This window comes from Pistacia vera, unplaced genomic scaffold, assembly GCF_008641045.1.
Source record: "Pistacia vera cultivar Batoury unplaced genomic scaffold, PisVer_v2 Contig257, whole genome shotgun sequence".
NCBI lineage: Eukaryota > Viridiplantae > Streptophyta > Magnoliopsida > Sapindales > Anacardiaceae > Pistacia > Pistacia vera.
The window spans coordinates 67,772-139,860 of NW_022196065.1; the positions used below are offsets into that span (position 1 = coordinate 67,772).

At 36.3% G+C, this 72,089-nt stretch overlaps 2 protein-coding genes, 1 long non-coding RNA gene and 1 pseudogene across 3 annotated transcripts; 1 reads left to right on the plus strand and 3 right to left on the minus strand.

Annotated features, from left to right (window-relative positions):
- The first annotated feature begins 7,333 nt into the window (after window positions 1-7,333).
- LOC116132641 lies at window positions 7,334-9,857 on the plus strand. The gene is made up of 4 exons (XR_004128438.1): window positions 7,334-7,398; window positions 7,498-7,641; window positions 9,180-9,262; window positions 9,436-9,857. It is a non-coding gene; the product is annotated as an uncharacterized LOC116132641 (long non-coding RNA).
- A 1,604-nt stretch (window positions 9,858-11,461) lies between these two features.
- On the minus strand, window positions 11,462-12,252 carry LOC116132628 (annotated as a pseudogene).
- A 40,842-nt stretch (window positions 12,253-53,094) lies between these two features.
- Window positions 53,095-56,564, minus strand: LOC116132636 (serine/threonine-protein phosphatase PP1 isozyme 3-like). The gene is made up of 4 exons (XM_031418305.1): window positions 55,866-56,564; window positions 54,002-54,561; window positions 53,693-53,914; window positions 53,095-53,608 (listed from the first exon to the last, which is right to left on the minus strand). The coding sequence occupies exons 1-4, from the start codon at window positions 56,038-56,040 to the stop codon at window positions 53,585-53,587; spliced, it is 981 nt and encodes a 326-aa protein (XP_031274165.1). The 5' UTR covers window positions 56,041-56,564; the 3' UTR covers window positions 53,095-53,584.
- Window positions 56,472-57,287, minus strand: LOC116132629 (F-box/LRR-repeat protein 25-like). Its single transcript, XM_031418300.1, has one exon. It carries the CDS (start codon window positions 57,285-57,287, stop codon window positions 56,472-56,474), a length of 816 nt encoding a protein of 271 aa, XP_031274160.1.
- Between the last annotated feature and the right edge of the window lie 14,802 nt (window positions 57,288-72,089).

Below are 72,089 nucleotides of genomic sequence, written 5' to 3' on the forward strand. Positions count from 1 at the left end.
TCATTACTCACCCCATGCTGACTCAATATAAAACAACCACCGCTACTCGGTTAGTTGATCACATTCAAGACAATCATACAGCCTTGGTTAGCATAGAAAGTTGTTCTACTATACCTGAACCTACCACAGTCTTAGAAGCCCTTAGCAGTCTTGAATGGTTCGGGGCAATGAAGAGTGAATTTGATGCTTTACTAGAAAATGAAACTTCGGTATTAGTTCATCCTCCTCCTGATAAGAACATTGTTGGAAACAAATGGGTTTTTAGGACAAAGTTCAATGCTGATAGGTCTCTCCAAAAGTATAAAGCTAGACTTGTAGCCAAGGGTTTCCAACAAACTCTAGGATTAGACTATTTTGGGACATTTAGTCTAGTGGTTAAACCCTTCACAATCAGAATTATTCTCACTATAACAATTACAAATCAATTGGGTATACAATAAATTGATGTAAAGAATGCCTTTTTAAATGGCACTTTAAATGAGGAAGTATTCATGCGATAGCCTATTGGGTTTGAGGATAGCACTAATCCTTCATATGTTTGGAAGTTGAATAAAGCATTATATGGCCTCACACAAGCCCCTAGGGGATGGTTTGATAAGCTCAAGGCAGCTCTATCTACCAAAGGTTTTAGAAATTCCAGTTTTGATTCCAGTTTGTTTGTTCTACAACAAAACTCCTGTTTGACATATGTTCTTGTATATGTATATGTCGATGATATCCTTATAACAGGATCTGATCTACCTTATACTAAGCTTGTCTATACTAACCCATGGTTCACTGAGTTATTTCTTAGGCTTGGAAGCTACCAAATCTGCCACTGGAATTCACTTAAGACAGAGCAAATATGCTTCAGATCTTCTCCAAAAAACCAAAATGCTTAAGTGTCATGCCTGCCCTACTCCTATGGTTGTTGGTACTAAGCTATGTTCCACGGATAGTGCTCTTTTTGCTGATCCAAGTCTCTATAGAAGCACCATTAGCGCTTGTCAATACTTAACCCTCACTAGACCTGCCATTAGCTTCCCTGTAAATAAGCTAAGTCATTATTTACAAGCCCCTATAGAGCTTCAATGGCAAGCCTGCAAAAGGATACTCAGATGTATCAAGTGTACACTTGACTATGGTCTGATTTTTTAGCCAGCCAGCACCTTGAATGTGGAATGTTATGTTGATGCTTATTAGGGTAGTAATTTAGAGGATAGGAGGTCTACAAGTGGGTGTTATGTTTACATAGGACCTAACTTAGTCTAGTGGAGCTCAAGAAAGTAGAAAGTGGTTGCACTTTCCTACATCGAAGCAGAGTATAGAGCCTTGGCTCAAACAGCAACTGAAGTTGCATGGCTTTAGAGTTTGTTTACAGAGTTAGGCCTACAGCTTAATGCCACACCTGTTATTTGCTGTGATAATGTTAGTGCTGGAGCTCTAGCCTCCAATCTTATGTTTCATGCCAATACTAAACACATAGAGATTGATGCTCATTACATAAGGGAGCAGGTGTTAGCAAAAAGGCTAATAATTCAATATGTGCCTTCTAAGCTCCAAATAGCTGATCTTTTGACCAAAGCCTTAATAGTAGCACAATTTACTAAATTACGAAGTAAGTTGAATGTTGTTAGTAAAGCAATTATCCTTTAGAGTACTTTGATTACAATTTGTATTTTGTATTTTACATTTTGCTACTATCTCACTGCTGGAAATACTTTTTGTATGCTCTGCATTCTACTGCTAGAAATGTCTTATGATTGCTTTGCATTATGTTGTTGGAAATATTTTCTGTATGCTCTTCATTCTATTGCTGGAAATTTCTTATGATTGCTCTGCACTCTACTGCTCGAAGTATCCTGTGAACTGGAAACATTTTTGTGTACTGCATTTTTCCTTTTTTGTCACTGATGAACTGAGGTGTAGCAGTATTGCATGAAGTAAATTCAAAATTTTGAGGTACTATATTTGTGTTCGTGCTACTGACTTGAGGCATAGAAGAACTGAATGTACTAAGTTTGAAGTTTAAGATCACATGGCAGCTGAACTGAAGTTAAGACAAGTGTAATAATTGAACTAAAGTGTAACTGATTGGTGTATGATTACAAAGTGTAATTAATTGAAGTAATCAAAAAGCAAAAAGAAGCACGACAAAACTACTTTCAGGAATGCAAGAGATTGCTACAACTGAACTGATTCAAAATGAAATCTGCAAGATTTTTCTTTTCCGACTGAAAAATGTGTGCAAGATATTGCTACAGCTGAACTAATTCAGAATGAACAACTAAACTGATTCAGAGTGAGAATTTTAAAATGTCCTGCTTGTAAAAGCTAAACTGGAAAGTTACCTATTCCAGTTTAAGGGGGAATGTTGATATATTAAATTGGAAAGTTACCTACTCCAGTTTAAGGGGGAATGTTAATATATTAAAGATTAAGGGTCAATCTATCATTTGTTGAATCAATAAGGTGTAGCTTGCTTTTATGTTAAACGTTGTAGCTTTAGTGTTAATAGTCTTTCTTCTTGTTAAGATTAGTTGCTCGTCTTCTTAAAGAGCAACTTTACTCTTTCTCTGTATTCATACATTAGAAGCTGTAAAAACTCCATTCTTAATCTGAATAGAAGAAATTCATTTTTGGAAGCTTCCTACTTTATCTTCGTTTTTCTACTCACCCTTACACATTTGGGTGCAAAATCCACTCAAGATGATCCAGGTTTAGCTTTACACAATCAATCACTCTCTTCCAAGACTCAAAAGTTTAACAAGTGTTTTATATAAATTAATAATTATGAAAATTGTACTAAAGTTTCCTTTATATAGTTTTTAGGAAAAATGGCAAAATTGTAAATACTGGTCACCAAAATTAGGGTTGAAAATGCGGAGTTTTTCCAAATATCACGATTTGCGCTGCATTGCAGCTCCAAGTGATTTTTCTTTCAATAAGAACCCTATCACGCCATGGCATGAATGAATTACACCGCGGTGCAATTTGGAATTCATCAACTTTTTGCCGTAGAGCGATGATTCTTCACTGGGGCACAATATCAATTTTGTCATCTTCACACCGCGCTTAGAAAAGCGTGCTACAACGTAGTTGCAGAATTTCACTCTTTTTCTGCTTGCCTTGATTTATCCACACTCAATGGGTCCAAGATGTCCGAACACTAACACAAGCATGAATAATCCATCTTTTTGCACCTAAATACCAGAAAACACAACAAAACCTATGATTCTGGAAGATAATAAAACAAGTAAGGAAACTCATCCTAAATAATGCGTTAAACCTTGAATTCCTTACAATTCACCCCCAAATCATAAAAATAAATCCGTATTTTCACCACTCAACACAACCCCTGACCAACTTATTGCTAGTCCCTAGCAATGAAAGCGATAAAATATAATCCTAACTAATCTATCCTAACTAAACCACTTCCGCTGGTTGACACGATTGCATTTAGTATATGCAATAAGCCTTTAAACCCTAGGTCCCCCTAGTGGACGAGTTATAATCTCATGAGGGTTTTCAGCGATGTTGGCCACAAACATCCTACAAATTCCTAACACACATGTATACCAAACATGGGTTTCCTAGAGACATCAATAAATATGTCTTATAAATTGCATGCACATTTAAAACAAGAATAAGCAATGATCAACCACATCCAAGAACACCCTAAAAATCAATTTCACCTTCATTCTTAACTCTCCATCACAGTAAATCCACGGACTATTAATCCCAGCCTTAGAGGTGGTTTCATAGCAATCTCCAAAAGAAAACAACATTATTGATCTCATGAAACAGAAAACATTAAAAAGACAACTCCATAGGCCTATTTTTCAGATCACTCTCCACTAATGTAGAGCGACACACAACTTTAGATTGTTAAGACTTCATTAAGCTTGTAACGTTAGGCTAAGGTATTGGGTTATGAAAGAACATAAGGGATTCAAGCAATTAAGAGGAATAATCTTACATTTCATAAACAACTTACTCTCTCAAACCTGAAACCCTTTGTTTTTTTTTATTTTTTTTATTTTTTTTATTTTTTTTATTTTTATTGTATCACTCTCCCCAACCGCACACTACAAGAAAATTGACATTTTGCAACCAATTTTTTAGCAACTAACCAGAATTAGTTGCAAAAAGGCTACATTTACCAACTAAATTGACATTAGTCGAGCAAAGAGGATTAAAATTTTGGGGCCCACATGTTCCAACATTTGGCATCTAAAGTTAATTTTTTGCGACTATTTTGTTAGTCACAGAACCGTTTGCTTTAGTGACTAATAAATTTATTTGCAATTTTTTCCGGGTGATTTTTCCCTCCAAAATTTCATAATTTGCATCTAAAATATGGCTTTTTACATCTACATTTTTTGTTACAAAAAACAATTTTTTACAACTACTAATTTAGTTGCTAAATTAGTTGCGAATAATTAGGGATTTATTAGTAACTATTATGATTAGTTATAGAAAAATGAAATTACCAAAATATCCCATATTTGGATAGTAATTACAAGGGCCCCAAAGTATATACAGCAACTAAATTTGATTTAGTTGCTAATTTAACTTAAAAAATTCATATTCCCCCCAAAATTATTTGTTCCCGCCGGACCTCAATTATGGGCAACTAACACTAATTCTTTACTGACTAAATTTTTAGTTGCGAAATTCCCTTATTTCCATAATAGAATTATATTTCAAAATATCCATATTTGGACAGTAATTACAAGGCCCCAAAGTATATACAGCAGGTTGATTTTGTCTCATTTTTTTTGTTTAGGGGTCAATGAATATTTTAGGGTCTACCTTGTCACTTTTCATTCATTGAGGGCCAAATAAATGTTTTACATATACCCAATTATCCAAAAGCCCCAAACTAATTTTACCCTAAACCCTAATGATCACTCCGTTCGCATCTTCTTCTCCATTTTTTCCCTAAAATCTGGACTTCTCCCTTGTCTTGTCAGTTCTGACTGTCGTCCATCGAACCTCATCTGTTCTCAATCTTTCACGGCGGCTTCTGACCCTAAACGCTCTACACAATGTTCTTTATTAAACGACGACGTCAGAAGCGTTCGTTCTTTCTTAACATTGCGTTACATTGCACTCTAAAATCTTCATTCCAATGCAAATACAAAGTCTTGATTAATTAGGAGAAAAAACTTGTTATCAAAGAAACACCCCACAATCAGAAATGTGATTCAATCGCAACTGCTCCACCGCCTAGATCCCCACTAACCTCTTCTTCGATCCTTGACGCTCACTCTTTGGTTTAAATCCAATATCTTTCTCTCCCCAACCTTTGACCTCGAATCCTATATCTTGAGCTCCGAAATTTTGTTCCCTTCGAGACACTCCGATCTAAGCTACATCTCATTTACTTCCCTCGCATGAACTTATTATTTAATTGACCGGGACTGTGCTGATTTCGTTAACTTGAACACCAGCTCGTCGATGTCACGCGGCCATCTACGGATCAGGCCCCATTGTTGGAGTTGAGGGAGAGAATCGAGGGTTTTAGAGTCACTATTGAAGGTTCCATTTGGCGTTGCAGAGTGGTTTAAAAAAGATTGGAGGCTCTGTGGCTAGGGAGGCTTTGAACTGTTGCTGACACTTTCATGTTGTTTCTAAGGTAATTCATACTGCTTTTAGAGCTGATATATTATTCGTTGAATTAAACTCAATTGATTGCGTTGATATGGTTTGGATTATAGCTAATTTCAGTTTTGGGTGTTGTACTTGTTGGCGACTAAGTGTATAAAGATGAAAGAAGCAGGATCTAGAGTTACAGAATTTGGGATTTGTGGATAGATATCTATGTTCACTTGAGTTCAATTTGTTGATAGCATCTAGCTTATAATGCCAATATTTATTAATTAATCAAGGTTTTCATGTGAGTTTCATGAATGGCGTGAGATGGGTATGCTGTTAATTACAGTAATCAGATAACAGAAGTGTATTAAATCATGTTACGTGCTTCATGTTTTTGTTCTTTCATGGCTACCGTAGATTTTCCATTTCATAATGTACTGAATAGAATGAAGATTAGGTGGCAGTATTTTTTATTTTGCATTGTACTCACCATTTGCTTGAGGAAATGAGTCAAAGAATGAGTTAAAAGTGGAAACATGAGTACTTATTTAAGTGGCCGTGCTCAGGTTAGTTTGATGTTCTAATCAAATTTTAATGCTGAATTTTAATTATTGGGGTTCAAAATTAAGTGTTATGCTTCATCACCTCCGCCTCATGAAAAACCCACATCATTAATTACAAAGCCTTGCTTCAATTTTTTCATTCTGACTTTACATTTGCACCATTTAGTTTTTATTCAAGGAAGTGTGAGGCAATTCAGATACTCTTGGAAACAAATGCTCCGGACACCACCAACTCTGCCTTCTGCATGGAATCCATCTCAAAAGGGTAAGCTAGTTACTTTCTTTTTATTTTGTTATCGAGGATTATAAGGGGATGATGGCAATGAAAGTGTATTTTCATTTGGGGCAAAGATAGTATCACACATATTATACTTGGTGTAAATGAAAATTTTAGCACCCTTATGAAAAATAAAACAATCATCAGGTGCTACTTTGCAAATGGTATTTCTACTTTAAAAGTCTTGGTGTAAGCTAGATTATCAAAATGAGCTAAAAACAAGTGTCATTATTATGTAAAATAATTTTTGACATTGCTTCACTTCGCAGGTGTTCAGCACAGTGCCATGGAGTTGAGGCCTCAACTCTCAGCTACTAGCTCATACATTCTATGGTTGCAGGTTATGTTCTCTTGATTATGTTCTATTGGTTTTTTATTTTAATCATATATTATGTTGGAAGTAAATCTGTTAATATGTGATGTATAAAATGATTTGCCTATCTCTGTATTTTTGTATGGAAAACAATGCTAGTTAAATTTATGAATATTTGCATGAGAAAATTTTATGCACCTACCGTGAATTTGTAAGTTTATGTTTTGTCCTTGATGACATTCTTTATGGATAATTGTTTTAGAAACTCATACTTCAATTTCATTCTTCATGCAGTTTGGGCTTGGGCAGCCTCAGAAAGTTGAGTCAACAAGTTGTCGGATATTCCTACGTGCTAGCTACTAGCCAGAGATCTGGACATTATCAAACTATAAAGAAACAAGAAATCCCCAAAATGTGGATCTTCCACCTGTACTACCTAAGAGAAAGAAGAAGCCTTTTCCCATTCCAATAGAGAAGATGATGCTGGCTTCAAGGAAGGACAAAAAACTTGCAGAAATGGCTATAGAGAAGCCCCTTAAGCCTCTAGAGAATGGAATATTTATTCTTCAATTGGTCCCTATTGCTTATGAAGTATTAGATGCCTGGAAAAGTTTGAACAAAGGCCTTGCACAACTGTTGCATGTTATTCCTGTTTATGGTTGCAGGTAAGTTGTACTTAAAAATACACAGAGACTCTTAATTCATTTTGCAGTTCACGGTTTTGACCCGTATCTTAAAAATTTGTTATCTTTGTACTTCAATAGTGAGTGCTTGGAAATTCATGCTGCCCAGAGTGGTCACCACATTCAGATCTGCCATGGTACAACCAGCCAAATGTACAATTGAGGTCATTGGTTCCTCATGATTTCCTTTGTTTCTCGTTTACATTCTGAGTACTGGATATTAAGGTGAACATATTCCTTTTGCTTACCAACTTATATGCTTTCTTCTATGAATTTCTGATAGTGCAAATACTATATTAATTTTCTTTAGTGGCTGCAGAATTTTAAATATCTAGGTCACTGATAACCTACATTCAAAGTATATTATACTTTAGGCTATATGATTTATATGAGGAGAACTTTAATCAATTTTACCTTGGATTTTATGAAGTTTTAGGAGAATATAGGAAATAAATGTTGTATGAAATGTTTTGTTTTATCTATATGTAATGTTTTGAAACTGGTAATGAAGGTGAATGGTTGTTTCAAACTTTCAATTGTACTTCAGCTTGTATGAAGATACTGTGAAGGGGAAGGGAGTCAAGAGTAGAAACCCGATAATTCATCTAAATTGCTGGCTTACTCTAGTTATTGAGTATTGCATTGGTTATGGTTTTGGATTTGATGATATAACTCATTGAAAAATATACATTAGCCGTAGGAAAATTGAAAATTTCATTGCTGAGGTATGTCACTTGAAAATTTTACCAGACCCAACTCCCAGTGTTACTTAGGCCAAACCTCAAGGACCAGTCGTGTTTGCCAAAGGGTTTGGCTTCACTCTACCCTCACCTTCTGACCTGGTTGCTAAGTATCATTTTTTGAATAATGAATTCAAATGTTATTCTTCAACTAACAGGAACTTGGTGGATATTTTATCATAAAAAGTGCAGGTCAGTTAACCATGCTTTGAGTGAAAGCAAACATTAATTAGGTAGTATATAATAATGATGAGGTGGGGCTTCTGGTTGAAAGGGAATATCTGCATTTTTAATGCCTGCTCATTATGAGATGTTAATGCTTTTTGCTTAGTTAACTTTGAAGTAAGTCCTGGTATAAGTTAGCTATATCTAATACCTTTAATTTCTTCTAAAATTAAATATTGTTTCCAAGCTGAGAACTACACATATACATTTATTAAGTGCTTTTGGGTAAGTAAAAATTTGTTAAGTGCTTTTGGGCAAGCAAAAATAATAGAAGGCTTTAATTAGTAGTGTAATTTGATGAATCATCAGTTACAACAATTCTTAATTTTTAATAATTTTCTTATAAAAAGTGAAGATAACAAAGTTTGGTTATTAATTATATAATTTATTTTTAATATCTATAAGATTGTGAGGATAAGGCATGCTCAACGAAAAAATAATTAAAGTTGTAAAGCTTGCTTTTTCCTGCCATTCTACAAGTCTGATTATATCATTTAAGACTCTTTATAATGTCTAAATCATGGTGTTACTTGTTAAACTCCTTGTAATTCTTAACTAATCTCTTTAATTAATCAGCCAATTGCATATTCTTTTTCTTTTTCATTGCTTGCCTCCATAGCCATCTTTGTCTCCATTGACTTCTACGGAGAGTTGACATTTTTTGTATGTATTTAATTAGGTACCAAAGAGAGACCTCCTACATTAATAATTTAGAGTGTGGTATTTCTTTTCATATAAGGAAAATGACATATTCTTGATAAATTATAAAATTATAACCTAATTATTTTGTTGTAAAAGGTTTTTGAGGATCTTAAAGTTGACTTGAAGACCGAGGCTAAGAAGACTGCGGGCACCACAGCTACTACAACCATAACAAAAAGGTATAAGTTACGTAAATTGATATTTAATTAATTTATTGATCGTTTAGACCCATTTACATTATCACTAGTACTATATTCTTTGCATGGATGAATGTGGTTTAATTGGGTTGAGTATTGTCTTTGTGATAGAACATATTTATGATACTGAATTTATGTTTTGTTTGTGAACCTAGAAGGTCACAATGGATAGAAGATTAAACAGTTGGAGGACCAGCTAATCTTATTTGATCAACAAAAAGAGAAAATAAAAAGCCTTGAACACCAACAATTGGTCCTGTTAGAGATGATGAAGCAGCTAACTATAGCCCTTGAACTAGAGAAATCTGATAAAGCTCCAACTCGACAGCACTTGCCTTCTCGAACTGATGAAGACTCGTCCTCATCAACTACAGCTATTTCAAATACCGGAACTGGTGACACTTGACGTGCTAACGGTATTGATGGTTATTTTTGTGTTGTATGGACAATAGATATTTTGACATGGGGGTAGAACCATCTTTTTAGGATTGTTTGCATATATGTGTTAGATGGTGTACATGGGGTGGGCATTTTTTTGTTAGTTATGCACAGATAGATAGGTAGAAAAAGGAAAATGTGGGTGCATGTTGTTCTTTTGGGTTATGCACATGTGATAGTGCATTTTGGATTTTTATTGCTCATCATGCATAAAAATCCATGTATGGACTATATATATATGTATGAAAATATGATTTTTGATTTAGTGATCAGATTTTAATATTGTGTCCATTATTTTGTTCATGTTGAATGTATAATGTAGGTCAATACGAAATGCTCTAAAAAAAAAAAACATTCTGCAACTAATGTTTTAGTAGCAAAAAGTCATTTAGCATAGTTGCATTCCGCTGGAGGTCAATATGAAATGCTCTAAAAAAACACATTCTGCAACTAATGTTTTAGTAGCAAAAAGTAATTTAGTATAATTGTTTCCATATTCAACATCTAAAAAATAGTCGCGATAACATTTCAGATTTCACATTCAGCGTCTAAAATGATTACAATTAACCACTAAATTTTTGTCACTAAAAGATAAATTCGGCCACTAATAAAGTAGTCACAAAAACTTATTGGATTCCACATTCAACGTCTAAAATGACTATAATTAACTACTAAATTTTGGTCACCAAAAGATACATTCGGCCACTAATAAAATAGTCGCGAAAACCGTTTGGATTCTACATTCAACGTCTAAAAGAGTTACAATTAGCCACTAAATTTTGGTCACAAAAAGATACATTCATCAACTAATAAAATAGTTGCGAAAGTCTTTTATGAAATTACCCTTACACCTTTGGCATCTAATTTGTGTGGGATTCGCGACAAATTATTAGACACTAAAACTGACATTTTGCAACTAATTGATTAGTCGCTATACAATTTTACCAAATTACCCTTGAACTTTTAGTGTCTAAGTTGGGGGACTATTTTGACCAGCATTTACCGACTATTTTGCTAGTCGCAAAAAAAAACTTTTTGCGTCTAAACCACAATATAGACGCGCTATGAATCTGCGACCAGCCTACTACAACTAAGGGGGTGCGACAACCAAATTTAGACGCTAAAAATGGCTTAGCGTCTAAATGTGACTTCTGCGTCTAATTTTGCTAGACGCAGAATGCCAGTTTTCTTGTAGTGGCAATTGAATCTATACCCTTTTCATACTTCCTTATTGAATTGCTTTTTTTATTTATTATTATTATTATTATTTTTGGATCAATTAAACATTTACTTATAGAAATTTAGGAAGCATGGATATCACCCAACATCCTTCTTTTTTCCACACAACAACCCCCAACCCGTTCCTTCGAACATCCTCACAAAGTCTTATACAAATCTCGAAGCCACACACATTTCACATTCAAAAATGTAGATTAATTCCTCTTAAAAGAAAGTTATGGGTAGGAAATGTGTTTAATAGTTAAATAGGACAGGTTATTATGATTTGAAAGAAAGAAAATCAAGGCTAAATATATACAGTAAAATTCAATCAGGTGACTAAGGATAATAGAATAAAACGTTGGCTTGAAAGGCGCAAACGGTCCAAAGATGGCCTAAGTCATTTCTTAAAAAATAATGTGTGCTGAGCTGACTGAAGCGTACTATGGAACTAATTATATCTTCAATAAAAGACCTTCTTCAACTGTGGCACAAAATTTTCATTAAGTGATAAACAAAAATATTTTACACACCATGACACCAACACTCGCTGGTTGGCAAAAGAAAATGTTGCAAGTATCTAAGTCCGTCATCAACATTAACATATCTCCAATTCATAATACTCAACGTTCCCATGCTCACATTCTCAACCCTTACTTTCCTACCATTTCCTCTTCTGCGAAAAATCCCTAACTTCATAGCTGCTACCATCCCACTTGCCACATCACTCGAACAACACCCCGGCTATGGTAGCTCCTCCGAGAACCACCCTTCAGCTCCTGGAATAAAACTTAACTTCCTTTCGTAATCCATCATCATAAAAGCACCGCCCCACCCCTTTAACACCACATTCCAAGCGATTTTCACCTCTTCTGATAACTCAGCCATCTCTAAACCTTCACAATCGTCAACATTAACATCAAACTTGAACATGCCATTGGCGTCAGCACACAGTTCATTCATAGGCTTTGCAATGGTCACAAGCGGGACATTATTATTGGTACATAAGTTGATGGCGAAGATGAAGTTGTGGAGGAAAAGGTGAGGTCTAGAAGGGGGTTTTTGGCGGCGTTGGGTGGCGGAGTAGGTGACTGCATAGATGCGGTGATAGGGGATTAATAAGTGACAGAGTTGAGGTTAGAGAGAGAAGGGTAATGAGTGGTGCATATGGGTTGCCAAATTTGGTTGGAGGAGAAGGAAATGATCCAAGACTTGGAGATGCAAGAAGCTATGGCCAGTGCTTTGGGGTCAAGGTGGTGAGCAAGGAGGTTGAGGACCTCCCACAGCGGGGGATTGGTGGAGGAAAGTGGAGACATTTGGTTGTGTTTTTGAGTTTGGTTGATTGAAGAGAAGTTTTGTGTTGGTTTTCTATGTATAGAGATTGTTGTTAGGTTGAGGAATAATTGTGTGTGGCACATGGAATGATGTGGTGAGTTGCATGATTTCATATTGACACGTAAGATCAAACGGTGTGCAGTTGAGCACTTCGTGTGGGGTACACGTGCATGCTAGTCCAGTGCACACGTGCACTACTTAAATGTATTCTTTTGAGTTTGAGCTCAATGCCGAAGCTACGGGGAAAATTCCTTTAATTTGCCTACTTTGAATTAAGATGGAAAGAATTTAAAAAAAAAATGCTTTTGTTGTGAAGAGACTTCAGGTAACTATGAGGTGGTTTTTTTTTTTTTTTAAATAATCAAGGAGTCTGGTCAATCTGTTCGCATTTTAACTAATTTTTGAATTCTATTAAATATTATAGAAACTCAAAAGATCGAGTAAGCTATATATTATTATAGTAAGTGGTCACAAAATTAGAACAAAAAAACTTAAGAAAGAGAATAAACTTCTTTGACCTCTAGACCAATCTCTTAAGGTAACTATGAGCTGCTTTCATTATATTGTTTTCCAGCTTATTATGTAACATGTGGTAATGTGATAGCTGAGTTTTATTTGCTATAATGGGTAGCCAAACACTATATAAACTCCCATTGCTTTCATTATTAGATGCCGATTCTCAATTGAATAAGAAGGCAAACATCATAAATTTTGATCTACTTTGGAAATGCTTTTATTTAAAAGAATTTTGTTTAGTTTCCGAAATAATTTATTTATGATCTTATGATTTTTCTTATAAGTGATTTTTGTTTTATTAAAGGAATGCAATTTTTATAGTGTGTCAAAATTGCATTTTCAAATTTGTTATTGATTTCAGTTTTGCTAAAGAATTTTGTTATTGCCTTCAAACATGAGAGTATTAAAGGGTAAGCTTTTTTATCCCTTTCTTTAAACGATTAAAGAATTTCCTTTAGAACCTTTTTAATTCTATAATCTTGTTGTTTTGTTATAAAAAAAAAAAAAAAAAAAAAAAAAAAAAAAAAAAATTCTTTTGAGAGAGCTAAAAATGAAAAAGGACTCCTATAACCAAGAATTTTACACAAAATACCAATCTTGACCTCTAAAGACTATGATGTTTTGAGTCATACGGAACTACATATTGTCAATTCTCATGTTGTTGTAAATGTATTTTATAATATGAAACGTGGTTTCACTTGTGTTGGTTTGCAACCTATAAAAATATTTTTATGGTGTAAGTTATATTTGAAACGATGTTACTTTGAATTTTTAATATCGAAAGTAATTTCAGGTATTTAAGGAGTCATATATATGGTATATGACTAGTAATGTGAGCTTGTAACCCAAGTAGAGATGATTGCATTGGTTCAATCAGTTGAGTTGGGCTTAGTCTGGCTCTTGACTTTCTCGCTTGACTTTCTCGCTAGTTCCAAGCCAAGAGTTGAGTCATGGATCTCTAGTGAAGGCTAGAGGTTCTTGGCTACTAGAGTAAAATATACATATAACCACTGTATATACATGGAGAATAGTGGGAGTAAGTTTATCTTATAAACTTAACCCAATTATGATTCCTCAAAATGAATTATGAGCGTTCTAAATGAAATATGGGCGAAGCTTCATAGGTCATAGGAAGATTGAGAGACACAGATCTTGGGGAACATTAGGATTGTCTCAACAAGTCTATATCAATAAAGTTTTAGAGAGATTTCGTATGAAGGACTGATCATCTAGTGTTGCACCTATTGTCAAAGGTGACAAATTCAATTTGGAACAAAGCCCAAGAAATAATTTAGAAAGAGAAAAAATGAAGAACATTCCTTATGCTTCTGCCATTGGGAGTTTAATATATGCTCAGGTTTACACAAGACCTGACATTACATATGCAATTGGAATGTTGGGCAAATATCAAAGTAACCGAAGTTTAGACCAGGAGAGTTGCAAAGAAAGTCATGCGATACCTTCAGGGAACTAAGGACTACAAGCTTACATACAATCAACCTGATCATCTAGAAATGATTAGATATTTAGATTATGACTTTGTTGGTTGCCTTAACTTGAGAAAGTCGACATCGAGATATGACTTCTTATTAGCAAAAAGGGCCATTTCGTAGAGAAGTGCAAAACAATCTTCAGTTACTACTTCTACCACTGAAGCAGAGTTTGTATCATGTTTTGAAGCAACATCGCATGCTATATGGTTAAGGAGTTTTATTTCAGGGCTTGGAGTTGTTGATACAATTTCCAAGCCATTGAGGATTTACTACTACTATAATTCTGTTGCAGTGTTTTTGGCCAAGAATAGTAAAAGGGGAAGTCGTATAAGCACATCGACATTAAGTATCTTGTGATTTGAGAAAATGTCAAAGCAAACAAAGTGGTTATTAAGCACATCAGTGCTAGATTGATGATTACTAAACCGTTGACAAACGGTTTACCACCTATTGCTCATAAGGGACATGTTGAGCAAATGTGGCTTAGTTTTATTATGTAGTTTCTATGTGATTAAGATACCCTTTATGTTTGTATCGCATTTTATTGATTTGAAAGACTTCATTAACTTCATATTTGTCTTCTTTTATTTAGTTGTATACATAAGGTTTGGAGAATGGCAATACATGTTTTAATTTTGTTTGCTGATCTTGAATGAACATTTAGAAGTTCATTCATAAAGTTATGTACCACATATGGTTATTGATGCATTGATTTTACAACATGCAATGTGTAGCAAGTGCACTAGTCGCAACAAGTAATAGAATGATGAGTAAAGTATTGTTCCCATGAGGATTGTGTGTCAAGTACTAATTTTCCTAATTTGTATCAAGTTGGAGTAAACAAAAAATGGTTGGATTTGCGGGAGACAAGTAAGCTGAAGTTAAAACAAAATCCACAACGTAATTTAAAATCTAACTAATGAAAGCAATATCAATTCAAGAAAATATCAATTAAGACAAAGCGATTAGGGTTTTGACTTCACTAGGATTTTATGATTTAATCTACAATTTATGTTGCTTCTAAGTTCACATGCAAGGATTATAAATCGGATACCCTAACTGTAAAACATACCTTCTGAGGCTATGTTTTCCTACTTATCCCTATTAAACTTCCGCACCCAACAAAATGAAGGTTAATAGTTCTAAGTTTGTTAAGCTAAGTGGAATCCTAAATTGATTTCATGGATCTTCGAACCTATCTCTAGTGTTCAATCAATCAATGGTATTTACTCTAAGAGGTTAATACATGATTCACTTCTCAGTCTCATCATGCTCAACAATTAATTTCAATTAGAACAAGAATAAATAAATAATCCAAGCAATAGAATATGAAGGCAACATCAATTTATTGATTACACATTAAAATCCCAATCACATCAAAACCCTAACCCAAAAGTGAGTTAATTCAAACTAAAAATAAAGCAAATAAAATGAAAAGCTGTAAAAACAGAGTTCAACATGCTGGAATAATGAAAAGAAATAAATTCTTCCCTATTTGATGAACCCAAAGGCTTCCAATCTCCAATTTTCTCCTCTCTTTCCAAAAAAGTGTCGAACCCTTAACAAAATAACCAAGTCTCTCTTAAATAGTCGACCCCCAAAACCCTAAGTCTAATCTCATCAAATTAAAATGCACAGTTTCAATAAACTAAAAATTGCAGTTTTCTCCGCAGCGAAGAGTAAACTTCGCTGTGGCATCAAGTTGGATTTTATTTCAAGATCTGACCCGAGACTTTCTTGCTGTGGCGAACTTTTCTGAACTTTTCTGAACTTTTCTAAAATTACAAAACTGCCCTCCGCTTGCTTCTCTGCTTGAATCTTCAATCTTAGTGATCCCCAATAGAAACAAGCTTCACAGTGCTTTGAATCCGCATCAGAACTTTCCCGATTCCTGAAATTCACTTGACTCTGGGTCTAGAAACTCAATTTCGCTCAGTTTTTACTCTAACTCGACGTTTGGGCCTGAAACATAAAATATATGAAATTAAGTTGCAATTCGGCACAAACATAAGAAGAAGTATCCTAAATCCAGCCAAAAGGCATGGATAAAACAGTATAATCCTAGGATTATCAAATACTCCCAAACTTAAGGTTTGCTCATCCCCGACCATCAGGCACAAAATTTGACTAAGGAAGGACAACTAACAAATAGAAAAAGATAACAAAATTGAAAATGAAAAGGGAGAGTTTAGAATCAAAATCAAACACAAAGATAAGCCTAGAATTGATGCAAGTCTCAAAAGTTGTTGAAACATTATTACAAGAAAATGCTTAACACTCCAAGAAGTTATAAGTTGATTAACTATCTCTCTCTATCGGCCTCCTTAGTATGTAATCCTGCAACATCCACTTTGCGGTACATCCTTGACTCATGTTCATTTAGTTTTAACTGTTGTTTATTGGCCTAAGTTAAATGGACATGTTATTTAAGTTGTTAGAATGGTCTGGATACCCTGAATTTGGTGAAGTCTTACGGAATTTTGGAAGTGCAGACTTCGCCGTGGCAAAAAGGGAGTGTCGCCGCTGCGACATATGCTCTGGATTTCTTCGCCGCAGCAAAGAGCTGGCTGAAATTCTTCTTCAAGTTTCTAGGATTTTTTCCATAGGGGCAAAGAGACCATTCTACCCCTAATTAGCAAGAAAAGTGGGGAGTGATATGTAAGGAAATTTCATGGAGAATATTTTAGAATGGGGGTGTAAGTGAAAAGAATTAAAGGATAGGGATGGAATTTAAGAAAGTGTAAGGGCAAAATGGGAAAGAAGGCTTAGTTTATGAGATATTAAGGGTTAGTCTTCTAAATCCCTTCATTTTCCTTATTCCACCGCCTCTTCTATTCTCCATTTCCTCTCAACTCTTCACTCAATCTTCCAAGGATTTTTGAGGGCTTTTGGTTGGATCTTGATAAAGAATTGTTCCTAAGCATCAAGAGGTAAGGATTCATGCTTTAGTATAAGTTTAAGTTGAGTAAGTGTTGAGTTCTTATTAAGTTTATCCCTAGGAATTGGGAGAAGAAGCAAGTCCAACAAGTTAGAAAGCTTTTGTGGAAGAACTCAAGAAAAAGGCAAGTAAATCCAACCCAAGTTAAGATTTAAGCAATCAAATGATTTGATATATAGTTGCATACTTATAATTGTGAGATTGATTGCTAACATTATAATTATTAATGAGTTGATGGGTTGATGAATGGTTTTTGAGCCATGAGAAGTAGAGTCAAGGTTGGGATGCCAATTGAAGTTTGTCTGAATTTGAGAAAAAGTTGAGTAGAGAATTTTGAAGTGCCTTTCCTTGACAGGTTGAGAATTATTATGAAGGAGTTTTACTCCAATTACGGATGGTCTAAGAAAGAAATAGAACTCTAGTTAAAGTAGAGTTTAGTTATGCATGCTTAATGTTTGATGAAATGCTTGAGAGAAGCATATGCATGAGTAGAGAACCTTATTTTGTGCAACCTTGCATGTTTACATTATATGATTGCACCAAAGAAAGAAACATAAGCATGTACCATCCACATGCATATATTTGCATATGCATGAGAGTTTAAAGAAAGAATAAAGAATTATAAGATTAAAGAGAAAGAAAGAAATAGCACTAAAGAAGAAAGAAATAGCACTAAAGAATTAAAGAAAGAGAGTGCTAGAGAAAAGAAAAGAATAGGTTGTTGCAATGGGGAACTTGTGAGTGATAGAAAGAAAGTCCCACATACACGCCACCTTAATTGAGTGGCATAAGAAGAAGAAAGCATCTATATGACCCGTAAGAGTGTATGTGGATAAGGGTTGTACCAAGAAGAAAATCCTACATGCACGCCACTTTAATTGAATGGCATAAGAATAAGAAAGAATTTGTACAGTCCGCAAGAGTGCATGTAGATGAGGACTGTGATGAGGACTGTACTCACTCTCATGGCCAAAGTTTCGAATCCATGCATCAACCGAGTCCAATTGGCATAAGAATAAGAATAAGCAAGAATAAGCAAGAATAAGAATGAGAATGAGAAAGCTTGAGCATACAAGAAAAGAATAGAAAGAAAAGAAGAAGAATGAGCATAAGAAAAGAAAAGAAAGAAAGAAAATGCATTTTTATGCATTATTGCAAGTGCATTGCATTCATGCATATTACCATGATTTTCATCATGGTGAGAAAGAATAGAAAGAAAGAACAAAAAGAAAGAGGGAGCAGAAAGAATTAGAAAGAAAGAAAAGAACAAAGAGAACTAGAAACAGAGAAAGAACAGAGAAAGAAAAGAGAAAGAACAGAAAGAATGAAGAAGAGTGAGAATAGAGTAAGGAAAGAACCAAAGAATAAGTTGCGGGGATAAGTGGTAGAGGATTTACTTACTGAGCCTTTTGTGCTCACCCCGTTGTTTTTCCATGTTTTGCAGGAAATAGGTAGGCAGCGGTCGGATGGACGTCACGGAGCAAAGAGAACAAGCACCACTGTCCCTTGTGTATAAGTTTTTGTATATACCACTTTTGTATATGTAAAGAATTATGTTTTATAAGTAAAAGAAAAATTTGGGCCCAATTATATTTTATATACTATGTATGTATGTTTTCATAGTATGTCTTTTAAGTATGTTAGTAAGAAAAAAAGGTGTTACAAATCCCCACTTCAGTCCACCTTTCGACTTCTTGGATTATTTTATGTAGAAATGCAAAGTTTATCAAATGGTGGCAGACTCCATAAGCCTACGTATCAAACTACTCTCCACTAATGTAGACTAGACATCACTAAGGATCAAAAGGTCTTTGCAAGCTTGTAACGTTAGGCTAGGTTAATGGGCTCCAAGGAAAAGGATAAGATAAATAAAGTAAGAGAACTCAGTTTTCTTCATGCAAACACTAAGAGCTACATCAATCTCCACTTTCTTTCTCAACCAATCAAGGTGTCAACCATTTTATAACCCTAAAATATATGCATTTCTTAATTTTGATTCTGAATTGAAACTCTCAAATTTCTATTATTACTTTTTTTTTTTTTCAAACAAACAACATCAATTTATTGAGGTCAATTACCCCTTCTTCCTGCCCTTTTTGCGATCCCCAAACTTAAGATTTTGGTTCGTCAAATTCTCACACAACTCTTTAAGCTCTTTTATGGCGTACATTAGGTCCAAAATTCTCTTAAAGGGTATGAAACGTGTTTAGGGAGAGAGATTTTGGGCATTTTTGGTTGCACAAGAAGAATAGGACAGTGATAATCTCATAAGGCTCAAATGGGTGACTAGGGAAAAATTTATTCATGCTTGGCTGGAAAGGCTCAAACGTTCCGAAAAATTGCCCAAATCATTTCCTCAATAATGTCGATTCCTAGAATTTCACCTCAAGCACTTCTCAACTAGGTTCTAGAGTCCACCAACATTATCATGACTTCACCTAACCACATAAAATGTTTCTAAGCATGCCGAAATAATGAAAATGGTGGTTGAACCACCCAACAAACCTCTAGAAAAGAAAAGTTAATCAACCAACCTAAACTTGAAGCAATGATTAACATTTTCCATAAATAAAATCTCAACAATCCTATTCTCATCATAGACCTATGCAATTTATCATTGGCAACAACAACACAAAACACAAAAATTTTCAAACTTTCCTACCCGAAACTTAAAATGACATTGTCCCCAATGTCACATCATGCACATCTCAAGAATAGAAAAACAGAATTAAACGGTACAAGATACTTCCATGATTAATCTGTGAAGGTTGATTTTCGTTCAACACCCTGACATCCGTTCCTTGGTTTTCTCATCATCATCATCTGTAAAGCAATTGAAAATCTATGGTGCTCGCTATGTTAGATATCTTCACTGATTAATATGAAAAAATTACAACATGATCTCAACCTTATCAAACTAAACCAGAAAATTCAAACAACAACAATTAATAATCTAACAAAGGAAAATTGGTTCCAATTTACAAAACAAAAAGAAATGAAAACAAAAAATACAAATACAAGTGTTTTAGGCTTCATTCGTCATCTTCCTCTTCCTCTTTGACGCCGTTATCTTCTTCCATGGCCTTATCTTCTTCCTCCTCTTGCCAATCTTGCCATTGGAAGTTTGATACATCAATGCCTAGATTGGTGCAGTAGTTGTATTGCATCTCGTACAAAATTTGTGTCTGATCTGCCATCCAATCTTGACATTGTTCCATTCTGTTCACTTTTTCCAAGATTTGTTGCAACAGCTCCCTTGTCGTGGATTTTGAACTAGGTGTTATGGTAGTTGTTGTGGTTCTTAGTCTTTTCGAGCTGGAGTTGGTTCCTTCATTGGTAAGATGCCCTAAGAACTTGAAATAATAGGTTTGATCGAGGGCTGGGGCAGGATGAAGAAGTGGTTCATCATCTGCCTTCTTTACTCCCGCTCGAGTGCAAATCTCAGTGGTGAGATGTGGGAAGGCAAAGCTCCCTCTCCCTTGTTTAGCTGCATGCCTTTTACTTTCCATTATGATATTCCCCACATCCATTTTCTTTCTAGTGGCAATGGCATAAAGTAAGACTGCTCGCTCAAAAACCACTGAACTGTAGTGTGTTTCTGGAACCATCCTTGCACAGACAAAGTATTGCCAAATTCTAGCCATGGGAATCAAATTAGTCCCTTTTATGCTTCTCCTTCCCTTCTTCGAAATTTCCTAAGAGGTACCCGGCTTTTCAATAACCCTAAGAATCTCATCCTGGTTAATCTCCAACTTTTTGAATTCTACATACTCATCACGGTCAATTCAATCAATTAGGTAAAATTCATTGATAATCTTCGCACTAATTGGCACCTTAATACCCCTCACATATACATGCCCGGGCTCACTGTAACACCCACATGGAGGTACGTAACTTAATTTATCCTCTTATATCTTTAGTTGATTTTTTTGCTAAAGTTATTTTGAGAAAATGTGAAGAAAATGCCTTTAACTTGCATTAAGGGTAAAATGGTCTTTTCACTCAAAATTAGTTGAAAAAGTGGGGAGTGAAATAAAAATGAGGGCATTATGGTAATTGACTAAAGGACATAGATGAAAATTTAAAGAAAGTGCAAGAGCAAAATGGGAAAGTATGCATATTAATATGAGATATTAAGAGTTCAAACAAGAAGACCCTATCATTCTCTACTCCCTCTCACGCCACTTCACTCTCAATTTCTCTCATCTCTTCATTNTTTTCGTCTTTTTAGGCGAAAGGGTATTTTGGTAATTTCACAGTGCAATTAAATTTGCTGAGGTCGTAGCCTTTATTTAATTTGATATTAAAATTAAATATGTGAGATTACGTTTAAATATGTGTTCGCATATATTTAAATAAATTATCATTATTGTTAAATGTTAATATATATATATAAATGTGTGTGTGTGTGTGTGTGTGTGTGTGTGTGTGTGTTATATGTAAAATTGTTGATGGATTTGGTGTTGAATAATGATTAGAACCTATCCATGACAAGTTGTGTTGGTGTAGTTGTTATTTGATGAATGATTGGATGAGATTTGGAAGAATTGAAGTAAAAATTTTGAAGTGTGTATTTTGGGCAGATTCGGTGTTAATTATGGAGGAGTTTATTCCAAATTTTCTGTGGTCTAAAATAGAGATAGAAGTGTAGCCAAATTAGTGTTGATTTGTGCACATGAATTGTTTGATGAACTGCCAAAGAGAAGTGCATGTATGAGAATGATTATGTGTTACTTTGGGATGAGTTTGTAGATGGTAGAGAATGATATGTTTGCATTCCATAATGCATAATTGCATTTAAATATGTGAATTTAGAAAGAATTATAAGCGTGAAACCATCAACATGCATACATATTCGTAAGAGCATGAAAAAGCCCTAAAGTATGTTAAAGAGAAAATAGAAAGAAGTGAGAATATTAAAGATATTCAAAGATATTAAAGATATTCAAATCTGAATTTTTCTTAAAGAAGTGTTAAAAAAAAAAAAAAAAATTAGAGAAGGTTGTTGCGATGGAGAGCCATGAGTGACATAGTCCCACATGCATGCCGTCTTTAGTGAGCAGCCTCAGAATTCAGAAAGAAGAATTGTACAGTCCGTTAGAAGTGTGTGTGGATGAGGACTGTACCCAGAATTAGAGAATTCACTCACATTGCCAAGGCTCCAAATCCGTGCCTCAACAGAGTCCGATCGGTAAGAATAGAAAGAAAGAATAGAAAAGAAAGAAAGAAAGAATAGAAAGAAAGAAAGAAAGAAAGAAAGAATAGAAAGAAAAGAAAAGAAAGACTAGAAAAGAAAGAAAGAAGTAAAGAAAAAGAAACAGAAATTAGAATAAGGAAAATAGAAAAGAAAATGAATAATTTATGCATTTGTGCATTTGCATCATGAATATGCATAATATCATGCTCCTTATCATGAGTAGAGAGAAACTAGAAAATTGAGAGAAAAACAGAGAAGGAACAGAGAAAGAATAGAGAGAAGAATAGAGAATACTAGAGAAATAAGTTGTAAGAAAAGAAAATTCAGGATTTAAGCAACGGAGAGAGAAGGGTAGTATACCTGGTTTACTTGCTGAGCAATTAGTGCTCACTCCATTGTTTTTAATGTTTTGTAGGTAATAGGTGAGTTACGGTCGCTTAGAACGTCATGTAGTGGAAGGGTTGGGCTACACTGTCAAGTTGCTATTTTTGAGAACATTTTGTAAATATTTGTATATAAAGAAAAATTAAATATGTGCCCATACTTTATTACTTGTATATATATGTGTATTTTCTTATATATATTTTTAATGAGTTTTAGTGATTATTTTACCAGTATACTTGCTAGAAAGAAAGCATTACACTCACGCTCAGGGAAGTTTGCATAAAACTCTCTTACGATTGGCTCTATGGCTAAATGCTTTGGTTCAAGCAGGAGGAGATCCCAACCTCTCCCTTGGATCCAAGCTTCTGTATTGATTGTGGTCAATCCTTTCTCGGCAATAAAACCTTTGTCTTTTCTTTTAATTGCTCCTTCGTAACGCTGCCTAGCCTTCTCACTTACAAATATATTATCGACTTGTTTTCCTTTACCCTTGGGAACAGTTTTGAGTGGCATTTCGTTTTGTCAATAAAGTTCACTAAAATCTACCCGTAAACTTAGCGGTTCAACTTGAAAATTCAACACCCATGCACAATTCCACAACCCAAAATCACTTCCTCAATTCACCCTAAGGTTTCAAAAGTTACATTTACACCCAAATCACCACTCTTCCAAACGTAATCAACCAACTTTGAAATCACAAACCCACACTTCCTCAATTCACACAACTCAAACTCCACAATTTTCAACCCAAAATCGCTACACAATTTGCACCAATTCAACCTGAAGCACTTCAATCAATTCTTAAATATAAAGCAAGTACAAACTGAAATTGATTAAAACCAAAGCTAGATACACCAATTCGTACCTTGCCCACCTGAGATTCACCCTTGATGTTGCCAATTTCTGCCCAAATTGAAAGATCCCCAAATTTTTGTCAACCTAGGGTTTCCGCAAATTCTTGCATAATCCTTGAAAAATTGAGATGATTTACTGTTTATGCGGGTTAAGGAGTGGAGTAGTGAGAAGAATCTTTACTGGAAACAATCTGGATTGAAGGTGGAAGTGTTTGGTTTTTGGAAATTTTTAGGAGCTCTCAGGAAAAATGAAGAGTCAACGCGTGGTTATATAGAAAACAGTTTTCGCCGCGGCGAAGTTCATGAATCATTTGTGCGAGATGCTCGATGCCGCAGCAAAGAAGTTTCCTTGCCGCGACGAAGTCTGGCAGTGCGTACAATGTCGTGGCAAAGCAAAATATTGAATTTCTTTAAGTCCAACTTTGGCAGTGTGTACGATGCCATGGCGAAGAAAAAAATTCGCCGCGGTGAAATTTGGAGTTCCATGAGCACTCATTTGGCAGTGCATACAATGCCACAACGAAGTTCTTCCTTTGCCGCGACGAAGTCTAGAAAATTCAAATTCTTGCCAAATTTTGATCATTCACCTGAAACACCAAAAGGCAAACGAAATTAAACTATTTCCTAAGTCATAAAACACATAAACAAATTTAAAACAACTAAAAATGAGAACACTTGGGTTGCCTCCCAAGAAGCGCTTGTTTATAGTCGAAAGCTCGACTTTCTCAAGTCCTTATTTTGGAATGTCGAGTCTGACGGGTAGTGACTTGCAACTCAATGCTCCATCAATGTATGGATTCAATCGATGCCCATTAACCTTAAATGTACCCTTTTCTTCATGTGAAAATTCCATAGCCCTGTATGGGTAGACTTCTATAAATATGAAGGGTCCGACCATCTAGACTTAAGTTTTTCGGGAAAGAGCCTAAGTCTAGAATTGTACAGCAATACTTTCTAACCCACTTTAAAGTTTTTCTTCATGATATACTTTTTGTGCCACATCTTGGTCTTTTCTTAGTAAATACGGGCATTCTAATAAGCTTCATGATGAACTTGTCAAGTTCATTCAATTTCAGCATCCTTTCATCCCCAGCAGCTTGTAAATCTATGTTTAGCTACTTGACTGCCTAATATGCCTTATGCTGGAGTTCCACCGGCAAGTGACATGTCTTCCCATATACTAATCGAAACGGAGACATACCAATTGGAGTCTTAAACGCAGTGCAGTATACCCATAATGCATCATCTAACTTCCGTGACTAGTCCTTCCTAGATATGTTAACTGTCTTCTCTAAAATTCTTTTCAGCTCTCTGTTTGACAGTTTCACTTGCCCACTGGTCTGAGGATGGTATGGTGTAGCCACTCTATGTTTCACTCCGTATTTTCTCAAGAGAGCATCAAATTGCCTATTGCAAAAATGAGTTCCCATTATACTCCAAATCTTAAGAAAATGTTTTTCCTCACAAAGTTAACTACCACTTTGGCATCATTGGATGGTAATGCAACTGCTTCCACCCGTTTCGACACATAGTCAATAACCACCAAGATGTACACATTTCCATATGAATTTGAAAAAGGGCCCATGAAGTCAATCCCCCACACATCAAAAAGTTCAACAACTAGAATGTTGCTCAACGACATCTCATCTCTCCTTGAAATATTTCCACTCCGTTGACATTATTCACATTCCTAGACCACCCGAAAAGCATCCTTGAATAGAGTTGGCCAACAAAATCTGGATTGAAGGACCTTGGCTACTGTTATAGTCCCTCCGAAATGACCACCAACTTCCTTCTCATGGCAATGCCTTATAATACTCTCCATTTCCTATTCTAGGACACACCTACGTATCATTTTATCTACACAGTGTTTATACAAAAATGGTTCTTCCCAAAAATAGAACTTCAAGTCAAAGAAAAATTTCCTCTTCTACTGGAAAGTCATGCCATTTGGGAGCACTCTCGATGATAAGTAATTTACAATATTTGCATACCAAGGTGCTTTTTTAACTCTCATCAGTTTCTCATCTGGGAACGTCTCCTTGATTTGAATTTCCTCTTCACTTCCCTGGTTTGGTCGTTCAATCTTTGATAGATGATCTGCCACCACATTTTCTAACCCCTTTTTATCTCAGATCTCTAATTCAAATTCTTGCAGTAGTAGGATCCATCTAATCAGCCTGGGTTTTGCTTCTTGTTTTGCCACAAGTGTTTGAGTGCTGAATGGTCCGTGTAGATAATCACCTTACCACCTAACAAATAAGACCGAAATTTTTCAAATATAAGAATGATAGCTAAAAGCTCATTTTCAGTAGTAGTGTAATTCGACTGTGCATCGGTTAGTGTCCTACTAGCATACTGAATTACATGCAAAACCTTATTCTATCGTTGTCCTAAAACCACTCCTAATGCAAAATCACTAGCATCACACATCAATTCAAATGGGAGTTCCCAATTAGGAACTGCAATAATGGGTGCAAACACTAATAATTTCTTAAGAGTTTGAAAAGCATGCATGTATTCATCATTAAAATCAGAAGAAGCATCTTTTATCAACAAATTGCAAAGAGGTTTAGAGATTTTAGAGAAATCCTTTATAAATCTTCTATAGAAGCCCGCATGCCCCAGGAAACTCTGGACTACCTTAACTTTTGCAGGTGGTGGCAGCTTCTCAATCACTTCTGTTTTGGCTCGATCCACTTCAATGCCATCCTTTGAAATTCAGTGACTAAGTACTATTCCTTCTTGAACCATGAAGTGACACTTCTCCCAGTTAAGCACCAGATTTGTATCTTGACATCGTTGCAAAACAAATGAAAGGTTAGATAGGCAATTATCAAAAGAAGAACCGAAAACAGAGAAGTCATTCATGAAGACTTCTATGAACCGCTCCACCATGTCACCGAAAATTGACATCATGCATCGCTAGAATGTGGCTGGTGCATTGCACAACCCAAAAGGCATCTTTTTGTAAGCAAAGGTACCATAAGGACAAGTGAATGTCATCTTCTTTTGATTTTCAAGAGCAATGGCAGTCTAATTATAACTTGAAAAGCCATCCAGGAAACAATAATAAGCATGCCCTGCCAGTCTTTCCAACATTTGATCGATGAAAGGAAGTGGAAAATGATCCTTCCTTGATGCTTCATTCAATTTTCTGTAGTCGATGTACACCCTCCAACCTATGACTGTTCTAGTTGGTATCAATTCATTTCTATCATTCTTTATTACTGTGATACCTCCTTTCTTTGGAACCACTTGCACTGGGCTCACCCAAGGACTATCTGAAATAGGGTAGATGATGCCTGCATCTAAGAGTTTCACCACTTCCTTTCTCACCACTTCCTTCATAGAAGGATTCAATCTCCATTGCGGCTGCACCCTAGGCTTGACATCATCTTCCATGAGTATCTTGTGCATACAAAAAGATGAAGAAATTCCTTTAATGTCTAATATGGTCCATCCAATTGCTGATCTATGTTCTCTTAACACCCGAATCAACCTCTCTTCCTCCAATTTACTCAGCCTTGCATTGATGATCATTGGAAAAGATTCTTATTCACTAAGATATACATAGTTAAGGTGAGATGGTAAAGGCTTCAATTCAAGTTTTGGAGGTTTTTCCGTTCTTGCCTTTTCCTTCTCTTATTCTATGTCAAAATCTTGAAATTCTGGATCTTGGCTTGCGTTTATCAATTAAAGTGCTTCCAAAAGCCTAGCACACTCATTCTTCGTTGGCTAATCTACCTCGGTTGTTTTTTATTGGGCGATGCAAGCTTCTAAAAGTTGGGAGGTGTTTTCTTCGATAGCATCTACTGCAAGTCTATTCACCAAGTCTACACTAAAGCATGAATCTGACTCTAATGGAAATTTCATGGCCTCAAAGGGATTAAATGTCATCATATCATCTTGGACCCTTAAAAGCAATTTCCCTTCTTGTACATCAATTAAGGCTCTTCTGGTAGCAAGAAATGGTCGCCCCAAGATGAGAGGCATTTCTTTGTCCTCTTCCATATCCAACACGACAAAGTCTGAAGGAAATATGACTTTGTCCACCTTAACCAGTACATCTTCAACTATGCCCCTCGGATGCTTGATCAATCTATCTACAAGCTACAAAGATATGGTTGTTGGCTTCATTTCACTAATCCCTAGTCTCCTCAAAACAGAAAAAGGCATTAGATTAATGCTTGCACATAGATCACATAAAGCTCTAGCAAATGTAATATCTCCTATAACACAAGGGATAGTGAAACTCCCTGGATCCTTGAGTTTTGGTGGCAGCTTCTTCTGAAGAATGGCATTGCACCCCTTTGTAAGCATCACTGTTTCCTCCTCTTCCAACTTCCTTTTGTTTGAAAGAATTTCCTTGAGGAATTTTGCGTAGCTCAGCATCTGCTGTAAGGCATCTACAAAAGGAATGTTAACATGCAGTTTTTTAAATACCATAAGGAATTTTGTGAACTGCTTATCTTGATTTTTCTTTCTGAGCCTCTAAGGAAAAGGAACAAGAGGAGTATGATGTGCCAACTCTGGTGGTATCTCAGGAAATGGAATTTTTTCTTTCTTTTGCTTTGGCCTCTCTTCCCTCTTCGGTTCTTCTTCTCTAGGACTTGTTGGCTTCTCTTTAACCATGACTTCTTCCTCAAATTCTTCATCAGATTCTTCCTTCACTTCACTTGGTGTGTTCTCATCCTTCCCTTTGTGTTCAACCCCTTCCAAGATTGTTCCACTTTGTAAAGTTATTGCATTTGCTTGTTCTCATGGATTTGTTACTACGTTACTTGGTAGGGAACCCTGAGGTCGCTCATTCAACTTTTCGGCTATTTGCCCTATCTGTACCTCTAAGTTTTGAATGGATGCCCCTTGGTTTCTGAAATTTGCCCTTGTCTCACTCATGTAACCTGTGGTCTCTTATATGAATTTCCCGAACATATCCTCCAATTTCGACAATCTTTGATCCCCTAGTTGATAATTCATCCCAACTTGATTGTTTGGCGCATTTATTTGGTTCCATTGATTATTCTGATTGCCCCAAGATAGATCTGGATGATTTCTCCAACCAGGATTGTACATGCTGTTATGTTGTCTCTGATTCCCTGCCAAATAGTTGACTTGTTCTAATGATGATGAAGCTAAAGCAAAGGTGTTCCCCACTTGGCATTCATTGCTTGCATGGTTACCTGCACAAAAATCACATGTCATTTGAGGTGTTTGAATATAATTTACTTGCATACCTCCTAATTGCTTCTGAAGTGCTGTAAGTTGGGCTGAAATGGCCATGTAAGCATCAACTTCATGAATACCTATAGACTTCTTCGAATGCATTCTCTCATTGGGTCTCTGATAGTTGTTATTTGCTAGGACTTCAAGTAACTCATAAGCTTCTTCAGGTGTCTTGTTTTGTATTGCTCCTCCGGATGCTACATCCACCATTGTTTGCACATTTATCAACAACCCATTATAGAACGTTTAGACTTGCATCCAAACCGGCAAACCATGGTGTAGACACTTTCTCAGCAGTTCCTTATATCTTTCCCAAGCTTCATAAAGTGACTCATTCTCTTCCTACAGAAATGATGTGATGTCTTTTCTCATCCTTGTAGATTTCGCTGGTGGGAAATATTTAGTCAAGAACTTTTGTGCCAATTCATTCCATGTTGTGATTGTTCTTGCTGGTAGTGCCATTAACCCTCCCTTCGCTTTATCCCTTAATGAAAAAGGAAATAATCTTAATCTGATGGCATCATCTGACACTCCATTTGACTTGAAGGTGTCACAAATCTCTAAGAAGTTTGCAATGTGTGAATTTGGGTCTTCCTTTGGATCTAACCCAAATTGTACCGACTGTTGGATCATTTGGATGATTGTTGGCTTTATTTCAAAGTTGTTGGCTTGCACTGGTGGCCTAGTTATACTTGGACCACTACCATCAACCTAGGGCACTGAGAATTCCCTCAACGTTCTGTTTTCAGCCATCTCAATCACTATCGCCTCTTGTTTTCTTTTCTCTCTGTTAAGACTTCTTGCGGTTCTTGCAATCTCTAGATCAATAGGAACCACTGGATGATGTCTAGCTCTTCGCATAAACTACACATATAGAAAGAGAGCATGAGATCACAAGCGAACAAAAAAGAAACAGCAAAAATAGACTAGAAAACAATTAAAACTAAAATTAAACTTCACTCTAGCTAAAACTAGAAAAATTCATTATTAACACAAATCAATCCCAGCAACAGCGCCAAAAACTTGATGCATTGATTTTACAACATGCAATGTGTAGCAAGTGCACTAGTTGCAACAAGTAATAGAATGATGAGTAAAGTACCGTTCCCACGAGGATTGCGTGTCAAGTACTAATTTTACTAATTTGTATCAAGTTGGAGTAAACGAAAAATGGTTGGATTTGCAGGAGACAAGTAAGCTAAAGTTAAAACAAAATCCACCACGTAATTTAAAATCTAACTAATGAAAGAATATCAATTCAAGAAAATATCAATTGAGACAAAGCAGTTAGGGTTTTGACTTCACTAGGATTTTATGATTTAATCTGCAATTTATGTTTCTTCTAAGTTCACATGCAAGGATTATAAATCGGACACCCTAACTTGTAAAACATACTTTCTCAGGCTATGTTTTCCTACTTATCCCTATTAAACTTCTGCACCCAACAAAATGAAGGTTAATAGTTCTAAGTCTGTTAAGCTAAGTGGAATCCTAAATTGATTTCATGGATCTTCGAACCTATCTCTAGTGTTCAATCAATCAATGGTATTTACTCTAAGAGGTGAATAAATGATTCACTTCTCGATCTTATAATGCTGAACAATTAAATTCAATTAGAACAAGAATAAATATATAATCTAAGCAATAGAATATGAAAGCAACATCAATTTATTGATTAGACAATAAAATCCCAATTACATCAAATCCCTAACCCAAAAGTGAGTTAGTTCATACTAAAAATAAAGCAAATAATATGCTAGAATAACAAAAAGAGAATAAATTCTTCCCTATTTGATGAACCCAAAGGCTTCCAATCTCCAATTTTCTCCTCTCTTTCCAAAAAGTGTCGAACCCCCAACAAAATAACCAAGTCTCTCTTAAATAGTCGACCCCCAAAACCCTAAGACTAATCTCATCAAATTAAAACGCACAGTTTCAATAAACTAAAAATTGCAGTTTTCGCCGCTGGCATCGAGTTGAATTTTATATCAAAATCTAACCCGAGACTTTCTTGCTATGGCAAACTTTTCTGAACTTTTTTAAAATTATGAAACTGCCCTCTGATTGCTTCTTTGCTTGAATCTTCAATCTTAGTGATCCCCAATAGAAACAAGCTTCATAGTGCTTTGGATCCGCATAAGAACTTTCCTGATTCCTGAAATTTGCTTGATTTTGGGTCTAGAAACTCAATTACGCTCAGTTTTTACTCTAACTAGACGTTTTGGTGTGAAAGTAAAATATATGAAATTAAGTTGCAATTCAGGCACAAACTTAAGAAGAAGTATCCAAAATCCAGCCAAAAAGCATAGATAGAACAGTATAATCCTAGGATTATCAATTATCATTCAAAAGGTCTAAAGGACTTACTGCCATGATTCATATAATTTAAAATGGGATATTTTATATATCTACGAGAAAAAATTTTGAGGATGTATTAGTATTGAATTGGTACATATTAAGTGTTGAATAGGTCAAGTGAAAGAATGTAAGTTACGGTTTTATTTTGTGGCACATTAACCTTTGTAACTTCCCATCAGTTACTAGCGGTAGCCATCCTTCATATAACTTCTTCTTTGATGGAAAAGAAGAAAAATAGATTGCTTAAAATTTTTGCATAAACCAAATTATAGAGAGAGAATCGCGGTCATTAGTCTTCAAGAAAGTTTGTGGATTCTCCATCAATACATGGAATAAGGTTTTGAAAAGACTAGGATTAATCCCAATTTACAAGAGTCTCTCACGGTACTTGGAATTTGATTACTATGGCTGGAGTTATGTTCTTGGGCTTCCACTTTTAGTTTATTAAATTAATGATATTGCTTAAATTGAGGCCTTTAGCAAACATAGGAATCGTCGACTCATCAATGAAGAAATCATTAGCTAGAGGAGGCAATTTACTCTTTCCGCTATCTTTTGTTGTTTTGATTGCATTCGTTGCCTTTTCTACGTTGACCTGCCATTGTTTTGCTTTTGACACTGTTAGATACAACTTTTGTTCAGCCAGTTGCTCCCGATGTAGATTTACTAACTTTGACTTTGGAGCTATTTATGACTTTCTTGGACTATCCGGCTACCTCTACCCAAAATGTTTTCACCTCACTACAAGAAAACTGACATTTTGCAACCAATTTTTTAGCAGCTAACCAGAATTAGTTGCAGAAATGCTACATTTACCAACAAAATTGACATTAGTTGAGCAAAGAGGATTAAAATTTTGGGCCCACATGTTCCAACATTTGCCATCTAAAGTTAATTTTTTGCGACTATTTTGTTAGTCACAAAACTGATTGCTTTAGTGACTAATAAATTTAGTTGCAATTTTTTCCAGGTGATTTTTCCCTCTAAAATTTGATAATTTGCATCTAAAATATTATATTTTGCATCTACATTTTTGGTTACAAAAAACAATTTTTTGCAACTACCGCTTAGTAGCTAAATTAGTTGCGAATAATTAGGGATTTATTAGTAACTATTATGATTAGTTATAGAAAATGAAATTACCAAAATATCCCATATTTGGACAGTAATTACAAGGGCCCCAAAGTATATACAGCAACTAAATTTGATTTAGTTGCCAATTTAAGTTAAAAAATTCATATTCCCCCCAAATTATTTGTTCCCGCCAGACCTAAATTATAGGCAACTAACACTAATTCTTTACTGACTAAATTTTTAGTTACAAATTGACTTATTTGCAAAATAGAATTATATTTCAAAATTAAATAACTAATTAGAACCCTTACTTTTTTAAGTTATTTACAGAATACCCTAACCTATATAAAGCAAGCATTTTTGTCAATTTCATATCTCTTCTCCATGCATCTTTGCCCTAGCTTTTTCCCCAAATTTCGCAAATGCACAACCTAAATTTCATATCTTTTCCCCACGCATGTTCATCTCTTCTGATGTGTCTTCATCTTAATCGTTGTTGCCCGAATTTTCGAAATGCAGAACTTGACTTCATCTCTTCTCCACGCATCTTCATCTTTCAATTGATCTTTTTGGCTTCCTTCATTCATCCAATACGAGGCAGTCCCTAACCTCCCGTAAGTACAATTTTTTATTCTTTAGTTGTCTCACATGGTAACATTGAATCTGATTTCAAATTTTGAGAAGCTGATGTATTTTCATTCATTAACATTGCATTGATTTGAAATACTTGATTTTTGTTTTATAACTTGTGAATTGGTGCCATTATTATAAGCATCCTTTCTTTGTTCACTTAGAGTTATTGTTGGCATGTTAGGCTTATCAATACATTGTTGCGTTTTTAAACTTGGACTGTTGAGTAATGAGATACCTTAAGCTAACTCTTTTATGAAAATATATGTTAAATTCGGTCGACTTTATGAAGCGCGTTTGGTCTTTAATGGAATGGGAGAAAGTTCCATAATTTCATAGGCAATAATTATTGGTGGGTTTGTGAATGTTGGGAAAGTTGGTGAAACATTTGGTGTGTTCAACCAAATGAGAAGAACTAGTCTGAAACCAGACTTAATAGTGTTTCTGAAACTCATTTGAGAGGGTGATCTCAGATGGTAATTTTGGTGTAGCAGACATTGTCGTACTGACTGTTGCACTTGTCCTATAAGAGAGCAAACCATAATGTTGCTGAAGAAGGTCAACAAAAGATAGCTTAAATAGCAGATAAATGTCAAAAAATGCCATTGGATTTGAAGGATCATACACATACCCACTACTGGAAGCTACAACAAGAGAGGAAGATGTTTGAGCAATAGGAGTACTGGTGTTGGAAGTTATTGCTGCAGCAGAAGGTGAAGTAGGGACACCTGTAAATGTCTTAAAACTTTAGAAGTTGAAGTAGAATACCTCAAAAGTTTGTGACAGTTGGCAAAACAGCACAAGAGACTACCATTAGTATAAACACTGACCACTAAGAACGGAACCTACATCAAACTGAGCAGCAGATGCTACTTCTGCACACTTGCCACTTTCATCTTCATAATACCCCTCCTATTATTTTTATCCTACCATAGTAAACATCTGCTGAAGTTTCACTTGCACTTCATTGGGTTTCCTTGGCTGCTTCATTAATTTCTACCCTAGCCGCCACACCATCCCCTTTGTCTCTACAGCCTATATGAACCCTTAATAGCATACAGAACACTCAAAATCTGGTTGCTTTATTATCGGTGTGTAGCCATTCCAGATTGGTAGAAGATGGATTAAGGTATTTTCAAAGTATACAGAATGAGTACGGAATAGAACCCAGCCTACAGCATTAGGTATGCTTGGTAGATCTTCTTAGCACAGCTGGTCAGTTTGATTTGGCTTTGAAAATAATCCAAGAGATGCCTGTCCAAGTACAAGCTCAAGTATGGGCTCCATTACTTAGTGCATGTAGGAAACATAGCAACATTGAGCTAGGAAAACTTGCAGCTAGAAAGTTTATAAATAGCCCTATAACAACTGTTATACCATATTGATATATAGAAAATATCTTATGAGCTGAAAAGTATTTTGGATGCTTGACTCTTTGTGTGTTTGTCTTTGATCTTTCTCATTATAAACATTGAATACTGCAATATTTATTCCTCGGATTGAATTGTATGGTCAACTTGAAAGTAAAACAATAAATTTTCATCCAAGAGTGCTTAGTCATTAGTCAACAATATTGTGCTAAAGAAGTAACAGCTGAAAAGAACTTCCATTTGAAATTTGACTAATAACACAAAGAAGACCATCACAAATTTAGAGATTCACACCTAGACATATAGTTTACTAAACCATGGGATGATGAAAGAATTAACTGTATTTCATTCACATAATAATCGAATTTTACCTTGAATTGTATAAACAAAAGAGTAGTGATATTACAATTATCAATATGGATCAGTGCAAAGTACATATCCTCTGAATTATAGACTAATCTTCCTTCTCTTTTAGTCCTGTTGCTTGTTTTTAGGCTGCCTTTGACTTTAATTTTAGCCATTGCTTGCTGATTCATTTAATTTAGAGTGTGGTATTTCTTTTCATATAAGGAAAATGACATATTCTTGATAAATTATAAAATTATAACCTAATTAATTTGTTTTAAAAGGTATTTGAGGATCTTAAAGTTAACTTGAAGACCGAGGCCAAGAAGAGTGCGGGCACCACTGCTACTACAACCATAAAAAAAAAAGGTATAAGTTACATAAATTGATATTTAATTAATTTATTGATCGTTTATACTCATTTACATTATCACTAGTACTATATTCTTTGCATGAATGAATGTGGTTTGATTAGGTTGAGTATTGTCTTTGTGATAGAACATATTTATGATACTGAATTTATGTTTTGTTTGCGAACCTAGAAGGTCACAATGGATAAAAGATGGTTTTGGTTGTCTAATAGGTTGTGCGATGAATATATTCAAGGAATTGACTCTTTCATATACATTGCAAAACAACATTTGGATAGTGAGGGTAAGACCTGCTGCCCATGTAGAACTTGTTTGAATACAAGATCACATGATATATACACCATTCAACTACATTTGTATAGACATGGGTTTTCAAGAAGTTATGATGTCTGGACTTTTCACAGGGAACACATGAATGTTGGAACCATAGTTGACGTCATGTCTGGCGATGAAGTGGACAATGAATATGAAGATGATGATGACATCATGGAAATGCTTAATGATGCTCGTGGTCCAGTAAACATGCATATGGATGGGGATTCATCAAATGTAGTTGGTAATACATCCCATAATCTTAGAAGTGTAAACTATGAGAAATTTGATGACTTGGTTGCATATGCTCAGCAGGAATTGTATCTACGGTGCACCAACATCTCAGTCCTAGAGTTCATAGTTAAATTGTTGCATATAAAAGCCATTAGTCACATGACTGATAAATCATGTGACTTGATAATACAGTTGATAAAAAGTGTGTTGCCTAAAGGATCCAATCTCCCCGAATCCTACTACAAAGCTAGAAAAATTATCTAACAATTAGGCTTAGGCTATGAATCAATACATGCATGTAGGTTTGATTGTGCATTATTTTGGAAGGAACATGCAAATGCTGATAAATGTCCTGTATGTGATGAACCTAGATATAAGATTAATGATGGAAAGGGCAAAAAAATTGCACATAAGGTTTTGCGTTACTTCCCATTGAAACTTGGACTCCAACGACTCTTCATGTCAAGGCACACAGTTGAAGATATGGTGTGGCATAAGGAAAAACGATTAAATACAGAAGATATGTTGAGGCATCCTGCTGATTCTGAATCTTTGAAAGAATTTGACAAGATATACCCTTCATTTGCACAAGATGCCTGAAATGTCCGGATGGGTATTGCAACTGATTGTTTTAATCCTTTTGGGAACATGAGTCTATCTTATAGCATGTGGCCAGTGGTACTTGTCCCTTACAATTTGCCTCCATGGAAGTGTATGAAAGACCCTTACTTTATGATGTCATTGCTCATTCGAGGGCCTAAAGCAACTGGAAGAGATATTGATGTGTATTTGCGTCCATTGATTGAAGAATTAAAAGAGTTATGGGTTGATGGTGTACAGACTTATGATACAGCTCAGGGAGAACATTTTCGTTTACATGCCGCTGTCATGTGGTCAATTAATGATTTTCCCGCCTTAGGCAATTTGTCTGGATGGAGAACCAAAGGCTATAAGGCTTGTCCTGTATGTAATGAGAATACTTCATCCCAATTGTTGAGAAGTAAAATATGCTACATGGGACATCGGCGATTCCTGTCTCCAGATCATCGGTGGAGGCAAAGCATGCTATTCGATGGGAAAAAAGAAATTAGATCTCCGCCGAAACTATATTCAAGGGATGAAATTCAGGAACAACAATCTCATGTGAACGATGTGCGTTTCGGGAAAAATATATTATCAGGTGATAGAGTAGAAAAAGGAAACATAGTCCTGGTGCATTAAATTGGACAAAGAAAAGTATATTCTTTGAGTTGGAATACTGGTGTAAACTTAAAATCAGACATAACCTTGATGTGATGCACATTGAAAAAAACATATGTGACAACATCATTGGCACATTATTGAACATCGAAGGGAAATCAAAAGATACTGATAAAGCTCGACTTGATTTGGCTAATATGAAAATACGTAAAGAGTTACATTTGCAACCTCATGGTGATAGATATTTGAAACCACAAGCATGTTATACTCTTACATTAGATGAGAGAAGACAATTTTGCTAATGTAACAGCTGCTGTAAATAACTACAATGCATGCATAATAACAATAGAAAATGGGCCCAAAACTTTTCTTTTTATTATAAATAATAAGTCTTTTATACACAAAGAGCATCATTTACCAAAAGCCATTTTAAAAGACAAAAATAGGGGAAACAGTGTAGCTATTGCTCCTCGCTTGCCCACGCCCCTCCGACTGCATCATCACCTAGATCCTGCATCCACCGAGGAAAATAACGGGGTGAGCACAAAATAATGCTCAGTAAGTAAACCCTCTATCTGTTTATCCCCGTATGTATTTCTCTTAATTCTTTCCTCACACTTTCTCTTGTTTCCTACTAAACGTCATGGCCTCATCTTACTGGAGGTATGGCCGGATGGTGTTCACACAGCACCATCTCACTCTTCATGACTGTCGGGTGGAGTTCACACAGCACCAACCTGTTCTTAGTGACTACTGAGTGTGGATCATGAAGCCCCTACCCGGTTTTCGTAACTATCGGGTGGAGACCACAAAGCACCTACCCGTTTCTCCTGACTTTCAGGTGACGAAATCACAAAGCATTAACCCGTTCCTAATCACTGTCGGGTGACGATCACAAAGCATCAACCCATTTCTAATAAATGTCGGGTGATGATCACAACGCGTCAACCCCTTTCTAATAACTAACCAGGTGATGATCACAAAGCATCCACCCGTTTCTAATAACTATCGAGTGATGATCACAAAGCATCAACCCATTTCTAATACTCTTCTCATTCACTCTACTCTAGCACTTCTCATTCTCTCTACCCTTAGAGTAGTTGCATCCACAAAGTTCTCTACTCATAGAGCAAGTGCATACACAAAGTTTCCTACTCTTTCTTAGGTCACTTCTCAATGCACAATTAATGCCTATGGATGGTTCATCTCCACTAATGCACTTATGAAATGCCAACATGCAATGTTGCAAGAATTAAGGTTCACTACTCATACTTAAACCTCTATTAGGCATTTCATCAAACAACTCAAGTGCATAATAAAACTCTACTATAACAATAAGTCTATGTCTTTCTCTAACCATCCAAAATGGGGAGAAACTCCCTCACATAGCCATAATTCCTGCCAAAGAAAGACACTTCCAAAAAGGATTTCTCAATATCCTTCAATTCCATCTCAAACTACCTTTCCAAGCCATATCTCACTTCTTATACTTGAAATGTATGAAAGATCACAAAGCACTAACAATCTCCATTTAAGACTCAATAACATGGCATATACATACATACATAATGGCTATTAAAAACCCTAATCAAGAAAATTCTCAACTTGGGTTGGGATTTACTTACCTTGTTATGGAGAGATTTCACTAGCTCTTCCTTTCTCTTGGTTTGCTTGACTTTTTCTCTACTCTTTGACAAATGAACAAAAACCCTCAATAATCAAATATACTCAAAAACTCACAAAGCTTCACAACCAAAGCAAGAATCCTTACCTTAGGATGCCTTAGATTGATTTTCTACCCTTAATCACTCCAAAAGCCCTTTAAAAGTCCTTGAACAAAAGAAGGAGAAATTGAGAGGAAGTAAGAAAGGAGAGTAGCGATGGAGAAGAGGAATAAAGGGTTTGCAATGACTTAATTCCTTTTAATGAAATTTATACACAAGCATTCCCATTTTGCCCTTACTCTTCCTTTGGAATTCCATCTATATCCTTGATTCATTACAAACACACCCCCATAACAACATATTCTCCATGAAAATTCCTTACATTTTACTCCCCACTTTTCCTGCTAATTAGGGGTAGAATGGTCAAATTGCCTTTAGGGAAGAAAATATCCAAAACTTAACAAACATTTTGGTTGGCACGTCGCCGCGGCAAGGAAGCTTCTGTCGCCGCGGCGAAACTGTCCAGCAGCTTCCCGTGGCTTCAACACCTCTTCGCCATGGGCGAAGATTCTTCTTCGCCCCTGTCACGCCCGATGATCCACACAGGAATGTCTCTCGGTGCCCACATAGGTACGTGACTCACAAAGTACTGTCCCCCCTTAAGGGATTTCTTTCGCCTCCCTTACCACTCGAACCCAAGACCAAGGGGCTATAGTCACTTGGGAAGCTAGCCTGATGGTACTCACCATGCTTCCCAAATGACTATAGCCCCTTGGTCTTGGGTTCGAGTGGTGAGGGAGGCGAAAGAAATCCCTTAAGGGAGGGGACAGTACTTTGTGAGTCACGTACCTGTGTGGGCACCGAGAGACATTACTGTGTGGATCCTCGGGCGTGACAATAAAAAGGCGCCTTTTTATTGTAGCAACCCCTGCCACACAGCTTGGGCTTAGGCCAGATCACACAGCTGACCCAGACCAGACACACAGCTGGCCCGCTACTCACAAAGTACTGTCCCCCCCCTTAAGGGATTTTCTTTCGCCTCCCTCGCCACTTGAACCCAAGACCAAGGGGCTATAGTTATTTGGGGAGCATGGTGAGTACCATCAGGCTAAAAATGTAACAACTGCTGAAAACTAGTACAATGCATGCATAATAACAATAGCAAATTTGGGCCCAAAAACTTCCTTTTCATTATAAGTCATATGTCTTTTATACACAATGAATACTGTTTACAAAAAAGTCATTTTTAAAAGACAAAATAGGGGAAACAGTGTAGCTATTGCTCTTCGCTTGTCGACGCCCCTCCGACTGCATCATTACCTAGATCCTGCATCCACAAAGGAAAAATAACAGGGTGAGCACAAAATAATGCTCAGTAAGTAAAACCCTCTATCTGTCTGTCCCCGTATATAATACTCTTAATTATTTCNGGTGTAACCACCGCGGTGGTTCCAAGAACTTTATCCAGCACAAAAAGGAAAAGGTATTTAATATGATTCACCTATACAAATATACAACATTGTTGTCCTGTTTACTAAATTTATTTCAATTTATGGTCAATGACGATATGAATTATTAAGGCGCAACAAGTTGGGGAATCTGTCGGTCCTATACAATTATTTCATGACACTCGTTGGAGCACGGAGAAAGGGCGGATTAATGAACAAGCAAGAGAGCTATATGTAAATTGATCATTTTTCATAATCGTTCCATACTGCCATGCTAGATTTGTTTTAATTTGAGTCTCATTGCATTTCTCTGTCTCTTTTGATCACCTGTAATTATGTTGCTGCTTCTGCATTTGTTTGATATTGGCATTTAGTTTTCCTGAGTGTTACCAAATTTATAACTTTGTTGTGGTTGGCTAGTAGGAAAAACCTGTTTCATGGTTTATAATCAGTTTAGATTGAACTTAACAGTCTGGATTTAATGATGTAGATAAATTAGAGCAAAAATAAATTAAATAAGGTTCAGAGTAGACTGCTTTTATCTAATAAATCATTTGGGTAGAATTTTGAATTTTCTAGACTTGAAAGATGATGAAGATAGTTAACATCCCTTCTGCCTCAAATAGAGAACATCATCTAGATGATATGAAAAAGGAACATAAAGCATGAAATCTAGAACCATCAGGGTATTTTACTTTGAACATACTTTATTTGGTCAATCAATGATGCTTCTTGCTATAAGTTCCACTTTTAGAGCTTAGAAGGAAGGCAAAAGTTTCATCTAAAGTTCAACTCCTGTCTTGGCTGTTAACTCATGAGGAAGCTCAATACAATAGATGTGATTCAATCAAGATGGCTTCTGNTTTTTTTTTTTCAGGGGTGACATTTTCGCTAACATATTTTCATGGCGCGCAGCGACCATGCCACTCAAGGTTCCAAAGCCGTTGACAAGGACTAGGGGATTCGTATTTCCCTAGGTTGATCCGACTGAGCCAACCAAGGTTACCCCTGGTGATATCCTTGTAGGAGGGATACAAATTGGTGTCGAAGGGCGAACATCCACGGAGTGACGTGGAGAGGCTTCTCAGCCCGTAGCTACTCGAGCCACGAAACAAAAAACTTTTGGCCAGAAGACCAAGAAGAGGAAGTAGCTATTTACCAAGGAGGAATCTGAGTTCGAGTTGGAGGGCGTCGGGATGCTACCGGAGGGATCACAGCCTTACCAGGCTTTTCGCTCGGGGGTGTCCCTGAGGAGTGTTCTTAGCACTTCGGCAGTCCCTGAGAGCTCGTACAAAGGAGTGGGGGAGGTCGCGATTGCCCGAAGAAGAGCAGGCAACCAACGGGTCAATGAGGTGCTTGTTCCTTCGGGACTTGTCCTACTTGTGCTAGATTCCATGAGACAGCTGTCGGAGCACCTACAATCGGTGGTATATACCTTGCTGGAATGCAAACTGGCTATGGCCTTCAAGGAGTTCGTGGCTTTTCGGCTGCGGACCTGGTGGCTACCGCACTTCAGTTGCAAAGTCGTGTAAAATAGTTTGTTCTTGTTAAGGACTTTTTAGTATCAGCTGATTTTTTAACTTTTATGATTTTTGGGAAAAAAAAAGGCTAACTCGTGTTTCTTTTCTCATATAGTCCCTGCTCGCCTTACACATGACCCAACAGAAGATCAATATGGACTCTACTGGAGGATTCCACGAGCTGAGGGAAGGGAATACCAAGCTGAAACAAGACTTTGCAGCTCTGGACGCAAAGGCGAAAACAGTCCACATTCTGGCGAATTAGTACTTGGTAGAGACAAATTTTGTCTTTCGCACAGTGGACTTCCAAAAGGCCGAGCTTGAAAAGAGAGGCAAGGAGAATAAGGAGCTCCAAATGACAGTGGCCAGACTCACCAAAAAGTGTGGCGAGAAAGAGAAAGAGCTAAAGGTGAACTCTGAGCGTGCCAGGAAGGCAGAGGAGGACAAAGCTCGACTATGGGAAAACTCTGAGAAGCAAAAGAAGGCTCTGGAGGTGGATCTCGAGCTGCTCCAAGGGCACTTCATTAACTAAACAGATGAAGCGAAAAAACCTTGAACTCGAGAGGAAAGCTACTGATTGGGCAATACAGGCCATCTATAGCTTGCGATCGAGGAATCTAGGGATGGACCTCTCCGACCTCTTGAATGAATACTATGACATCCTTGCTTTCATGACTAAAGTAGATGATGCCGAGGAGAAAGATGGACAAGAGCCTCCTCCGGAGGATGACCAGCCGGAGGCATACGTCTCTGAGGACCCAGTAGTCGATTGGGCGGTTGGCGACCAACCAGCAGATATAGAGGTCACAGCCAAAGAGCTTGGATATGGGGACCAGTGATCACCTCTTCTATTTTTCACAGCTTTCCTTTTTTTTTTTTTTTTTAATCTTTATGCTGCCCATTGTATTTATTTTTACATATATAAAAGAAATGTTTTCGGCTATTTGTGATAGCACTTCTATAATTCGAGCACTTCATAAGACTAATATTATACATCTGATCAGGGAACTTGTAAAAATATTGTAACGAACAAGATCATTCAAAAGAGCATGACACAAATATTCTTTCAAGATAAAGCAGAACGATCGTATTCAGAAAGATTACAAGGGAAACTTTACAAGCAAAATAAATGAATAAAATTAAGAGCGGGTTCTGAATTACTGATAATAGGGGCGACGATGCTCAGCATTCCAAGCTCGTGATACTTCGGAACCGTTAAGCCTATTGAGGTGATACGTTCCAGGTCGTATTATCTTAGCGATGCGGTATGGTCCCTCCCAGTTAAGTCCTAATACCCCTGCACTTGGTTCCCTTGTACCGAGAATAACTTTTTTTAAGACTAAGTCGCCGACTTGAAAGTCTCTTCTCTTGACCTTAGAGTCAAAGAACCTTTTCGCCAGCTACTGGTAGGATGCTATCCTTAACCGAGCATTGTCGCGATGTTCTTCAACTAGGTCCAGACTTACAAGTAAAAGTGCTTCATTGTTTGTCTCATTGAATAGGTCTCTCCGGAATGAATTAGTCCTTACTTCCACTAGAATCATAGCCTCGTAGCCATATGCTAGTGAGAAGGGTGTTTCCGAAGTAGAGGTCCTCGGAGTTGTTCTATATAGCCATAGAACTTCTGGGAGGTCATCAGCCCAATTTCCCTTGGCAGCGCCAAGCTTGGCCTTCAGTGTATGCTTGATGGTCTTGTTGACAGCTTCAACCTGACCATTGGCTTGCAGTCTTGCGATTAAGGCGAACTTTTTATGGATCCCCGGCTCATTGCAAAATTGCTTGAATTCCTCATTGTTGACTTGCTTTCCATTATCAGAGATGAGTGTATAGAGAATCCTGTAACGGCACACTATTTTCTTGAAGACGTCTTTGAGCTTCTTGGTAGTGATTGCGGCTAAATGCTCGGTCTCGACCCATTTGGTGAAGTAATCCTCCACGACCACATCATACTTGATGCCCCATTTTTCTGGTTGGCATGGGCCCAATGAGATCAATTCCCCACATAGAGAATAGCCAAGGGCTGCTCATTGTTGTCAACTAGTAGGAAGGAGCTCGCAGGATGTTCGCGAACCTTTGGCACTTGTCACACTTTTTCATAAAGTTAAAAGTGTCTTCCTAAAGTAAATGCCAATAATATCCTTGGCGGACAATTTCATTGGCGAAGGATCATGCAGCGGTGTGATTACGGCAGATCTCCTCATGCATCTCCCTCATAATGTAGTCTGCTTCTTCGTCGGTTATATCTCGGAGGAGAGGGGTGTTAAACCCTCGCTTGTATAGCTGATCTTTGACGAGCGTGTAGCGAGTAGCTCTGGTGCGCAGGATTTTTGCCTCAATCTTGTCACTCGGTAGAGTCCCATCTTGGAGATACTGAATGATTGAAGTCATCCAGGAGGTAGATTATGTTATAGCTATGGTCTGCTCATGCGAGTTGGTACTAGGAATCTCTATGTACCTAACTGGAATACTTTTCGGCACATCAGAGTCTATCGATGCAGCATCCTTACCAAGGCATCCGCGACAGAGTTATTGTCTCTTGGGATTTGCTTGATCATGAAGTGCTTGAAAGACTCGAGTGCGGCTTTAGCTTTCTTTAGATAGTTGATCATGTTTTCTTGCTTGGCTTGATATTTTCCCAAAATCTGATTAACAACTAGCTGGGAGTTGCTATGAATGTTGATCACATCCGATCCCATTTCCCTTGCTAGTCGCAGACCAGCAAGTAGTGCTTCATATTCGGCCTCATTGTTCGTAGCTTGGAACCCAAACCGAAGAATTCCATTAATGCGAGTCCCTTTAGAACTGAGAAGGAGAAGAGTTGCCCCGACTCTTTTTTTGTTCGAGGAACCATCGACATAGAGGCTCCAAGTCGATAAGTTATGAACGGTTTTCTGGATGACTTTGTTAGCTGACTACTCGAATTCTCGATTTGGCTGGTATGAGAATTCTGAAACAAAATCAGCAACAGCCTGCCTTTTAATTGCTGCCTTTAGTCTGTAATGTAGATCAAACTGACTCAATTCTATTGCCTATTTGAGTAACTTACCTGAAGCTTCCAGCTTCCGAAGAACTTGCCTGAGCGGGTAATTGGTCAGAACATGGATTGTGTGGGCATGGAAATAGGGTCGCAGCTTTCTGGAGGCGATCAGCAGGGCATAAGCTAATCGTTCCATCTTTGGATACCGCATCTCGACGTCTAATAGTCGCTTGCTTGAGTAATACACTGGCCATTGAACTCTGCTCTTTTCCTGAATGAGAACTGCGTTGACCACATATTGAGAGATGGATAGGTAGAGGAATAGAATTTCCTGGGAAAGAGGCTTGGAAAGAAAAGGCAGCCTTCTGAGATGTTCTTTTATACTTTGAAAAGCCTGCTCGCACTCTAGAGTCTACTCGAACTTCTTGTTGGCCCTAAGTATATTAAAGAATGGCAAGCAACGATTTGTTGCCCTCGATATGAAGCGACTGAGAGCCGTTATCCTCCCGTTTAGGCTTTGAACTTGTTTTTGGTTGGTCAGACTTTTCATATCAAGAAGAGCCTGGATCTTCTCGAGGTTAATTTTAATCCCCCTTTGGTTAACCATATACCCCATAAACTTTCTGGAGAATACTCCGAATGAGCACTTAAGAGAGCTGAGCTTCATCCTGTACTTTCGAAGTACATCGAACATCTTAGAGAGATGCGCTATATGATCTGAAGCGACATGTGACTTGACTAGCATGTCATTAATATAAACTTCCATCGACTTTTCGATTTGCTTGGAAAACATACGATTAACCAACCACAGGTAGGTTGCCCCAGCATTTTTTAGGCCGAAGGGCATGACCTTGTAATAGTACAGTCCTGGATCTGTAATGAATAAGGTATGCTCTTCATTAGGTACGAATATCGAGATCTGATTGTACCCCGAGTAGACGTCCATAAAGCTCAACAACTCGTGTCTAGAGGTGGCATCAACGAGCTAGTTGATCCTTGGCAAGGGAAAACTGTCTTCCAGACAGACTTTGTTGAGGTCAGTGAAGTTGACGTAGATTCGCCACTTGCCGTTGGGCTTCTTTACCAAGACTGGATTGGCAACCCAACTCGGGTAACGTGTCTCTCAAATAAACCCATTTGAAAGGAGCTTATCTGTTGGGATTCATGTCTTTTGGACATGGAAATGGAGAGAAAATGATGATCAAGATGATGGACATAAGGTGAAAACAAATAATTAAAACATTAACTTATTAATGTAAGAAAATGATAGAAAATTACCAACTCCTTTTGCTATTAAAAGCTTGATGTTGAAACTTGGAGTCTAGATTCTTCAAAAGAGAATGAAGAAACTCAAAATGAAATCCACACAAGCCAAAGATGAGAGAGAGCCGAGAGAGTGAGAGAGAAAATGAGAGAGTGCTTTTTGTTTTCAATTGTTGCAATTGCATTAAAATGGTATAATACTTAATTTATATACTATGGGCACAAAGTGTAATTTTAAATTGTTTTGGGAAGGCCTCAACCAATTTAAAATTAACTTGAGAATAAACATTTATGTCAAGTCCTTGGTTTTATGGTTAATTCATAATTAGACCAAATTTTAATTCCATTAAATATCCTAACCATTTAGAATAAAACCAATGCGCTTTTGCCCCCATCATTGAATCCAATTCAATATTAATATTTAATAAATCTTTATTAACCTTAATTAGTGCTAGCTATCCATGGATAATCATTTCCCACCAATGCATTGATTCGGATGCAACTGTTTACGTCCGAACATCATTAATTTGATTAATGATATGTATTACTCTTTCTCCTTGAGTTTGGTTTTATGTGTGACCATTTTGGTTCACTGTGATCTAGCTGTGGGCTCAATATTAGATTTTGGTATGTTTCGTTATAACTCTTTATAATCGAAACTCCCACTAATTATAGTAGACGTCTAACAATGTTCCATAACCCCTAAACCATAATGAAGTGTAAACTCCAATGAACCTATTCTAATCGTATGTATCGTGTAGTCAAATCCCTCCGTTATCTAATCCCGATTAAGAATGGTTTATGGTATGTCAAAACCTTTAACTTAATCTTTAATCGAATTGTCAATCGATACAATAGAACTCTTCATCTTGAAACTACTTTTCATCTGACATTCATTATACTCTGGCCAGAGATTTCCCTTTTCCAATGTTTATTGACATTCGTTTGGGAATTCGAGATTGGACTTTTTTGAGTTAACAGATCCCATCTTGACCATCACTTGTCGCACACGAATAACATATGACCAAACCGGCTTATTACACAAGACATGACTAGTCTCGTGCTTATACACCATATGAACCATATGCATCCTATGTTGAATCCAACCATGATGTCTCAAGTCTAAGGATCAGTGGTACACTAGCATGATCCTACGATGCATCATTGACCATATCCATGTGATTCATCATAATCGGTCGTATTCGATAAACAGTTCACTAACCGTTTATCCATGCTAATGCCTCAGTGACATACCTCTTATAATCACCCACACTAATACCATTACATGATATTCAATGGAGACATTCAACATGCCTACTATGCAATGTTATTGCTCAATTAACATTACTTGCATAGGGAATTCTTTGATGATTTAATCTTTTGAAGATCCCTGTCATCCGGACATTTCACATGCAATATTAAATATAATATAATATAAATGAAGCAGAAAATCAACATGTGAAATAAAAACACTTTCTTTTATTCATAATACATTTACAAGATATAATGTCCTAAAACCGAAAACACGATTAGTTCCTAAGGCATACACTAACATTATCTACCTCACTTTTCAAGGCAGCATAGCGCTCTAGGTCCATGACTCTTCTCTTCTGGTGAACTGGCTTGACTGCACTGTCAACGTTGAGTGCATGACATATTATATTCGGGCCAATCCCGATCATATCAGCATGAGTCCATGCAAAAACATTGACATTCTCTCTAAGGAAGCTCGTCAAGCTTTTAGCGAGCTGGGGGTTGAGATTACTCCCAATTCTTAACACTTGAGTTGGCTCATTTTGATCGACTGATATCGCAAATAGATCCTCAACTGGCCAACTATGAGGGCACTCTTGGATGCGAGGATCCATGTGTTAGTGTATATTAGTGCATGCCCTAGAAACCATTCGTGTTGTCGGTTTCAGAGCATTTTGTCTTGTATCAATATATCATAAATAATAGAAGAAAAAGTTCTTCAATTCATATATATAAGTTGTTTCCTTTATTCAGTCATGCATTTAAAATAAAGTATGTATATGAATTGTCCAGATGGTTCATTTAATGGTAAATGAATTATCAAAAGGGTTCCTTACGGAAGCAATATAATTTAGGGAATTATATTACATAGTAGGCATACTGGATGCTTCCGAAGGATATCATGAGCTGATATAAGTATGGATGACGATGATAGTCATGTCACTGGGGCATTAGTATGGATTAGCGGTTAGTGAACTGTTTTTTGAACGTGACCAAATAATGACAAATCACTTGGAAAAGCATGTAGTCAATTATTTATCGTTTGGTTATATCAGTGCATGATGTAGTCCTTTGACCTGAGATATTGTGGTCTGATCTGATACGGATGCATATGGTTCATACGGTGTATAAGTACAAGACTAGTCATGTTTCGTATGATAAAACCTATTTGGTCATGCATTGTTCATATGAGGAAACGAACAATGGTCAAGAAGGGATCCATTAACTCCGAAATATAGGATCAGGAGTATCGCTGACTCCATCCGGATTCGAGTTCCTAGTCGAACATCTATAAATATCGGAAATCAGAATCTTTGGCCAGAGTCTATTATTAGTCATACGAAAGTAAGTTCGTGATGACGAGTTCCGAACATATTGATCGACGATTCGGTAGAAGATCGAGTTTAGGATTTTGATGTTCCATGAATCCGTGCTCGATCCGGATATATCAATGGACGGACTTTACCTGCATGGTACATATGATCTGAAATGGGTTCGATGAAGTATTTCTTCATCGTGGTTTAGGGACTATGACACATTGCTAGATGTTTACCATAGTCGTTAGGCCTCCGGAAAGGTTCTCAGATTCATCCAGAACCGGCTCACAGCTAATCCACGATGGACCTACATGGTCACACCAATAGCCTTGAGAAGTTAGAGAAAAATAAGAGAGAGAAATGATTATCCGAAGAGGGCTAGCACATTCCGAGTGTAATGATAGGATTTCTATGGTAATAGTTACATAGAAAATTATTTGTGACATTTTAAGGGTTAAAATAGTCAAGCAATAATTAATTATATTTAATTATTATATCTTAAAGCGTTAAGATAAATGAGATGAACTAAATAACCTTTTAATAGTTAAAGGGCAAAAGGGTAAACTTGTGGGTTGTTAATGTACACTAGTTTAGTTTACATGGGCTCTTAAATAATATTGATTATTCAAAGGGTAAAATAATAAACACTTGGGCTCCTTTTAAAATAAGATTTTATTGGGGCATAGAAGTTAAAAACAATTAATTACAAAATGACCCATGTATATATAAATGCAAATGGTTGCATTTTAGGTCAAGGATTCATTTTAGTTCTCTAAAAGAAAATCAATCTCTCTCTCTCTCTTAGGGTTCGGCCATTCTCTCACTCTCTCAAGGTGGTGTTAAAGTGTGAAGGATTTATCTCTTTGAATCTTGGCTTCATCAACCTTAAGCAAAGGAGAAGGCATAATGTTTTTCAAGTTTTGTTTGAAATTTTTTTGAATCCCATTAATCCAACCCTTTCATGCTTTCAATCTATATTTTCCGCCACCTTTTCATGTTGTTGTTTCACCATGTTGTCCTCTACTGGGCCGAGCTGTGGCTTGATCTTGCTGATCGCCATAGCCTGCTCAGGGATGCCTATTGGCCTTCCTTTTCCCTTAAATGTCATCTGCACTGCTCTTATGTAGCAGTCGCGAGATTCGTGTTGAGATTCTTTTACTTCCCTAATCACCGTCGGAGTGGGGAACTTCATTTTCAAATGATAGATGGAGGTGACGACCTTAAAACTTCGTAGTAGAAGTCGTCCCAGAATGTCATTAAAGGCGGACGGATAGTCCGCTACCAAAAACTCCATCATCTTGGTCATTTCGTTGGTCTCACCCACTGTGACAGGGAGTGCGATCGTTCCCATAGGAATTAGATGATCCCCAATAAAACTATAGAGAGGGATAGAGGTAGGCTTTAGGTCTGCCTCGTCCAATTGAATTTTTTCAAAAGCTCGCTGAAACAGGATATTCACAGCGCTTCCATTGTCCACCAACATTATGTGGACTTCACACCGACCTATTTTAGATGCGTTGACGAGTGCATCCTCATGGGGATGATACAATCGCACCGAGTCTTTCTCTATGAAGGTAATCTCTTCTTCCCTGCGAACCTTGGCGGGTCATGACGCCGTGCTCATTACACTCACAGGGTCATGACGAGCTTCTTGAGCGTACATTTTCCAGGCACCTCGAGAATTCCCATGTGTGGTCCTCCAAAGATGATCCCCACACAATAGAGACCTTTACGACCACGACACTTCTTTCCTTGTTCCTCTTGATCCTTTCCCCAAATAGGAGTCGGACCATCAACATAGTTCTTGAAGTGCCCCTGCTTGATGAGGTCTTCAATTGCTTGCTTGAAAGCTCGACACTCATCGGTGTGATGCCCATTATCCCGATGATAGCGACAATATTTTTTGTTGTTCTTGGCTAAGGGGGGATTCTTCATGGGCTCTAGCTCTCCGAGCAAGCTGGCCTCCTCTGATTTATCCAGAATGGCCGACACTGAGGCATTCAAAAGAGTGTATTGGCTTTTGTTGCGATCGCGACGGGGAACTTGGACATAATATTTTTTGGGCTCAAATCACTGCTTCTTTCCTTTCCACTGATCGTCATTATCCCATCTGTGATCAGCCATCCTACTGTTCTCCCCCTGGTCAGGAGCACTAGTCGAGGGACTGGGGTCGTGGCGATTAAGAGTGGCCACGAAATTTTTGATTCGGGGATACGTCTCAGTAAGGTCGTGGAAGTGGGTGAGGGAAACATCGTCCTCAGATTGCAATTCTTTCCACAAGTCAGTCTGTGGGAGAACCGGACTCTTCGGGAGTGTGAGCCACTTTGTGGAGTTCCCCGTGGAATATGTCTATGTAAGACTAGAGGGATTCATTCCTCTCCTGATGTATATTGCTTAGATAGCTCAACGACATCGAGAAATTCCTGTTCGCTTGGAAGTGCCTTAAGAATGACGAGCTCATTTGTTGCCACGAGCTGATAGATCATGCAGGAAATGATCTGAACCAGCACTTAGCATAAGCAGTCATAGTTACTGCCAAGCAGCGACATTTGGCTAAGTCAAAGACTTGGTGGAGTTCCATGAGGCCGTTGAATTTGTAAAGATGATCCTGTGGATCAGAATTCCCATCAAACGCCCACATATCGGGCATTCTGAATCTCGACGGGAGAGGAGCAGCTAACATTGCTGGAGAAAAGGGAGACGCCTTGATGACCTTCCCACGCTCATTCTGCTGAGCTTTAAGCTGATCCAAAGCTCGCTGTAATTCCTCAATTTGAGGTAATGGAGCTACTTGAGGATCACTTTCTGCAACGTGGATTCGACCCTCACGGTTGCCGTTGAGGAAAGACTGCAAATTGGACTCTTCCTCAACTCGTCTGCAAGCTCCGGTGAACCTTGACACACGTTGGCTGGGGCCATGTGAAGGCATTAAATGGCTCGGGGAGTTTTCTCGACCTCCGTGGTGGTCAGAACCGACCTGCAGACGATGGGGGTTTCCCACATGATGACAGTTGAGATCATCATTTCGGCGATATTGGGAATCTCCTTGCCTTGCACTTTTGTGGGAGTGCCCATGTAACGTGGCATGGGGTGGCTCATACTGCAACATGTCGCCAAGTCGTAATGCCACAAGTATTCTACTCGTTGCACGACCAGCATTTACTAGTCCCTCGAAGCCCTTTGGCCCACTGTTCGCCACTTGCTTTCCTTACTTTTACTCATTGCGATGCACGCGGTATGAGCTTTTGCCCTTTTTCGCGCTTTCGCACGACCTGCAGGCGTCTTTGGTGGTGGCACCGCCTCGTCTGACTTTGGTGGTACGACCCAATCCAAATGGTATAACCTCTGACTAACCGTTTGGAGAGTATTGTTGAACCTCTCCAGGTAATCTATCACGTCTGGGTCGAGTTGTGAGCTCGAAGGAATATTCGCCATGGTACTCTACTAGACTAGAGGCACTTCGAGAGAAGAGTCATCTTGTACCCGGGGGATCTCCTCATTGTCGAGGTATTTGCTAATGGATAGGACCAATTGGTCAGAGATTCCTGATGAAGAGCGGATACTAAATTAGGCCCTCCTTCTAGCGCTAAACTGTTGATGCTTGATTTTGACACCGACGACTCGCACGTATAAAGTGCTAAACGAACTTAAAAATTACACGTGATATGGAACTGCGCAAGGAGAGAATAAACAAGAGACAATTTTTAAAGTAGTTCGGATGCTCAAAAGCGAATCCTACGTCCACTATAGTTGTATTAATGGGTGATTATAGTCAGGTCGCGTACAGCGAGCTGAGTTACAATCTAGAGAGAATTTAAATACAAAGAGAGAGAGTCTGCTTTAGAAAACTAAAAATGAGTGAATCCCGTAAATGAGAGAGGAGCCTTCTATTTATAGTCGAGGGATCCAAGGTAATAATCATGATTTTGCAGTCAGGTAGGTGTGATACAATTCCTAACCTACTTCCCATTGACTGATTGCACATGAGATATCCTTAAATCGCATAGGGCTTGGGCAGGTGGCCAATTCCTAGTCACTCACAAGCCAAGCTTTCAACTGCCACACTGATGACAGCCATACCTCTTCCGTCCTTGCGCAATGTGGTAATGTCTGGACGACACAAAGCCTTCCTAAATTCTAATTGGCCCTTATTGGCATAAGCTTACGTCAGCCCTGATTTTTTAGGCATAATATCTTACTACAAGAGTTCTTTTCTTAACATTCTAATTGAAGCAAACAACTTTAATTGATACTGTTGGCTGGATTGCAACCCTCCTCTATTGTGTCCCGACCTCTGCAGAATGCTTCATATATAATCCAATTGCTTTTTAAGAACACCCCACCCCCCCAACCCCCCGGCGCGTTTTTTAATTTTCCTCCGCCGCGTTTTTTAATTTTCCTTTAGAGACAGTTTGCTGGAAACGAGCAACCAGTCCTAATGCAGCCCAAGGAAATGGCCCGAAGGTGTAAGTATAGTGTTCTCGTGTTGTAACTTCGATGGGTTTGAAAATTATCGGACTACAGGACTAAACGTGACATGAGTGATCTGGGAAATCCCTGTGAAAGATCACATTTTTTCACCAGGTTGATAAAGATCTTTGAATTCTTCCTGATTAAAAAGTGTTTGTAGAAAAGGCCTTAGAAATGCTTAGATGTTCCTGACTATGGCCCAATCAACTTGATAGATTATCACAGAAGAGGGATAAGTCAAATGAATACAAAAAGTCCATCAATTAGACTAAAAATTCATTTGTGTTTCCAAAAGCAATCAAGATACCACTCAACCTCCCATCTTGAGATGCACAAACAAGCCATGCAAACGGGCTTGTAATTTCCAAGAATGATGACAATAATCTAGTGATATTTAACCATCAAAATCTGAAAATTAATGATTCACCCTGGTTAGGAGCATATTATATCAATGAGTTTCTATATAATGCGAAACACAACACACTCATCCCAGTTATGAAGTTACAGGAAGGAACAATGCATTCCACTAGGAATGTCAAGACAACCGTCTGAATTTCATGCTGTGATTAACTGATTATGATACAAGAGCATCAGCGAAGAAGCTGAGAAGAGACTTCAGAGGAAATAAGAGTGGGAGACAACAGAGTTATAGATTTGCTGCATCAATAATGTACACAAAGGAGTGTAAAGCAAAAGATTATAGCTTCCACAATTTTGCTGGCGGAGTAATATCTTCGGTTCTCCTTAGCTCGACTAAGTGAAGCAGCCAATGCATATTCTTCCCTTCATGGGAACAAACTCTTGGAACCCAGACTTCTTAGATGACTACTTTGGCAATATTCCATATACCATTGGTGCAACTTTCTGGCCTCTTCTGATATCTCCATCAGTTTACTTTCTCATACTTTTGCACCAAGAAACGACTGAGAAAAATCAAAAGTTTAGAGAAATCATGCAGGCTTTTAATTACAAATTAAAGAGTTTGGGCTAACAAGCTATGAATTTACCTTCATCTTAATTGGAGGAGCACCAGACTTAACTGTGGTTGTGCTCCCAAAACTGAACTTTGGCTTCTTATCTTGTGGCTTCAATATTTGGAAAGAACACATTAGAGACTCATCCACACTCATCATGGCACCAGCGTTGTCAAACTCTCCACAGTAATTAGGTGCTGAAAATATGGTTACCAGCTGTCTATTAGCAAAAAATTCATATCCATCTTCCACAACCTGCAATTTATAGAAACATAACCAATGAGTGAAAACACTCTAAACTGTCTCAGGACATAAATGATTCAGTTTGAAGACATCCCAAACCTCATGGGCACGACAAATTAAATCAAGATCATGCTTCTGAAGAAACTCTGTCACCCTATCAGCACCAAAGGTATAGGAAACTCCTCTATCATTTGGCCCCCACCCTTTAATGTTTCTACCAGGATCAGACCACAGGAGATCACATAGCAAACCACTTTCTGGAACCTCAATAGGTCGTGGTAAATATCTTATCTGATCCAACCTATGCAAGTCAGGAGAAAGTCCACCATGCATGCAGAGTATCTTTTCATCAATAAGAGCTGCCACAGGTAGGCAGTTGAAACAATCTGTGAATACTTTCCAAAGTCTGACATTAAATCTCCGTTTACACTCGTCATAAAATCCATAAATACGATTTATTGAAGCGCATTCATGGTTGCCCCTCAGAAGGAAGAAGTTTTCAGGATATTTTATTTTATATGCAAGGAGAAGGCAAATTGTTTCTAGGCTTTGCTTTCCACGATCTACATAATCACCCAAGAATAGGTAATTGGAACGAGGAGGTAAACCGCCATACTCAAAAAGCCTCAAAAGATCGGTGTACTGGCCATGGATATCTCCTGGGTGTCATCAAAAAATATGTGTAAGACGTACATTCAGAATGATATACTTTGGATAGGCAAAGGCGTATAAATCTAAAGGAACCAAGCAACTGCAGTGTTCTTTTTTTTTTCTGAAATAGTGTCTTAGGTAGTATTCATATGTTCTAATTGCTACCCTCATAGATAAAGCATTTCTAGAAAGGAATTTCAAAATCTGTAATACAGTTCAGGACATAATTCTACACTTCTAAAATTGGTTTTAACCAGGTATCAATAAAACTGGAGTTATGGAATTGTAGTGCAGGGGAATTAGTGCATGATTATGAATATACAAGTGCACTTAGGTTTAAACAGTGTAGGAAAAAGCTAAAACTTGAGGCCTATAAAAAGGCAAGAAGAAATGAGGCTCAGGGAGCTATTATGGTCTTAGGCATCAGTCTACACAACAATGAGAAAGAATAACTAGACTGATTTCAGGAATTTTGAGCTACTAAGGTCACTGATTATTAGGTCAAGTTTTACAAAAATGAGAAAGAATAACTAGACTGATTTAAGAGTAATTATGTGCTAAGAACTTAGATAACAGAGCAGTTTAAGAAATAGGTTATTGCATTTCCATAAAGAACATATTTATGCAGTTAAGTACACTGAGTATAAGCACATTACATATACAAAAGGTAAAAAGTTATAATACCCATTCCCATTACAGAATTTCTCTGGTGAGACCCTACTTAAGGTTTAGAATTGCAATTTACTAGACCCGACAGCAAATCTTATAACTGAAGTAGATGTTCCAAAGTCATATTCAAATGGTCACGAGCTTCCTCAATAAAATAAAAATTGAGGTGATGCATAAAGGAACAGTCTATATCAACAGTAAGATCCAATTTAACCAAGAACACAAGCAGCAATTTCCTAAGCTAAACTCAACTAGAGCCCACCGTTCAGTTAAAAAATACGCAACTGATTCATAAACTACAAACTGGAGCAATATCTAACAACACAAACAATAACCAGTATGCTTGGTTTAACCAACAATCAAACTGGAAAAATGGAACTAAACTCACCTCCAAAATAGAATTCAACCATACCAAGAAACTGAAATTCCCATTTCAAACTCGAAAGTGAATCATGACCCACTTAAAAACTTTAAATTTTTTCCATAAAGAACACAAAATTTGCAATAATTTCAGAACTTATGAAATTCAAAAAACATACTACTCATCAAGCTCAAAAATTGACAACGACCCAATTCATAAGAGTCGATTTTAACCAAAAAGATGATTAAAAAAAACTGAGTATAGGAAGTCGTAGAAAGATACCGCATATCTTGATGGGAGCTTCAAGCTCTAAAAGATTGGGCTGCCTCAAGAAAATACCCTTGGAGACAACACAGAGTTGCCTGATTTCACCCTCAGATAACTGAACTTGCTTCCCTGGTTTTGTTCTGACATCAAGAAGCCTCTTAATTATACTATCAAGAACAGCAGTCTCCATATCTTGATCTTAAGTCTTTCCTCTCCCAATTAAATTTCAAGAAAAAGTTAAAAGAAAGAAAGAACAAAGTAAAGAAGAGGAAGAAGATGGAAATGCAAAGAAGAATAAAGAAGAAGAGCGCATCATAAGAAGAAAAAAAGAAAAAGAGAAAGAGAGCTTTAAATCAAATGAAATGAGAAGTCTTCTTTAAAAAAAAAAAAAAAAAATAGCTATGAAAAGAATTGATTTTGATTACTTTGTGAAGATGCAAAGAAGGAATGAAAGGGTGGTGTCCGTTGGTTGAAATAAAAAGCAGAAGAAGAATATATTCGTTTAAGATTGAAAGCAGTGGGAGAGTAGTTGTTTTTAGTAGTAATCTTGAGATGGGTTAGTGATTGTGCGAATGTTGAGTGATAAAAGGTAGGTGAAAATCCACCCCTGAGCGGCTTAGCCTAAGACACTTCAGACTCAGATGATAACGGCAAACCACGATGACAGCATGTATGAGAACGAGACTGACAATGAGCATCACTCATTTTATAAAAGCTGAGTTTTTTGGCGTGTTTTAAGTACAGTACTTTGAAACCGCGGGGTGCCATGGCAAGCNTTTGTTGAGGTCTCCAAACAAACGTGAAATGCTTCAACCGCATATCAGAACGCCCGAAAATTCTCACATACTTAAGGATTCTACACTTGTCAATGGTGAAGCTCTCCAGAAGTTTAGACTTCAAAACAATTTCTTGCACGACTTCATCACTGAGCTTGCAACGCCAGAGACGCAGCTCTTTAAGAGAAGAAAAGCCCTCGAAACTCAATGTAGGATTCAAATGAGCACAACCGAGAGAGATTTGTTTCAAAGATTGTGAGTAATGTTGTGCATAAAATGAAGGAGGCAAATCAAAGACTTCATCAGGAAGTGGGGACGTTTTGAAATCCAGTTTCAGAACTTGAACTTGGCGCGCCAAGGCGAAATCAACCCACTTGGGAACGAGATTGGTGTAGAGGTCACCGCGAATGGTGGTTGATACAAGAAACTTGTGGAGTTGAGGGGCTTTGTGATGCTCTAAGGTTCCATCCACGAAGCTGTAATCGATGGAGCGGAAGGGATGATATGGAAAGGAGTCGAAATGAATTGTGGAGATGAACTTCCAGAGGTGGCGCCACCGGGTTGACAAAATACTTGTTTTAACTGCGAATTTTGTTGCCATGGATGAAAGTATGTGGTGCAAGATTTCGTCTGGTAATTCGCTGATTCGATCTTGTTCCATTGATTGAAAATGGAGAAGGATGAGACACAAATCAATTAATCTAACATATATTAAGAAACATATGTTAATTCTCCTCTATGCTAACATATTTTTATAATCCCATCTCGGTTCATGAATTTCTTTTATATTTAACATCTGCTAGACGTCAAAACTTTTTAAAATGCAAACTTCCATGTTGATGGCGTCGGTTTAAGATGAAACTTCATAATTTTTAAGATGAAAAAGGTTGATTAAATTTTTATCTTAGAATATTTACCAATATTTGAGGAAGGAATATCCAATCTAGGGATAGTAAAAGAGCAAAGGAGAATCTAAATTTACATAGTCTTCTGAGTTCGAGTCCTCACAATTGCTAATAGGAGTGACTACTAGAGCTTGTACCTAGGGCTGTTCAAAAGCGATTAACCGGTTCGGTTAACCGCTTTTCTGAATTGAACCGGTTTTTCGGTTCAAGAAAATTCTCGAACCAGTTTGGAGGGAAAATTGGTTTTGAACCGATTTTCCCTTTTTTTTTTTTATAAAACTTATTTTTTTAATTTTTTCCTAAATTAAATTGTAAATATAAACAATACATATCCAAATAAAAATTAAACATTCATACATATCCATTGACCACTACTAACAATACATTAAAAATTGATACAAATAAAAGTTTGAAATGAAATTATTTTATATATATATATATTTGTAAAACCAGTTTCGATTAACCATTTTTTTTCCCAAACCGGAAATCCGGTTTTTTGAATTTTTCAAACCGTAACCGAACTTTTTTTTGGTTCGGTTCGGTTTTTACATTTTTTTGAACTCCCCTACTTGTACTCGGTTAGTAGTTTCAGGTCCTAAAAGATTAGTTGAAGTGTTTGCAAACTGGTTCGGACACTCATAATTATATATATATATCCAATCTTGGATACAAGATGTTAGTTGAACAAGACAAAAGCTCTGGCAATCCTTGATAGAGTAAATATTGATCTTTAATTTTAAATAAGAAAAAGTCTCTAATTGATTGATTAAACCAATCTTTTTTGTTGGTTGTGTTTGGTTTTCTTTCTTGGCTTCGTATGGTTTTGTTTGTTGTATACTTGTACATTTGTAATGTTTGTTCGCGCCAAGCCTTTTAATTTTCTTGTTTCTCATATGGCAGCTGTTTAATTCATTTATGTGTGTGAGTGTGTGTGAAAGAGAAACAAATAAATGAATTAAACAGCTGCCATATGAGAAATAAGAAAATTAAAAGAATATATATATTAATTAACATAACACTGTTGTAAATTATAAATCTCTTCATAAATTCATGTTCAGAGTTTGATGAAGTTAATTAACTATTCTAGCTAATTAAGTCCTGTGTGAAACGTACATTAGCTATGTTATGAAATTAGATACAGTTGTACGTTGCGGGAAGATGTCATACCGCTACAATTGAAAGAATCACCCTGTGACCCCCTAAGTCCCGTCCTCTACCGTCCCTGCCGCTGTAGAATCATTCATCTTTCTCGGACATATTCTATTGTTAATATTCTTTGATCTACCGGTCGTCATCCTTTCCAGATGACTTAGTCTTCCAAAGCTCTTATTAATGAGTGGGGAGGAAGGATGCCTTCATTCGAGGAGCAGTGGAGAGATTTACTTCTATTTAGTTGATGTTTTTTCGGGCTTTCCTTCGGGTTTCATACGAGCCAAAAGTAGCCTTCCATAGGAAGGCATGAATGATTTTGAGCAAACACATTTATATGCTTGTACAAATATCATGCTACATCAATTCTTTTTTTTTTATCATCCCACGTATTAGCACGATGTAATATATCACATCATTTGTATATTTATTTTTTGAAACTTATCATACAAATTAAAACTTTATTGAACAAGATAAACACACAATAACACTATTGAACGAAATAGGGAGTAATACAAAAACAAAATAAACAGTAAAGAAAAAAAGTAATACGCGCGATTTGCTCTGGTTCACTCAATATAGACTACGTCTAACATAGTCAATATTATTTTAATACTGTCTCACTTAGTAGCGGATCCAGGATTTTTGCTGAGAGGGAGCCTCTATGGCTTCGCCATTATTTGCCAAACAACTAGAGAAAACTTTAAAAAATCATCAAACCTTAATAAAAAAAATAATAATATAATATTAAGAACTTAAGAGAAAAGAATATGCAATAACACAATATTTTCCTACTAGTAATACGCGCGATTTGCTCTGGTTCACCCAATATAGACTACGTCTAACATAGTCAATATTATTTTAATACTGTCTCACTTAGTAGCGGATCTAGGATTTTTGCTGAGAGGGGACCTCTATGGCTTCGCCATTATTTGACAAACAACTAGAGAAAACTTTAAAAAATCATCAAACCTTAATAAAAAAAAAATAATACAATATTAAGAACTTAAGAGAAAAGAATATGCAATAACACAATATTTTTCTACTTGAATAAATCTATGAGAAACAAAATTTTGAGTAAATGTGTTAAAGTAAACCTTGAACAAAACATTCTTTTAATATTTTTATTTTTTGCTTTCAAAGATTATAATATAAATTTTTATGACTTTGACCATACATAACCTAATTAAGCTAAAGTCAACCAAAACTTCAATCAAATCAACGTTGCGTTGACTTTTAATATGAATTAATAAAAAAATAGGGAATTTTCTTGGTATAAACATAGATAGTAACTCAAATTTCTTTAATAATTTTGAGCAGCTGAACGATGTCGTTTGAAATATAGGAAAGTGGTGGGTGAAAGGTGAAAAATACACATATCTAAAATTAATAAAACTAAAAAACATAGCTAATTATGAAAACTTGAGTAGTGAAAATTTAATAATATCAGTTTTCAAAAGTTTTAAGAGCGAACAACATGAGAAAAAGAAAGAGAATGAGAGAGTAAAGAATTTTGGGGATAAAATCATAAAAATCAGGTGGAGCCATGGAGAAAAAAAGTGAAGAGAATTTTAAACTTTTAATATGATGTGGGTTTAAAATATATATATTAATAACAAGTTTTTTGTGGACCTAGATATATATATATATATATATAATACTTCTCATTTTTTTTTTTAAATCTGAGGGTGAACCTAGGTATATATATTAATTAACAATTTTTGGTGGCCTGTACATTAATATATTTTTTTTTAATCTGAGGGTAGGCCTAGGGCTAAATCCGTCCCTAGTCTCACCTCTCTTGTTTTAAAATGACATTTACTATCACTCATTACAAAAGAAAATTGTGTTTAACTATTAGGTTTAAGAGATTAAACCTAATTCGATTCCAATTCCTAAGTTTAAACTCAATAAAAGACCCGAATATTAAAGTAGTCAACAACTCCAACAACTACTGTCCATCTAAGTTTTTTCTAGGGCCATAGGTTGGCATCAACCCATATATATATATATATATATATATNGCTCTTATATATCTTAAGAATTCCAAGTAACTAATAGAAGAATTTGAAGAGAAGAACTTGAAAGTCCAATTAATTAATAAGAACAATATTTTAGCTAAATTAAATTCTTCTCCCATGCAATTTGATTACTGGGTACTAATTTACTACAGTAGCATCTGAAGAGATATTGCTAACGTAAGCCATTATATATGTTCTAAATATCAAACTCTATGAGAAAAATGACATGCAAGGTGATGAAGTTGGTGGAAGAAGAGAAGGAGATAAAGTTAGGTTCATGTCACTTTACTATATTACCAGTTTATTCAAACCCTCCACACACATAAATGATGATCATTATCCATGAAATTGCTTAACATTTTTCTAATTATTTTTTTTATTTGTAGATGACTATTGTTCGATTAGGATGTTTAAGTATGAAAACATCCCTTCTCATTCTTCCTTAGGGTTACTTTTAGTATTATATATTATCGGATTACAGTTTATAATTAAAAAAAATATATATTTTCTGATGTTAATTCTTTATTTTAAAAGTAGGAAAATAGTATGCAAATGATACATCAATCATACTTAATCCAATCCTTTACTTTTTATTAATTTCATTGGTGAACTGAATATTTAGCTAAATCTGCACTTGGCCATCTAGGTGTTGTGCAACCCACCATGGTAGGGTAGCCCAGTGGTAAAGGTAAATCAAAAGAATTGTGCATGATTTCAGTCCACAGTCTGTTGGGTGTAAAAATAGTATATTTGTTTATGATTTATTCAAGGGGTTATATGACGAAATGTTAGAGAGTACCTTTACCTTGATTTACTTGCGAGACCGTAGCGGTTTGTGGCTATTTTAGTTGTCCAGACACCTCAATTAACAACAAATATATATAGAAAAATTCTAATTATGGTCCCGTTGGCACCCCGGGGTCACTATCGAAGGTGCGAAATGGGGAAAATATACTGGCCAAGTCGACACCTCAATTAACAACAAATATATATATATATATATATATATATATAGAGAGAGAGAGAGAGAGAGAGAGAGAGAGAGAGAGAGAGAGAGATTCTAATTATGGTCCCTTTAGCTTTATTAGACTTTTTCTAACGCGAGTGTCCACTGCCGACGGATAAGATAATTTCCGAATTATTTATCTGAAAATATCCTTAGGAAAAGACAAACCATATTAAAAAATGTGAATGTTTTTTTTTTTCTATCAGTTGTCTTGTCATTATCAGAATTGCGGTAATTGCCTTTGCCTTGTGTCTAATTCTGTTTCTTCCTTTATTATATTATTTTTTATTTAAATTATGCACTGGTTGGTGCCACCTGAAATTTTGAGTGAGTGCACACTGCACACTACTTTTCAGTAGTCCAAGTTTGACATAACTGAGATTTGTTATGTCACTGGTAATTAATTTACTCTTTAATTACTAATTTAATATCCATTTAATTATCTAATAATGTAATTAGTTTTTGTAACTTTAACATAGTACAATATTTAATTTATTATTTATATTTATTATTTCAACCAAGAAAAACAAAGAAAGAGGAAAGGGGATACTGGGATAGGTCTCATGCACAGGCCACTTGGCCAGTATATCTTAGAGTTATATTACACTTATATCACTCTTTTACACTATTTTTATTACATCATGATGTAATATATATCACAATCACATAAATTTTTAATTATTTTAAATTTTTAATATTATAATAAAATTTATGTGATTATAATATATATCACATCATAATATTTATAAAATAGTATAAAAAAATAGTGTAAATGTAACATTACTCTATATCTTACCTTCCCCAAGTGCCCCACTTTGGCAACTGAGTATTGTCACTAGTGATGGGTTCCACCTCTATATTGATCCTTGACTAACCCAAAGGACAAATTATTCTTCACTGTGGGGTCCATATGCTTTGTCCAAAAACAAGTGGTGAAATAATCTAGTTAATTAATTATTCTTCACTGTGGCCCAACTTGCGAACTAAAGTTACGGTGAAGTGTTAGGTGGAATAATCTAGTTAATTAATTATTCATTATCTTAACAGTATATACTATATATATGAACCATCTCTATCCAATGACGCAGCATGGGAATTAAGTCGATGAAATTGGTATGTTGTATTTGGAAAATTCAAGCATTTCAAATTACTCATGTCATTCAAATATTCAATCAATTAAGTTCATCAAGTCTTCTTTGTCTAATCGACTCTCTAGTTTTCAATAAGTACATTAATCAGTTTCTTTTTTTGGAGTGATGGTTATTTGAGTTAACATAATTTTCCGAAATTGAAATACTTCATGACAGGATATGAATATCGTAAGACATTATCACTTGATAAATTTTTGTTCAATATTGACAACTGATGTGGTCGTTGTTTCCCACGTACAACAGGGTGCAGTCTAAACTAACACTAACAGTCAAAATATTGAGGTGTAATTTGATGGGGGCACTGTTTGTATTAGGCTCATTGTATGAATCATATGCATGTGCTTCATACTTTATCTTCATTTATAAGATAGTTAAACAACCGTAATTTAGTAAACCTCCTAAAATTTTAGAGATTTGTGTAATTTACATAATTTAATTAACTCTTTATATTTGTATTTTTTATATTATGAAATTATGATGAGAAGCAGACAATTAAACAAAAAGTCAAAAATCTCAACTGAATGGACCCAATACTTGGATGTGTTCGGAGCATTTTGTAACAAAGAGTAGCAGCAATTAACCTAGTATTGCACAATGACATGTATGATGACGAATGCTGGCCCCATTCTCAAGACCAATTTGAGTAATTCACTGTTCACATGCGGTTTGCACTTTGCACGTTATAACGCGCCGTTCTTTCTCTCTATTCGGATTTTATTGACTGAATCACTGAATGAAATAAATTTATATTATTATATAGTAGTCGGTGCTTCTAGTTCTATTATTTATATATGTTGCTACTATTCATAACGCGACCTTCTTTCTAATCGGATTTTATTGATTGACTAAAATAAATTGTTCATTATATTTATATTATCATATAGTACTCGGTGCTTCTAATTTCATAGTCCATATGGGTGAGTGTCACTGTTTTACAATATGTATCTACTCAACTAATAACTAATGTGACCGCTTACGATATGTTATCATTTACTTTAGCAAAGTTGATGTGCATAAAAAATGCTTATCGGAGTTTTTTTTTGTTTTGTTATTTTGGATAAGATTTTAGGAATAATATTGGGTAGTTGAATAGGGTAAGTATTACGATGTAAAATTTAAAAATTAACAAAAAAAACTCTTAGATTTGCTAATTTTAACTAAACACCCCAATATATAAATTTTTTGTAAAATGACAAAAACACCCCTACCCACCCATAGTGCCAGATTCCGACCACCATCGCCGAAATTTGACCGAAAAATTGCGTTACGACGCAGACCGGTTGGATTTGACCGATCGTGCGTCGACATGGCCTTTTCTGGCCAGATCTACGACCAGATCTGGCCTTCGACGGCTGTAAAAGGCCAGATTTGGTAGTCAGCGACGACCAAAGATATGGCCGTTGTTTACTGTCAACGATGACCATTTCTTTGGCCGCCAGATCTGGCCTTTTCCGGCCAGATCCACTGTGGATCTGACCGAAAAAGACCAAATCGACGAATTATCGGCCAGTTCCGGTGGTTTCTAAGCCGTTGTAACAGATTTCGGCAACCACCGGTGGTTGTCAGAATCTGGCAACTATGGGTGGTTGGGGGTATTTTTGTTAATTTTTAAACTTTTTTTCTAGGGGTGTTTAATTAAATTAATAAACTTAAAGGGGTCTAAAAATAATTAAAAATAGAATAATATTTCCCAAATAATTAAACAAATAGGTATTTTGGGAATAGGATAGAGAATAGGGTATGAAAAAATAAAACAAACGCACCCTTAAATATGATAAACCCATTGGACAACGATAGCTAGACTATGTTACACTTGGAGCCAAACCATATAATTAGTTTATATATTTGATATTTGATTTTGACACCAACTATTCGCACGTGCAAAGTGCTAAACAGACTTAGAAATTACACATGATATGGAAATGTGTAATGAAAGAATAAACAAGAAACTATTTTTAAAGTGGTTCGGATGCTCAAAAGCGAATCATACATCCACTGTATTTGTATTGATGAATGATTGCAATCAGGTCGCGAGTAGCGAGTTGAGCTACCATCTAAAGTAAATTTGAATACAGAGAAAGAGTTTGCTTTTTGAGGATTAGAAGTGTCTGGATCCCATAAATGAGAGAGGAGCCCTCTATTTATAGTCAAGGGATTCAAGGTAGTAATCATGATTTTACAGTTGAGTAGGTGTGGTACAATTTCTAACTTGATTCCCATTGGTTGACTATACCTGAGATATCTTTAAATCGCGTAAGGCTTAGGTAGGTGGACAATTCCTAGCCATCATAAGCCAAGCCTTCACCTGCCACGCTGACGACAACTTTACTTCTCTCATCCTTGTGTGACGTGGTAGTGTTTGGACGGCACAAAGCCTTCCTGAACTCTAATTGGCCTTTGCTGTCGTGAGCTTTGTCAGCCCTGATTTTTTAGGCATAACAGATGCCCCCCAATTCTCAAGGTTTAAGGATTGAATCTTGAGAACTTCATGTTTATGCCGTGACCTGCCTTATCCTGAGAGACACTTGATCGAGCTGCATGAGACAAGCAGTTAAGATGATGTGAAACTAGTGGTTCAGCCTGACCAGCGAGCTGTAAGGAGGTCGCAGTATAAGTCTTTTAGAATAGCACAAACGACCTGAGGTGGTCTTCCCCCATAGGTTCAGCGACTTGGGTCGGACCTTACTCAATGCAATACCAACATGTTTTGGACTTCATCCGTCGCTCACGACCTGAAAATACTTAGCACATTTTTGCTGAAAGCTAGGAATCACACCGTCTCGAGATCACTATATGGAGAAGAGTGTTTTACTCGAATGACCTCTTCAGATGTTATCCGTTGCGCTCGACAGCCGATCTGGTCAATAAAGTAAACTTTATTCTGACAGATGTGTCTCTTGCGCAATAAGTGTCAGCCATGCACATTAAATACAAGTCATGCTGAAACGACATTCCCTTTCAAAGCATTAAATGCAGATGAGGGTGCATTTAACGTAAATGAGATAGCCACACCGACGCTTGGTTACTACAATGGAGGGGAACGTCGATTGGCATCCACGAAATGTGAAGGTTACCCTTCACGAGGATTAACGACACGTGGTCGTAATCAATGGCAAGAAACATGTCCCGCCCAAGCGTCGCTTGCTAGGGAAACCAACCCTCGTTTTCCCCCCTATAAAACCCCAGGTTTGCTTCAAGTTTTATCACATAACTTAATTTTCAGAGAGAAAAGCAAAACTTTTGCACTTGTGAAATCAGTCTGTTCTTCTTCTAGTTGATGCACATTTGTCGTTACAACAGGAAGTTCGTCCCCAACAATCAAGAGATAAGGAGAACTTTCCTTCATTTTCCTCTTTTATTTCTATCAAAAGCTTGACTTTACAGTAATGGTGGGTATGAATTGCCTGGTAAACCTACACGATGCATGTTTTTGGATAGTGTTCGAAAAGGAACACTTTTAAAAGTGAAAACTTGGGGCACGGATCCTTGGGAATTCATTCTCGAGGGTTTTTAAGGTTTCTTTTGCTCTTTCATGTCATCGTACAAGACACTGTACGTAGACAGAGTCATCTTTGCATGTCGCTCCTTTTTCAGACTTTAGGAGCAACAAACACTTTTAAGACCAGAGCAGCTAAGGGGATGAACCCATAGGCACGGAGCACCTCAGCGGGTCCCGTGAAAGAGACATTATCAATGGCCACTCGGGACGAGATACAGAAAATGGTGGACCAGTTCGCGCTTAGCGTAGACGTCTACCAGTATAAGACATACACAGCTCGGAACCCCCCAAATGGAATGGCCACAATCACCGAGGCGATCTTTGTTAGTGTATATTAGTGTATGCCCTAGAAACCATTCGTGTTGTCGGTTTCAGAGCATTTTGTCTTGTATCTATATATAATAAATAATAGAAGAAAGAATTCTTCAATTCATATATACAAATTGCTTCCTTTATTTAGTCATGTATTTAAAATAAAATACGTATATGAATTGTCTAGATGATTCATATAATTGGTAAATGAATTATCGAAAAGGGTTTCCTACAGAAGCAATATAATTTGGGCAACTATATTGCATAGTAGGCATATTGGATGATTCCGAAAGATATCATAAGTTGATATAAGTACGGATGACGATAATAGTCATGTCACTGGGGCATTGGTATGGATTAGCGGTTGGTGAACTGTTTTTTGAACGTGATCGAATAACGACAAATCACTTGGAAAAGCATGTAGTTAATGATTTATGGTTTAGTTATATCAATGCACGATATAGTCCTTTGACCTGAGACATTGTGGTCGGATCTGATACGAATGCGTATGGTTCATACGGTGCATAAGTACGAGACTAGTCATGTGTCGTATGATAAAGCCTATTTGGTCATGTGTTGTTCATATGCAGAAACGAATAATGGTCAAGAAGGGATCCATTGACTCGGAAATATAGGATTAAGAGTACGCTGACTCCATTCAGATTCGAGTTCCTAGTCGAACGCCGATAAATGTCGGAAATAAGAATCTCTGGCCAAAGTCTATTATTAGTCATACAAAAGCAAGTTTGTGATGACGAGTTCTGGACATATTGATCGACGATTCAATAGAATATCGAGTTTAGGATTTTGAAGTTTCATGAATCCGTGCTCGATCAAGATTATATTAATGGAGAGACTTTACCTTCATGGTACATATGATCCGAAATGGGTTCGATGAAGTATTTTTTTCATTGTGGTTTAGGTACTATGACACATTGCCTGATGTTTACCATAGTCGTTGAGCCTCTGGACAGGTTTCTGGATTCATCCAGAACTGACTCACGGCTAATCCATGGTGGACCTACATGGTCACACCAATAGCCTTGAGAAGTTAGAGAAGGATGAGAGAGAGAAATGATTATCCGAAGAGGGCTAGCACCTTCCGAGGGTAATGACGAGATTTCTATGGTAATAGTTATATAGAAAATTGTTTGTGACATTTTAAGGGTTAAAATGGTCAAGCAATAATTAATTATATTTAATTATTATATCTTAAAGCGTTAAGATTAATGAGATGAATGAAAACAACCCTTTAATGGTTAAAGGGTAAAAGGGTAAATTTATAGGTTGTTAATGTAAACTAGTTTAGTTTACATGAGGCCCTTGAATAATATTGATTATTCAAAGGGTAAAATAATAAATTCGTGGGCTTATTTTGAAATAATATTTTATTGGGATCCACGTTTAGGCGAATCAGTACTCGGTAGAGAGAATTCTACTCTTCATACAGTGGACTTCCAGAAGGCCAAGCTTGAGAAGAGGGGTGAGGACAATAAGGAGCTGCAAAGGACAATGGTCTGACTCACCAGAGAGTATGGCAAGAAAGAAGGAGTTGAAGGCGAACTCTAAGCGTGCCAGGAAGGCGGAGGAGGAAAGAGCTTGACTGTGGGAAAATTCTGAGAAATAGAAGAGGGCTCTAGAGGTGGACCTTTAGCTGTTCCAAGGGCAAGTCACTTCATTAACTGAACAGATGAAGTGAGAGAAGGGCTACTGATTGGACAATACAAGCCATTTACAGCCAGCGATCGAGGAATGCGGGAATGGACTTCTTTGACCTCTCGAATGAATATCAGGACATCCTTGCCTCCATGGCTGAAGTTGATGATGCCAAGGAGGAAGAGGGACAAGAGTCTCCTCTAGAGGATGACCAGCTGGAGGCACAAATCCCTGAGGACCAAGCAGTTGATCGGGCGGTCGGTGACCAACCAGTGGATACAGTGCTCGCACCTAGAGAGTTTGGAGGCGAGGACCAATGATCGCCTCTTCTATTTTTCACAGCTTTTCCTTTAACTCACTTTTTTTTGGTATCTTCCTGCTGTCCATTGTATTTACTTGGACACGTATATATAAAAGAAATGTTTTCGATCACTTGTGATAGTACCTCTACAATTCGAGCACTTCACAAGACTAACATTATATATCTGATTAGGGAACTTGTAAAAATATTGTAACAAACAAGATCATTCAAAAGAACATGACACAAATATTCCTTTGAGAGAAAGCAGAATGATCTTATTCATAAAAATTACAAGGGAAACTTTACAAGCAAAAGAAATGAACAAGATTAAGAGCGGATTCAAAATTACTGGTACTAGGGGCAAAGATGTTCAACATTCCAAGCTCGCGATACTTTGGAACCGTTAAGCCTCTTGAGGTAATACGTTCCTGATCGTATTACCCTAGCGATGCGGTATGGGCTTTCCCAGTTAGGTCCTAATACCCCCCCACTTAATTCCTTTGTATCGAGAAGGATTTCTTTAAGAACCAGGTCGCTGACCTGAAAGTCTCTTTTCCGGACCTTAGAATCGAAGAACCATTTCGCCTACTACTAGTAAGATGCTATCCTTAACCGAGTCTTGTCGCGACATTCTTTGACTAGGTCCAAACTTGCACGTAAAAGTGCTTTATTGTTTGTCTCATTTAATAGGTCTCTCCGGAGTGAACTAGTCCCTACTTCCACTAGAATCATAGCCTTGCAGCCATATGCTAGCGAGAAGGGCGTTTCTAAAGTAGAGTTCTCGAAGTTGTTCGATATGCCTATAGAACTTCTTGGAGGTTATCAGCCCAATCACCATTGACAACGCCAAACTTGGTCTTCAGTGTGTGCTTGATGGTTCTATAGAAAAGAAGCAAATTTTCTTATTATTTAAATAGAAAAGAAGCACATGACGGTTGCTTTAGCGCTTTTGTCAGCCCATAGCCCCTATTATGATATAAAAACGTCCAAGAAAGGTTAATTTAGTCTGAAAACAGTTAACTCCACAAATTTGGAGAATTAATCATGACACCCGAAAAACTAAAGGTATACTACATGGTTTTGGGCGTGTTTTGTTATTTTCTAAAACATGTAGAAGTTGAAAAAAGGTATTAAACTTTAGGATGTAAATTTTCCCTTGGAATAGTGAGCAAGTGTGTGCGTCAAACTATTGGTGTCTTAGTAGCAAGACTGCAAGCCGATGGTTAGGTTGAAGCTATCAGCAAGACCATCATAATAGGGGCTATGGGCTGACAAAAGCGCTAAAGCAACCGTCATGTGCTTCTTTTCTATTTAAATAATAAGAAAATTTGCTATTGTTTGTTACATCATTTTCCACGTTGGAGTATTATGTTATTATTGTAATATACATTGTTGCTCATTAACTATTATGATGCTTTTTATAATAGTATTTTAGAAAAAGTAAAATTGGATTATCTTTACGAAAAAGATAATTATTAATATTTTAAGAGTTGGATAAAGTAAAATTGGATTTTGAGAATATTAAAACAAATGCATTTTTTTTGTTTTTAGGATAAGATAAGGTAATAATAGTGAATCAAAGGGGCCTAGATTATCAACCAAATTCTCTTCTCTAGAATGATAATTGTTAGAACATATCTTTCATCACCAAAACTAGGGGTGAACGGTTCCGGGTACCCTGTATTTTCCAGGAGAACAAGAACCGGAACCGCACAGTACAGGTTCCAAAAAAAAAAGAACCAGAACCACACAGTGCAGGTTTTTAAATTCAAGGAACCGAAACCTAAAATGCAGGTTCCGGTTCCTTTCCCGGGTACCCTGTAAAAAATAAGCACCCCCCTATTAGTTTAAAAAATGACAAAAATACTTTAAAAGTTTACAAATACACCCCTAACAAATTTTGATTACTCATTCATTTGTGTCCAATGTAACTCATAACCTATAATCTCTAGGCAACACTTCAATTCAATCAATTCATCACAATTCACATCAAATAACTTCACCAAAATCATTCAAACAAATAACAGTATAGAAAGTTAGAAACTGTCACCAACAATGTAATGTTATAATCAATTAAATTTCTAATAATTTAATTAATTACTTATGTTTAATGTTTATAATGTAATATTATAATTAATTAAATTTTTAATCATTTAATTAAGTATTGTAATATTGTTTATAATAGAATGCTATAATTAATTAAGTAATCATACTATAAATTTATAATGTAATGTTATAATTAATAAAATTCTAATTATTTAATTAAGTATTGTGTAAATTAGTAAATTATTAATGTTTATAATATAATGTCATAATCAATTAAGTAATCATTTAGTTATGTAATGTTATAATTAATTATGTGATCATACCATAATGTAATGTTATAATGAATTAAGTAATCATACTATAAATCTATATTTTAATATTGTAAATTATTAAATTTCTAATCATTTAATTAATATACTAATATTTATAATGGAATGTTATAATTGATTAAGTAATCATACTATAAATATATAAGGTAATGTTATAATTAATTAAATTTTTAATCATTTAATTAAGTAATGTAATAATGTAGTAAATTACTAATGTTTATAATGTAATGTTATAAATTTATAACTAATTATGTAATCATTTAACTATGTAATGTTATAATTAATTAAGTGATCATAATATAATGTAATATAATAATGTTATAATATAATTAAGTAATTATTTAGCTATAATGTAATGCTTAATTAATTAAATTTCTGATTATTTAATTAAGTAATCATTTATTTATAATGTAATGCTTCAATTAATGTTTATAATATAATGTCATAATCAATTAAATAATCATCTAATTATGTAATTATACTATAATGAATTAAGTAATTATACTATAAATTTATAATTAATTTGTTTATAATAGAATGTTATAATTAATTAAGTGATCATTTAATTATAATGTAATGTTACAATTAATTAAGTAATCGTACTATAAATTTATAATGTAATGTTATAATTAATTAAATTTCTAATCATTTAATTAAGTATTGTGCTATTGCTAATGTTTATGTAGTAAATTGGTAATTACTAATATTTATAATATAATGTCATAATCAATTAAATAATTATTTAATTATGTAATGTTATAATTAATTATGTGATCATACTATAATATAATATTATAGTGAATTAAGTAATCAGACTATAGATCTTTAATGTAATATTATAATTAATTAAAATTTTAATCATTTAATTAAGTAATGTAATAATGTAGTAAATTACTAATGTTTATAATGTAATGTTATAAATTTATAACTAATTAAGTAATCATTTAACTATATAATACTATAATTAATTAAGTGATCATAATGTAATATATTGTAATAATGTTATAATTTAATTAAGTAATTATTTAACTATAATGTAATGTTTAATTAATTGAATTTCTAATCATTTGTTTATAATGTAATGTTAT

Coding starts and splice junctions, on each gene's coding strand:
- LOC116132636 (XM_031418305.1), bottom strand. CDS start 56,040: ATGGAGACTGCTGTTCTTGATAGTATAATTAAGAGGCTTCTTGATGTC. Junction 54,562..55,865: donor AGCTCCCATCAAGATATGCG/GTATCTTTCTAC, acceptor GATGACACCCAG/GAGATATCCATGGCCAGTAC. Junction 53,915..54,001: donor TAATTTGTCGTGCCCATGAG/GTTTGGGATGTC, acceptor TATAAATTGCAG/GTTGTGGAAGATGGATATGA.